Below are 71846 nucleotides of genomic sequence, written 5' to 3' on the forward strand. Positions count from 1 at the left end.
ACATTGCCATGCTCCCCTGCACTGGATGCCAACTAGGTCACTATTAACCTCTCTGATGTTGTCTGAAAGTGAGCATGATGTGAGTGGGCGTAGCATGGCACGTGAAGGACATACGTGTGTCTGTGGATGGGTGGTGGTGGTGGTGGTGTGTGTGCTTGTCTGTGTGTGTTTGAACATAGACGCTAGCGTCAGAAACAGGATTGCCTAAGTCAGCGCCGCCTTTGGGAGACTCCGTGAGAACGTCTGGGAGTGGAGACGATTCAGCTCTACCACTAAGCTGAAGGTCTTCTGTGCAGTGGTCCTTACCACCCTCCTTTACGCCAGCGAGACCTGGACTGGACTGCCTACAGCAGACACGCCAAACAGCTCAACCTGGGCTGTCTCTGCAGACTCCTCCACATCAGGTGGCAGGACAAAGTCCCCGACACGGAAGTCCTGGAACGAGCTGGCCTCTGCAGCGTCTAAACCCTTCTGGGCTGGACATGTGGTCAGAATGTCAGACAGCCGACTGTCTAATCAGCTGCTGTGTCAGGGCAAGCGCTCAGTTGGAGGACAGGAGAAACGCTACAAAGACTGCCTCAAAGCGTCCCTCAAAGTCCTGGGCGTCGACATCAACACGTGGAAGACACTGGCTCTGGACCGTCCAGCTTGGCACAGCATCATCACCACAGAAATCCGTGCAGCTGAAGCCAGGCGCATCACCAAAGCGCACCAAAAGCGTGCTGTACGCAAGGCCCAAGCAGCATCCACTGCCACAACAGCACCCACGCACTTGTGTCCCACATGTGGACGAGACTTCAGGGCCCGGATTGGCCTCACCAGTCACCTCTGGACCCACAGCCACCGATCTTTCATCTGACTCTTGAAGCCATGGTCATCTTCGAATCCGAAGGACGAACATCATCACATAACTTTTTTGACAAACATCATCACATCACTTTTTTGCATTAATTGCAAAGTGTCTTGAGCGTTAGAAGGAGTTATATAAATTCCCATTATTATTATTATTTTCCTCATCATCATCACCACCATCATCATTAATGTAAATGTGATACAGACTGGTTGGGTGAGCGAAGTGTACACAGGGGGTATATTCCAGCCAGGAGGGGTAAGAAGTAGCCTAGGCTATTTCCTACCCGGGATAAGAACCAGCCAGGGATAGCTTTTGGCCTGTTACAGTGGGTGTACCATCGGTAACCCACATCAGCTGTCCGCAAAGCAAATTTGACGTTTTCTTCAGCAAACTTTCATGTCCGGTTTCCAGTTGCATGCATTTACTCAAGCACTTGAATAAGTGCAGGGATGTGAGAGCTTCGCGTAACTGGGGTTTTCCATTTCATTATAATTAAACAAATTTTTGATATATAATACTTCTGAACTTTTAGTCGGGCGTGACTGCTGCAGAAAACCCCCAGCCACAGGTCATTCCTGATATATTTGTAAATCCGGAGAGAAAACGGGGATGGGAAAGGGTGTGAAACTTAATTAGGTATGATGTCGTCTGGACACCAAGGTGTTGCGATGCTAATGACGATGTATTTGATGACAAAATCAAAGAAGGAAAAAGCCACACTCTTTACGTCTGTCCCCGCGACGGATAATAATGAGGGTTTCGGTCTGATCTGTTCTGTACATGTTGATGGCCGCTCTCTTGTGCCAAACATTATGTATTACTTGGAACTGACTGAGAGTCAATTCTGTGTCGTTTTGATGAAATCTAGCAACAAACTCAAGTGGAACTGAAAATGATAAATACTGAAATGAAAAACAGATTATTGAAAAAGCAATCTGAAATGAGGAGAGGATAGATGGACAAGAAATGAATCCAGAAATTAGAAAACACAACTCTCAACACAAGCTCAAAAGCAAAAGCCTTCATGAAAAAAATGCCCTTGGCAGCAACAGTCAGAAAAACGCAAAAAGAATAACTGGTTTCCACAATTCCTTGTTAAGTTAGATGAGGACGAATTTCAACCCAGCGAAAAAAACAAAAAAAATCTGTTGGACTTGCTCACTGGAGAGACCCTCACAAAGTACCGGGTTAGAACACAAGCATTCAAGGCTCTTGGAACTGCCGGTGGAAACAAAAATCACTAAAAGAACAAAGTATTTCGAGTCGTATGAGGAAATTTGTGATGGAATTCTTTGAGAGATACGATTGCCTCAAGGGTATTGCCAGGAAAGAAAAGCACCAAAACAAATTATTTTTAAACAAGAAAGGCAAGGCCTTCAAGATTCACTTGTGATACACACGAAAAGAAAAAACAACAACAAACAAACCAAACAAAAACATATAAAATTCAGTTTGATGAAATGTGTTCTCCATTCGTTATTATGATTAAATAAAATTTCGCGTTAAAAATAAGATAATCAAAAAGCCTTCAAAGCACATTCGAGCCATGGATGATCCGATCGAGAACAAGTGGTATTGTGCACTGCACTGACGCAGCATTCAAAGATGATGTTCAAAAATTATTATTTGAGCATGTTCTTTTAGCGGAATAAATCGAGAACGGTAATCGAAGTGAAAATGCCGTTTAAATCATGTTGATTTGGTATATCTGGGGCATTTATGAATTCCTTTCAAGTCCGAGGTAAAGGAGACGTTCCCACTGCCTGAAACACACTGCAATATGTGTATGATACTCACAGATCTGCAGAAATCCGCGTTTGACAAGCATCGAAACTACGACACCGTCCGTTCAATTTATCTTTTCTGTTAATGCTAGTTAATCCAGTATCCACTTTAAAACATTTATATACAGTACACACGTCGATGACTATTTAAGAAATTAAATTAATTCGGCGGTAAAAGAGACGTTGCCATCGCGTCAGGCTTTGCAACATGTTGTCAAGATCTGTACAAACCAGTGTAGACAAGGCTGACCTTAGAGAAACGGTTGATTCAAATTTGTGACCCTCCATCACGGAATGAGTCGCTTTGCACCTGACCAACTTTGCCACTAGCGGCGATTTTAGGTGGGTGGGGGTCAGGTTGTCGATTTTCAGATTTTGACTTCATAGTAAACTTTAGGCTTTCTTTTATCTCATATTGAAGTATCAAGGCATAATTCTGTCTTCTTTTGCCTTAAAAGTGTGCTTGAAAACCTAACCCATCATTCTGATCGTCTATAGCTTCGCAAAATCGATCAACTTTGACAAGCTTGCCCTCCCTAATATCTTGGAATCGACCGGTCGAATTACACATCGTTTTAAAGGTCAAGGCCGTCTCTTTCGGTATATATCCTTCTCTTTGTTTTAGTTTTAAACTATTAACCAATCGACGCATTTAAAATAAGGATACACTACGTAAACAATGTGTCACTATGAAGGAAAACTCCCTCTGTCATTGGCCGAGAGAGACCACGTGACAAAACCAGCCATTCAGCACGCTAGCTTTAATAAACATGGTTGCAGGGTTCGGAAGCACGCTTTTCAAGAGAGACTTGGCAATTTCCTGACAAGATACACTTGCGTTGCACACATTTTGCCATTAAGTGAAGCAGACAACATATGTGAATTTCTAACCGAGTACTTCATTGATGGAACTGACCATTCCAACTAGGCCGATGGTCATAAAATCGATCTCAGTGAATACAAAGGCGACGCTGATTTCGAAAGCAGACAACGCAGGATTGTCGTTCAGCTTTCATCAACAATAATTGATATTAATTTTGATGTAGATGACAAATCAGCATTTGCACTAGATACAGACAGGTTGGAAGCCTTCGCCTGTAATTGCCGAAATCAACATACGCTAGGTGCGATCAGTGGTGTGACTGACATGGCAACAAGTGAAACTGACTTGCTGCACTGAAGTGAGAGAAACGTGTTTGGATCTCACAATTCACACAAGGAAAATGCAAGCAAAGTGACTGGCGGACTGGATATAGCTCAAGTGTCTGAAGGTGAGCATTCAGGTTTTTCCCACACTGACAAATATTGAAATGTATTGATGGTATAATCAACTGATAATAATTTATTTAACAATGATTGACTCAGGACTGATTTATTGTCTCTACATTGGTACAGAAATTCACTGTTTGGCATGTGGAATAAAAATGATTAAAAGAATAAAGTGAATTTGAGGAAATTAGCAGAATGTAAATTAAAAAAAATTCACACACACACACACGGCCCCTTCACAGTTTAGCCATTCCATGTAACTTTGCATGGGGATGTACAAGGGCATGACATTATGAACAGTTTTCATTTTCACAGAATTTGCTTCAATGGATATTTTATGTGTATGTGTATCAGGTTGGTGTGTGTGTGTGTGTGTGTGTGTGTGTGTGTGTGTGTGTGTTTCTGTGTGTGTGTGTGTGTTGTGTGTGTGTGTGTGTGTGTGTGTGTGTTTCTCTGTGTGTGTGTGTGTGTGTGTGTGTGTGTGTGTGTGTGTGTGTTGTTTTGAGGTAAATAAATATAGAGTTGTGTCAACAGTAAATACTAACAGTATTACTAATTGTTAATTTCTTTTTCAGCCCTGAAAGATATGATGGTACTTTATATGCGTGCCTGTACACCAGTTCTGAGATCACTGCTGGCAAGTCATGTCATAAGGAGGAGAGGCAACACCACCACACTGACTACACTGTCAACTAAAGAATTGTCTGCTGGTGAACTCCATGGTGTCTGCTGGTGAACTATCTATGAGTGAGTGATTTGTGGTCAACTGTTAATGTACTTTGATTTATAGTATAAATCTACCATTAACTGTTTACAAACTTTGTATAGATGTACATGTATGGAATTGTAAAATTTTGCATAGACATTTACATAAATGATACCAGTGTGCATGTGCTTGACATGCCACTTTGCATAAAGTAACTTAATGCATTGCAGCATGTCATGCACATGCACACTGATACTCATAGTAATACAGCATTAATAATCATACTTTTATTATCAGTAAACTGCTTTATCTGATTATATTATGACATAAATAATTATATATATGTATCTGATTATATTATGAAATAAATAAATATATATATATATATATATATATATATATATGTGTATTATTTCTTTATTTTCTGATAAAATGCATAAAAGTAAAGTATTTTGTAAAGTCCTGTGTAAAGAATGAAAACTGTGATGTAGATGTACAAAACTGACATGACTGTTAATATTTAATCTAACATTATTAGCATTAATGAATACACTGCAGAGCATATAGAAAATAATTCAAAACAAAGAAAATGAAAAGAGATTAAGAAGTATTACATAACAAACTGTTTCAGGATAAACCATGCATTTTTGGAACGTACTGATAACACCGGTGGAGAAAAAAGAGTGGAGGAAGAAGGTCAACATCAACACCATCCACCCGGATGACTAACACTTTGAACCACAAGAACTGATTACCTGTGCCACATATCTGCATTTTTTTTTTTTTTTTTTTTTAAAGCAGATTGAGTGTTTGACTGATGAGGTTGTGTGTCTTTATTGTGTCAAGTATGGGTTTGGCAAGTAGGTTTTCTTTCCAGATGAAGTGTTTTAAGTGCTGATTTGGATTATGAAGTGTATTTCATTTGATACTATGTTGGGATAAATGCATGTGAACTTGTACCTTTAGTGTGAGCAGTTTTGTTGTATGGATCTTTTTCGTTATTTTGTTGTTCTTGTTGCATGGATTGTGGTAAATCACAAGCACAGTAATCAGGGAGCATATTGAATTACAACAATTATATGATTTGGCACCATGATTTAGCATTTTTTCCCTTTAATCTGGCATAGATTTTTAGTACACATACTATACAATGCAACAGTTTCATTGTAATTGAAAACAAACAACACCACAACAAAACTAATCTTAAAACTGGAAGGTTTTTAGTCATGTTGAGCTGATTAAAAAGTATACTTACACCTCAGTCGCAATTCTTTCCAAAAAAATAAGAAAATTCTTATTTGAATAAAATCAAGTACACTCAATATTTTTCTTTCAAACTTTGTGCAATTGTGGATATTGCCACTAAGTATGTGTGTGCCAAATTTCAAGAACATATCTTGCTTAGAAGTATGTGGTTGCTATGAACATGTTCCAAAACTTTTCAGCCTTGATTTCTCAGTTTGTTACTTTTTAAAAATTTACATCTGTCACAAAAATGATAGGAATATAATGAGTAGAAATTCTGAAGATAAAGTACTGAATGCTTATGGGAAAAGATTACTTAGCATGTGCACTGTATTTGGACTGACCTTTCTCAATGGTGTATGTAATGGTGACCTTGAAGGTCGTTTCACATACATTTCTGATTCAGGATCCAGTGTCAATGATTATTTCATAGCATCTGTTAATCTTTTCGAATCCTTATTTGAGAAAGTAACTCTACAGGTAACAGAAAGATTTGAATCTGATCACTTACCTCTTGCATTGTATGTTAAGAATCAGTCTCTAAGGCAATGTGATGATAATTTTATTAATGGTATGAATCTTCATATAATTAAATATTGTTGGAAGTCTGTTTATTTTCATCGTTTCTCCTTTTCTATGAATTCAAATGAAGTACAAGAGAAGTTGTATGTAGCAGAAAACCTTATTCATGTTGATGTAAATAAAGCTTTGGATATGTTTAATCAGACTGTTAAAGAACAAGCTGAGTTTATGAAAAAGCGGGTATTTTTTTAATAAAAAAAGTTGTAGATAATAACTGGTTTGATCATGAATGTAAAATGGAGAGACGCAGGGTACGAAGATTATTGAGGGCATATAGGAAAACTCTGGATAAAGATGATCGCATTTTATTTTGTATTGCTAGACGTGAGTATAAAAATTTAAACAAGAGGAAAAAGAAAGAATATGATAACTCATTACTAAATGAACTTTTGGATTCTGTTAAAAGTCAGAAGGAGTTCTGGGACACAATGCATAAAATTTCAAAAAAGAAAACGCAACCTTTAAATGAAATTTCTATTCAGGAATGGTTTAATTATTTTAAAAATGTGTTAGAAATTAATGAAGAAGAGGAGGTAGTTGATAATATGTATGTGGAAAATGAAAGAGAAAATGACAGAGAAAATATTGTATTGGACAGACCTATATCTCATGAAGAAGTAATTCTTGCTATTAGAAAACTAAAAAATGGGAAGTCTGCTGGTCCGGATGGGATGATTAGTGAGTTTTTCAAAAATGGAGGGGATAATACTGTCAACTTTTTAGTAAAGCTTTTTAATTTTTTGTTTGATACTGGGGTTTATCAAAAAAATTGGACAGAATCCATAATTTTGCCATTATTTAAGAAAGGTGATATTAATAACGTAAATAATTATAGAGGTATTTCTTTGTGTGATGTAAGTAGTAAATTATATAGTTCCATTATTAATACTAGACTACAAGAATGGATAATTGAGAAAAACATAATTGGAGAACACCAGGCAGGATTTAAACAGGGCTATTCAACAATTGATCACATATTTACTCTAATGGCTGCAGTACAGAAACAGTTTGCAAACAATAAAAAGTTGTATGTAGCATTTGTGGACTTTGAAAAGGCCTTTGACTCCATTTCAAGAAAACTTTTATGGCCTATTTTATTAAAGAATGGAATCAGTGGTAAGTTACATCGTTGTGTGAAAAGCATGTACAGTGAAGTGAAAGCGAGAGTGAGAGCTGGGGCAACATTATCTGATTGTGTTAATTGCATTCGTGGGGTTAAACAAGGGGATGTTTGTAGCCCGGTCTTGTTTTCACTTTTTATTAATGAACTTGCTTTGGAAATAATGCAGTATGATCAACATGGAGTTACTTTTGATTTGATTGAATTGTTTGTTCTACTTTTTGCTGATGATATGATTTTGTTATCTATAACAACAGTGGGTTTACAGCGACAGTTGAACAGTTTATATACTGCAGCACGTAACTTACAGTTAAAAGTAAATATGGATAAAACAAGTATTGTTGTGTTATCGTTATCGTTACTTTCATGACTTTAGAAATTAAAATCACAATAACTTTTCACAGAATCATCCGATTTACAAACTGTTTTTTTTTTTTTGCTGTAAAGCTCTTTTATTGCGGATTTATAATATACCAATAACTAAAAATCGACCCTTCGTGCAAAGCGACTCATTTCGTAGTGGAGGGTCACATTTTCTTTTGTGTTCATTCTAGTGAATTCAGTGTCCACTTTAGAATATTCATATGCAGTAAACACGTCAATAATATAGTTAGTGTCACTGTATGTCTTCCGTCCAGAATTTTTATTTCTTTGCTTTTAATTGCAAACAAGAAAAACAAGGTCATGGCGTCTGTTTACAAGACGTTCGGGCAGCTACAAATGGGTAACAGCGTTTTCGGAATCCAGAACCAGCATCAATGAAATAAACTGTTAATGATTCCGAAATACGGTTAAATTCGGGTGACATGCAACCTTTTCAAATGACTGTGAAGATTATTTTTCCACTATGTTTAAACCAAATTTGGTATTGGCAGACAAAGTACTTACAGAGAAAATCGCAAAAAAATCAAATAATTATTATAAACACTTACCACATCGCTTGAACACGTCACAGTTGGAGTGTACGAGACATGCATGTGGATACGGACATGCATGATTTGGCAGGATTTCTGAAAAGGGACACACACACACACACACATACACACACACACACGTGCGCGCGCGTGCATGTGAGCGCGTTATGCTTGTATGCTATTCAATCCAACCCCAACCTTCAATCTCATCAAATAAGCCTCATATCACGAGGATCAGTGCAGATACCAAATACAACATCTGTGAAGTGATGAATCCAAGGTGCAAAAAAAAAAAAAAAAAAAAAAAAAAAAACCCAAAAAACAACAACAACAACAACAAAAAAAACAACTTTACGTTTCTGCAGTTAATAAAAGCATTCAGATGACCACGTAAATTTACAACTGAATCCAAAACATAATATTATCTAAAACAAAAAGCAACAACGGAACTGTTAAGTTTCCCATGTTGCTACATTGAAATATACCAATATCTGCGATTGATAAATAAGGCGCTAAAGGCCTGATCAGCGCATTGTTTGTGCGAAGATTACGTGTCTTCTTCTCTTGTTTCTCGTCAGCAAAAGTGATGTAGCTTATCCAGATCGGTCCACACGCTTTGACACGTTGAACTGAAAACTGAATCTATCGATAGTCCAAGTGCAAGAAATATGTGAAACGAAATTATGTAAAATTCTGATTCAGTAGATATATGGTGAGAAATGAACCCTGAAAAAAAGGCAGTAAAAGTGGGGACGTTTAGATGTTTCTTTTCTTCTTATATATATATATCTTCTTCTTTTTTTTTTAAATTTCTGAGCATGTGACTTTCAAAGTACCGAATGTGGCTGTTAAACCAGGTTGCCAATCTGATCACAGTCTCATAACCTTAGTCTTAAAGCAACAACAACAACAACAACAACAAAAGACAAAACAAACAAAAATAAAAAAATAAAAAATAAAAATAAAAATAAAATAAATAAATAAAATAAAAAATAAAAATAAAACATAACGACACACTGGAAATTCAGTAACAGAACACTGACATACAAATATGTCGAGACAAACGTTGAAATTAAAAAGCAATACAGTGTACGAGTATATGGCAAAGAAAATGAAGGGAATGTGCCACATGAATAATTGAAGTTGTAGATCAGTGACCAAATATTTTTTTGAAATTCTGCTAATAGAAGTAAGTGGAAAATAGATATCGTAAGCAGAACATAAAGGAGTGTGGGAAAGAGAGGAAGAAGAAACACTCATGAAAGAAATAAATGAGCTGGAGAAAAAAAACAAAAAAACGAAACAAATATTCAAACTTTACAAAGGAAAAAAAGGAGAAATAATAAGCTTTAAGGAAACGTGAAGTTGGTTGTATGAAGTTGGTAGTCTTTCTTGTGCGTCCATTTAATGAAGGTTTGGAAACTGGTTAGATGTCTGTTACTCAGAGACAGTATTCCAAAACAAGGTAAAGATGAGGAATATTGTAAAAACTGGCGACTAGTTACACTGCTCAACACCGCTTATAAGATTGCCTCAGGGTATACAGCACAGCGTCTGAAATGTGTATAACTACACATATTAATGACAGTCACATAGGTTTTCTTTACCTGGAAGACATACTGGGGAAAACATTAGACCTGTTCATGATACACTTGTATGTACTGAAAAGGACAGGTTACCAGGACTTTTACTCTTCGTAGATTTTGAAAAATTGTTCGATACAATAGCATGGTCCTTCATATGTCTCATTTGGCCGAGACATAAAAAATGGGTTTAAACTTTTTACCATATTAATGCCTGTGGTGCAGTCAATGTAAGTTACACAGGGTGGTTCTGTGTATAAAAAAGGTGTAAGGCAAGGAGATCCATGCTCACCGTGTCTTTATGTATGCACATCTCTTGTCGTTACGTATTGGGGATAATCAAGATGTCCATGGTATTAAGGAAGAAGAAGGAGGAAGAAGAAGAAGAGGAATATTTGTTTAAAGCCATTGTTAATTCAATCCGATTGAATTTTGACTCTGACAGCTAAATACATGGTATACCATTTATTACATATTCTGTTTACACATACGAGTTGGTAAAATCTAAACATTCAGTTTTATAACAGCGCTAACTAGATAAAAGCACAGTGGAAAACGATGACACATGAATATCCAACAAATTTGTTACAAACACACTTACTGCACTCATTTACGATGGGGTCGCAGAATGTCCCACTCCTGCATTCATTTCCGTCTTTATTTTGGGTACAAGCGTGATCCCGTTCCCATTCTGGGTGTAAACAAATAAACAAGAAAGGTAAAGCCTTAAAGACTCACGTGTGATACACACAAAAACGAACAACGTAATTGATGAAAGGGGTGGGGCGGGAGGGGGCATTGCAAAACAAATAATTATCGTTCTCAGATTTGAAGTTGATCTTTTACCCATGTTTTACTTCTTTTTTTTAAACATGATAATGATAATCTGTATCTATTATGCGATCTAATAATAATAGTCATGAAAATTAATATTACGGGCAATTATACTCCAGACAAAGGGAAATGTGTCGATGTCAAAGTACACACACACACACACACACACACACACACAACGCCACTTGCAAACACCTAGATATCCATGAAAGCAGAATTGTACAGATGTGTTTTCAGGTTAGATTTGAACCGGATTTCATTTTCCATATGACAGAAACAATGGTCTGACCATAACCTATCAATGCACCAGGCTTGTTATAGAACAAAAGGTTGATCTATCAAACGTCGAGGTCTTTTCAGTTAACAATGCTTTGACCCACGCTCTCAACTTGTTTTCTTCATGATCGAACACTACTGTATTTGGTAAAGAATGTATGTACGCTAAGTGCATGGTGCACAAGGGACCTCGGTTTATCGTCTCATCCGAATGACTGGTGTCCAGACCACCACTCAAGGTCTAGTGGAGGGGGGGAACATATCGGCAGCTGAGCCGTGATTCGAACCAGCGCGTTCAGATTCTCTTGCTTCCTACGCGGACGCATTACCTCTAGACCATCACTCCACACATATGCTATCTGAGCAAGCACTAGCAATTACATGTTACACATTCATATATTTTATTCCATCATTTAAGAAGAAACTCTCAATGGAGATCATTCTATCAGTGAAACAAAGATTTGGTTAACAAAACTCAAGCACAAGCAAACAATATTTTTTTCTTTGTGTCCTTGTACGTGTGCAATAGCTGGGTTCTTAAAGCATTCAAGTTGAGGGTCCCTGGTTCAATCCTGGAGGGAAACAGAACTGATCAGGATGGAGTGAGAAGGAAAAGAAAGTTGTCACGGCCAATCTCGACAAAAATGATTGTTGGTTAATGGAGTTAACCGACTAAAAGGCGGTTAAACGCGCATAAAATCAGGCCAACTGACAATCTTAGCAGTGCTGTGAGCCGCGATTGGTCAAAGCTAACATGTGGCGGCCAAATCAAAGCTCCGCGCTTCTGATGCACTTCAATGGTGTGTTGAGCTTGTGGAGGGGCGTTCTCACGCTACTTTGAGACACGACCAGTTGGAGAAAAGTTGTATGCCGTAGTGTGCAGCAAAAGCATTGAAACCTGTGGAGGCGTTGCTAGAGATTCACTACGTTTTCATCCAGTTGCATGACGAGAATTGGCATACCCGAGTTATCCTTATATTGCAACATTATTGACAGCACTAACGCCATGCTCACGTGTGCTATGTTTAGTAAATCTTAAAGCGAGGGAAAAGTTACAAAGTCCGTGCCTTACTTTTTGTCATGATATCGAGTTTTGGTTGACGTCAATACAGTGTTGCCTGCTTGTGATTATGTGATGGGAAGATTTTTTGTATGGTTTGCCTATGTTACTTTACTTTGGTCTGAACTAGAATTGTGGAGAAAGGCTGGAGGTGCACATAATTCAGGAGCTGAAGTGAATAAAAGTTCACGAACTGATGTGTTGTAAAGTGCACCAAAATTATTGTCATTCCACTCTGGGCGCACAGTTGTGTTGGTCTCAAGAGTGACCTGGTAGACAGACCTGGGGAGGGGAGGGAAAGTGGGTTATAGGTGTCATAGAACACTTGACATCAAGAATGTAAGTCCTTGATGTTGGGACTGTCGAGCTTTAGGAAAGCTGATGTTGAAGAAGTATTAAGTTTAGTGTTCTCATCCAGTTTGATAATCTTAAATTCGTTAGGATCCTTTTTTTTTCTAAATCTACTCTTTTTTTTCATAATTCACTTTCGAGAACACTGGTAAGGTAAGACGAGCATTTGACAAAGTAAAAGGTACACGTATGTATTCTTTTATTCCTGTTTGCTGCCAATCAATTAAAATTGGATTCTGTGAATGTTATAATCTCAGAGCCTGTTTTGGGACAGAGTTATTCAGCCGATCTTACGCCCAATAAAGAATCTTTAGATGAAGTAAATAAGAAGGCCAACTGAGAAACAATTAGAATTTTGTATGCAAAGGTTTAGTAACATTGTTTGGGTGTAAGGGATAACGGAAAAAAATGTATTGTGTCTGCCTGGAATGAACCATCGATGTGAGTTATCACGTGAGGAAAAATTTGAATTTCTTTGAATTTTGTAATAATATTAAGAAAGGAGTGACTTTAACTTGTCCTGTTGTTGATTTCTGGGCTGGAGTGAAGTCAGACTGCGAGCCCTGTGTTCGAGTCTACACGTCGTATGAGCTTGAACTGAGTAAATGCGACAATGTGAAATGAATAAATCATCAATATCTATAACGCCAGTATATGTAAATACAGAGTGAGCAAAAATAGAGTGGATGAAGGATGAATAATTAGCTCCGTTATTTTTTGCCAGTTATAATCACTTTCTTATTTTCATGCGTCATGTTTGCCCCTTTTGCTCAGTGGAACAGAGCTCTTAAATCTACACAGGCAAGACTCCTGGCATTACCATTATTAGCAGCAACACTTTTGAAGGGTGTCCAAACAACTTGCGCTGAAATTCTTAGAAAAAGGAAATTGAGGACAATATGTTCAACGGCACGTGGTCTGAGGAAGTGCACTTGCACAATAGGGGCAAGCGAACCTTTTGCACGGCGATAAAGCTCGCCCGTCCGAGTCAGCCTTGCAGATTTTTGTTTCTCCTGGTCTCCTTTTAGCGGACAGTTCAATGTGGTGGACGTAGCGGGAATTGTCAACACCCGAGGCTGGCCGCTGAGAAGACCCCGACAGCAGCGCGGGACATGCTCGGTGTTGGTGGAAGAGGGCCACCAAAGGTGCCTGACCAAGAGGCCTACACGTAACGCGTCCGCCTAGGAAGCGAGAGAATCTGAGCGCACTGGTTCGAATCACTAGTATTTTCTCCCCCTCCACTAGACCTTGAGTGGTGGTCTGGACGCTAGTCATTCGGATGAGACGATATACCAAGGTCCCGTGTGCAGCATGCACTCAGCGCAAGTAAAAGAACCCACAGCAACAAAAGGGCTGTCCCTGACAACATTCTGTAGAAAATTCCAATTCGATAGGAAAACGAATTATGAATAAACTGCATGCAGGAAAAAAAATATAAACAAGAAAGGCAAGGCCTTCAAGACTCACCTGTGATACACACTTAAAGAAAGAAAATAAGAACTTATTAAAACTAGAAACTAGTTACCAGCCGCCGTGGGGAAGTGGTTAGCGTCGCGGACTGACGGCTGGGAGGACGCGGGTTCGAAGCCCAGCGGAGGTGGGTTTTTTCGGCCTGTGGCCGGCTCCTACCCAGAGTTGAGTGTGCTGTGGGCTTAAATGGGGAGACTGGGACCACACAGTCGAGTGTCATCCACTTCAAGGATGCGTCTTTGGGTGTGTTGCTCTAATTACCTGACCAACACTGCAAGTGTCTGTATCTCTCGGGCCTGGTTAACGCCGGGATATCATTATGACAGGAAGCGTAGAGTACAGCCTTGTCACGCAGTCCCAAACCAAAATGGACCTCCATAGCAACATCGTCATCATCATCGTCATCCTCCTCCTCCTTCATCGTCATCACTATAAACAAAATAGTCTCAAAGTATGTGGCCTTTCATGCCCTGCTCTCATGGTGACCTCAGTTTCGATACCCCTCCACTTCCGTGCTTGGGGTGAGTCCTGTCAATGTCGTCAGTGTCGGCAGATTCATGGGGGGCTGTTGTTTGAGGGACGTGGTGGCGGTCTCCACTCTGGGAGAGGCGCTCACTCAGTCTGGCTCCGCGACTAAGCCATTATTGTCGTTAGTAGGGGGCTTAGTAGGTGGTGTCCTAAGTACGTTAAAACAGAACAGGCACCACTGAACACCACCGAAGTGACTCAGCAGCAGTGCAGGGTCTCCTCTGGTGTGTGGCCTCCAGGCGACCTAACATCGACGGTTCCCTGTGGACTGCCGACGCTGGAACTGCGACGGACGAACCCGGGTGTGGCAGTGTATGGGGGAATCTAAATGAGCGGCGTGGGAGTAATGCCACTGAAACGGCGCAGATGATGGGGCAGCAAAAAAAACCCCCAAAAAACAACAACTAGAAACTAGTTTGTTGAAAAGTGTTCTCTGTTCGTTATTAAAATTATATACAGCTTCGCGAAAAAAAATAAAAATAAACTGTTAATGATTCGGAAATACATCTAAATTCGGGAGGCGTACAACCTGTTATTGGTATGATTGTGAAGATTTGTTTTCCTACCATGTTTAAGCCAAATTTGGTATTGGCAGACAAAGTATTTCCAGAGAAAATGGCAATGTTAAAGTTTACCACGGACAAGTTGTCAAATGATGTGTCCACCTCCATGTCTTCTTCGTTTCGCAGATTATGATTTTTACAGCCGACATTTTTGTCCTGTTAAACCTTATATTGCCTTGCTTGTTCAGAATCTATAAATACGACTCACTTTGTTCAACAAAGTTTAAAAAATGAACAGAGGCTAAAGAAATTCATCAGTAATACAGTGATTTAGCAATTCTTTAAAAAGAAAATGAAGACATCTGTCACATATTTTGTTATGTCCGTATTGTCTCAAGAAATGTTTATTTATTTACTTATTTATTTTTGTATTTATTAAGATGTTTTACTATAGCGCATATTTTTGAAGCTCTATGCATTTTACAATATCATGTCATTGCCAACATTGCATGTTTCCATTTTTCATTTCTCTTTTCCTGTCCATTTCCAGGTAACCCTGTATAACGCAGGCTTCCGGTTTTACCTCCGACGTCGGCAGGTACCTTTCTTCATAGCATTTAAATATCGTGTTTTATTCAAGTGTTAGAAGTGACATCCTGTTGGGAAAATCATCGCCTGCAGTCTGTGTGGATCTGGTGTATCACCTGTGTTCGTATTTTGTGGTGCAAGTGTGTTCATTGTGAGGAGCCCGGTGTTGGTGCTGTCAGTGGTGTATACCAGGCCCAGCCACGTGTTCCGCCATGGCGGCGGACACGGAGTGCGGGCCGGTGTTCGTCACGGCGAGAGCCCTGCCGAGCTTCAATGGCATGCCTGACACTATAGACTTATGTATAGCAGCAGAGAGAGTCACGGGTAGAGGCACCATCAGAGGTGCTCAACGCATTAGAGGTTTGTGGCGCCTTTACCCGCAACAAAAACAATTCAGAGACAAACTGCTGATAGAGGGCATTGAATTAAGTGGAATACACATAAATTTGTTGGACAAGAACCCTTTTGCCTTCAGTGACAGTGACGGCGAGGAAAAACCAGCCACCAAAGTCTGGATTTCAGACATCCCACTGCATTGTGGAAACAAAGACATTGAAACGGCGCTGAAAAAGATAGGCTCAGAAATTCGATCGCCTATAAAGAACGAACTCGCAAGAGACAAAAGCGGGCAATTGACAAAATGGGAAACGGGGAGGAGATTTGTGATTATCTCCACCCCAAAAGAACCTCTACCCCCCAAAATAAAAGTTGGCATCTTCCATGCCGGAATATACCATAAAGAACAAAAGCAGGGGCAACCGAAAAAGTGTAATAAATGTTTAACAGTGGGACACGTTGCGGCAGAATGTCCCAACCAAGTTGTGTGTATCTCATGTGGTGTTGAAGGGCACAAGAGGGGGGATCCTGTGTGCAAACCACCACCCCACTCCCACTCCCAGGCAAACACACAACACACCACAGAGAGGTGTGCTCAACCAAGCAGTGTGCAGGAAGAGAGTGAGAACGATGCTGACGCACATGAGCCCTCGCCTGCCGCGAGCAGGAGAGCAGTGCCAGAGGAAAGGAACAACACGCAGCGCTCACGCTCACACAGCACAACAAAGAGAAGACCCAGCCAGTCTTCGGAGGAGGAGAGGAGTAATCTTCGCCGCTCGCGGATTGAGGATTTCTTCTCGCAGAAACTAAAGGAAACGGGAGACAGCAATGAAAGAACGGAGCCACCAGCAGCAGACAGTGCCATGGGGGATACCTGATATCACCGGTGTTCTCTCCATGTCTTCCCCCACCACGACCCCGGCTATGTTTTACGGACTTTATGATTGAATGAACAACGATTTTTGATGTGATGTTACCACTTCAATGGCCAATGAAATTAGCATCGGAACTTTGAACGTTAGAGGGCTCCGAAATAAGCTAAAAAGAATGGCCTTGTTCAAATACTTGAGAGAAAGGAAACTAGATATAATCTGCCTACAAGAGACATATATTACAGAAGATTTAGCTTCCCAAATTAAAAGAGAGTGGCATGGAGATATTTTTTACAGTGTAGGAACAACAAAAAGTAATGGTCTCCTTACTCTTATAAGTAAAAAGCTACATTATGATAATATGGACCTAAAACATTCCACCAGCAGAATATTAAGTCTTCAAGTTAGTATGAAAGATAAACTACACACAATTATCAACTGCTATGCACCAAATACCACGGCAGAGAAAGTAGCCTTTATTACACAGCTCACAGCAGTGCTACAGGATAGTGAATCAGATCATACATGGGTAAACGGTGATTTCAACATTGCTCTGAACGAAATTGATAATATATCAGGATTACAACATGCTGAAAGAGAAATTCAGTCGCTCACGGAAATGGTAGCCAGTTTAGACCTGCACGATGCATGGCGATCCCAACACCCAGACACAGTGGCTTACACGTGGTCACGACCCAACCCTTTCACTGCCAGAAGAATAGATTATATCTTTTGTGATGCCATTGCTAAGACGAAAATCAAAGAGGCGAATATTGAAACGTTCCCACAAACAGACCATAGACTTGTTACAGTCACCGTAAAGCTAAATAACTTCCAAAGAGGAACGGGGTACTGGAAATTCAACTCAACACTTTTGAATGATAAAGGCTTCACAGATCAGATAAATAATACAATTGATGAACATTTCAATGAATATTATAACAACGATCCAGAAACCGCATGGGAAATGCTGAAAGTTAGAATAAAGTCTTTCTGTATACAATATGCTATCGGCAAACGCAAGGTAAAAAAAAGACCCAAATGAAAAGTTAAAGCAACTAACAGAACTAGAAAACACTCTAAGTGGGGATCCACAAAATAAAATGATACAACAGCGAATACAGCAAAAGAAAAGAGAGATTGAAATGCAGGAAATGCACCGAGCAAGGGGAGCTCAAGTTAGGTCACGAATGAAATGGATTGAGGAAGGAGAAAAAAATACAAAATACTTCCTTAATATGGAAAGAAACCGGGGAACAACAAATATAATATCGTCACTGAAACTTGATAATCGAACTACGGAAAATCCATCAGAAATTATAAACGAAATTAAATGTTTTTACCAAAACCTATACAAAGAAAAGAAGGGCAGATCGCAAAACCGAAGTTTGACACAACATTTCCTCAGAAACGAGTCATTTCCAACTCTTTCTCATGACGAACGAGAACTGTGCGACGTAGATTTGTCTATAGAAGAATTCACACAGGCCCTCCAGACTCTAAATAAAGACTCTGCCCCAGGCATTGATGGATTAACCCCTTCGTTCTACCTACACTTTTGGGAAAGACTAAAAATGCCTTACTTCAATTGCATTATTTCATCGGTCCAAAATGGACGACTTCCTTATTCGTTAAAGAAGGGCGTGATTACACTATTACATAAAGGTCAAAATCTGGACAAGAATAACTTAAGTAATTATAGACCGATTACATTGACGAACACAGATTATAAGATTTACACAAAAGCTCTCGCTAAACGTCTGCAAAAGGTAATAAAGCAGATAATAAATGACGATCAGGTAGGTTTTATAAAAGGCAGAAATATAACTTCTCATCTAAGGCTTATTGATGATCTTACTTCATATATAGATAAAACAAATCAGGCTGGTGCACTAGTAGCGCTAGATTTTTCCAAGGCCTTCGATACTCTATCCAAAAAATGTATCACGGAGGCACTCAGCATCTTCAATTTCGGCCCAAAATTTATACATTTCATCACAACCGCGATGAGTCAATCAGAAAGTTGCATCCATAATGGAGGTTGGCTATCTGAATGGTTTCCTGCGGAACGAGGAATAAGACAAGGTTGTCCACTGAGCCCTATGCTTTTTATAATTGCTGTTGAGATCCTTGCAATCAAAATCCGGAATAACCAGGATATAAAAGGAATCTCTGTTCGAAGTGGTTCCATCAAAGCAACAACAAAAGTCAAACAATTCGCAGATGATACAACATTAACAATGAAAAACGAAAGAGACATTAAACTAGCGATCCAAATTGTCGAACAGTTTGAAGAATTCTCTGGTCTAAAATTGAATAAGCTAAAATCGAAAGGTATATGGCTTGGTACAAAGAAAAATGAAAGCGGGAAGGTTGACGAAATCCCAATGATAAACGGAAAACTGAGAATCTTGGGAGTCTACTTTTCGGCCTCTATAGAGGCATCGCTAATCAAAGAAAACTGGTCAGAAAAAATCGAAAACATCCTGAGGATAATAAAGACATGGGAACGCAGGAATCCTACACTATATGGTAAAATAATACTGGCAAAAACCCTGCTTCTGTCACAGCTCTCATATATCTTGCAAGCGTTGGCTATTCCTAAAATAACTCTAAATTACATCAACAGTATCGTATACAGATTCCTATGGAAACGCAAATACAACAATAAAAAGGCTTTCGAAAAGATAAAGAGAAGCGTGCTTAATCTAAAATTAGAAGAAGGTGGCTTGAATATGATAAACGTGGAACACCAACAAAGGATGTTTCTTGCAAAATGGGCATCCAAAGTTGTAACAGAAGATAGAGACAGGTCTTTTTGGACACTATTAGCTAAAGAACAAATGTCTCCCTTCACGAACATTCATTGCACGTTCAACGCAAACATCGCCCCAAACGAAATACAAGGCTTAGATAAGATGAATTCGGTATTTTGGAAAGAAGTCCTAAAAGCTACTACAGCTTTGAATACAGAACGACAAATAGAAAATACGCGGACCGAACCAATTTGGAACAACAAAAACGTTAAATACAAAGGGAAAACTATTTTTTTCGCCAGATGGGCAAAAGCCGGTATAAACTACCTACAAGATTTGTGGACTACTGGAAATCTAATGACGTACGAACAGATAAAAGACATAGTTGGATCTCACGCTGGCCTTGTGTTGGAGTACAATGCCCTGATCAATGCTATACCAAATGACTGGAAAGCTGAAATGAACAGAGACCCTACACAACACACAGTTGGACACGAAATCAACACAGACAGAGGGTTCCTGAGTACATTACATAACAAAACGATCAGAGAAATAATAAACAAAAAACAAAACCATGACATATGCGCAAGTCAGTTCTGGAAACGAAAGCTAGATATAAATATAAACGATTACTTTACCACAGCTCGTGACTGTACGAAAGAATCAAGACTGAGGCTGCTTCATTTTAAGTTCATTCATAATATTTACCCAACCAACATTATGTTGCATAAAATGGGGGTAGCAAATTCAAACAAATGCATGTGGTGTCAAGAGGTTGACTTCATTGAACACTCCTTTTATCACTGTCAGAAATTGTCATCTTTTTGGAAAATGGTACAACAATATATCTTGACACATTTTGAGCAGCACATCAATATTAGTGAAAAAGTCGCTCTTTTTGGACTTCCCAGCTCTTTTAAACTGAAAACAAATCTCAGAAACCAAATCAATCATGTCCTGCTAATAGCACGACTAACAATCTCCAAGTTCAAATATGGAAAATGTAAACACTTAGAACTAATATTTGATACTGAGATAAACATGAGAGTGAACACCAGGGATCGATTTTAAAAAGGCATTGGAAAATATTGAAATATTGGGAAAATTACAACCAAGTGAAAGAGAGAGGGAGAAAGAGAGAGAGAGAGAGAGGTGCATGCTACATTGCTTTGCATGTCAGCAAGAGATGCCTATGTGACTGTTGTATTCATGTTCTATATATGTATGTGTAAGTATGTATATATATATATATATATATATATATATATATATATATATATATATATATATATATATGGAGAGAGAGAGAGAGAGAGGGATTTATATATGTATGTATGTATCTAAGGAAATAAAGTAGATTTAGGGACCAAAAGGGAAAAATGATGACGAGCAAAAATAGGATCACACACACACACACACACACACACACACACACACACACACAAACGCGCGCACTCACCCCACACATTAACACGCACGACTTTACACGTGTATGCTCATTTACACACTAATGGCAATACATGAAGGACCAGACACCCCCCTGGCCTGCCACCAAACGTGAAGAAAACAAAGAAGAGGAGATGGACGGGAAATGCAGTACGATGAAAGGAGGACACCGGGCAACAACCAGTGGAAGAACCAGATGAAGAAGATAAAATGTATCAGCAGGATGGAAGAATAAGCCCAGGACAACAACAACTAAACAAGCTGCAGCTCTGAAGATGAAGTCAGAGGATACAAGGCGACGAACCCGAAGGGCAAGAGACAATGACAGAAAACACGAGAAGAGAACCCACAGACATACAGAAACATACAATAGCGAACAGCCAACTCTGAACCATTAATTAACAGACAAAAATGGACATAACCAAATACAAAGTACATTACAGAAACAACACAATAAGGATGGTCTCAGTATAGACCAGTCATCCCTGATGACGGAAATGTCTGATTTCCCTTTTAAAATAAAAAAAATAAAAAAAAATAAAAAAGAAAAAAAAAAAAAAACCCTGTATAACGACCACAGCAGAAAGATGTTGATGAATAAATGTAAGATTTGTGGAATGGATGGGTAAGAGATGGGGAATTAAAAAAATATTGAAAAAAAAAAAACAAACAAAAAAATCCAACCAAACAAACAACAACAACAACAACAAAAAAGCTGCTAAGCACTCAAAACAAAACAAAAAACCAAAAAAAAAACACGGACACACACACACACACACACAGACAACCAAACACCGGGTTATAACATAGACTCACTTTGTTTACACAAGTGAATCAAAAGTGGATGTCGCTCTCAGTGTAGCAACGTGCTCTCCCTGGGGAGAGCAGCCCGAATTTCACACAGACATATCTGTTGTGACAAAAAAAAGAAAAAAGAGTAACACAATACAGTACAATATCTTTCTGTTTCCATTGCCCATCCCCCTGATGATGAAATATTCTCCAGCCAACCAGTGATAAGGGGTGACTGGGACAGTGACCAAAACATTCTGTGTTTGTACAGATAATATACTGTGTCATAATTACTACCTATTGTTGATCTTTTTTCTTCTATATCTTAATTGTGTATATATAAAGTATTCTTAATTTTTTGAGTCCAGGTATGTTGGGTGTGCTGAGACATATTGTCATTTATGTTGCATTTATTCCTTCAATTCTATCTTCTGACCTTTGCGTCTCTTCCTAAGAAAACGGTCCAGTTGTGAGGACACCTCTGAGGTGTAGAAAACAGCGGGTTGGCAAAAGTAACTTCCAAACAAATGGAAGATAAACGAGAAGCACGATCGAATAGAACGTCAGTACTGACACAAACAATGCAAAAGAAAGCCTCGGAAAAGCAAGAATGAAACAATCAATGTTTTAAAGTCAGGAAAATGTTGACAACAACCATTGGCCTAAACAAACTACATTAGAATTCTCGGTACATTAGCATGTCTGGTTAAGAAACAAAGATTTTTTTAAGATGTGATGCAGGGTATACTGATCAGTCTGCACACCCTGATGCCTCCATCTGAAACTATGTCGCTAATATATGAAGGCCAACGCAAAACAAAACAAAAAGAGACAAATAAACTCACTGCATTTGCCTGAGTCACATAGAGCCCCTGCTCTGCACTGCAATTTGTCATGACAAGGCCTCAGAACCTTTGTCCCTGTAGGAGCAAGAAAAACCTATTTTGTTTATGTCTATTAGTCTAACGTCAGGTCTAATCAAATTAATGTCCCACTCAATCAGTTCCATCCATAAGCAAAAGTCGTGGGAGATTCTCTAACTTGGATAACCTCTGGAGAAAAAGGTCTTTAAGACCGTAATTTCTCTCAATCCCATGATTTCTCTCACTTTGAGAGTAACCGTACGGGGTGACCCTACATTGAGAGAAATCGCGGGGTTGCGAGAAAGTATGGTCGTTCCCCTTCCACGTCTTCTCTCAATTGCGAGAATTCGCCTGGGGGTGCCCACACTCACGTGGGGGGCGCTCACAATTGTGAGAAAGCGGGGAAAGTCCCCCTTATCTTAATGATATTTCCTTTGTCATCGGAGTTGGGTTCTTGTCTTTTTCCAGTGCAAATACAAGAGAAAAATGAGAACAAGAGAAAAAGAAACGAGAAATAGACGCGACAACGACGATCACGATGACAGTGACATTGGCGAAGACATCAGCAACAGACGGTGAAGGTGATGGCACAGTACTGGTTTAAACAAATGTGTGAAAGTATGGTTATGTGAGTGAGCGAATGAGTGCACGCGCGCGCACGTGCATGTGTGTGTGTGTGTGTGTTTCCTTTTGTTTTTATACGGCTGGTTTATCTGTTCTTTTTTTTTTTTATTTCACTGTGTTTTCAAAACAACATTTTCATGTTCTGAGCGTCCTCTTTGAAACTGAGAATCTATTTTCAGTGCATCTTGCATGCGAAAGAATGCTGACACAAACAGATGAACAAATGAGGAAGCATGAAAATTAATGAAAAACATTCCAAATAAATGTGACAAAAATGTTGCATCACGACAAACTTCAAAACTATTTGGTCTAGTTTTCACGCTCCCTACGTGAGGGTAAAGCAATCTGAAACATCTTTTTTTTTTTTTAATCATATTTATGTAGAAAGTTGAATCATTTTGGTGTTATTCTCAATATCCCTCTGGAAAGACCAGTTCAAGCATTATATTATATTATATCATATATTTCTGTTTGAATAAAACAAATTGCCTTAATTTCGTTATTTCCTATTGATGCTGATGTTGAATTTGAGGTTGATGCATTGCAGAAATCCATCTTATGTGAAATACAATAAATATATGTTTTTTAGTGTCATTACTGTTGATGTCTTTACTAACACCACTGTCATTGTCATTACCGTAGTTATCGTCGCCTCTCTCTTTTTCTTTTATTTTTCCCCCTCTCTCTCATTTTTCTCTAAGACTTGCACTGGAAAAAGACAAGAAACCAACTCATATTGTGAAGGAAATATTTTTAATTAAAAAAAAAAGAAGAAAAAAAAAGAATACAACAACAAAAAACAAGGAGAATTCCCACGCTTCCTCACATACTGTGAGAAATCGTGGGGGCGCCACATACACATACTGTGAGAAATCGTAGGGGCGCCACATACACATACTGAGAGAAAACGTGGAAGGGGAACGATCACACTTTCTCGTAATCCCACGATTTCTCCCAAAGTGAGATAAACATTGGGGGCGCTGCCCACGATTTCTCTCAAAGTGAGAGAAATCGTGGGATTGCGAGAAATCGTGGGCTTACAAGGTCACTTTTTACAATGAAAGAACACACGACAACGAAACATGTCATCGGAAATATTCATGATGATAATTCACATCCACACGCACAAAAGCACTTCAGCCAACCCGTCCCCTTCGACTTCCACAGCTCCTCTTCCTGAAAGGAGGAATCCAAAGCAGTCAAACATAATGTCTATTAAAGTATGTTTATGTGAATAATTATCATGTAAACATGGAGTATTCCATAATCTATACAGTTTGCTGCATAAATTATACTCATAGCTGTATGCAAGCAGGTGCTCTTTCTTAACCAACAATGTTTAAACAAAACAGAAAAATATTCAAAAGAAGAAGAAACACTGTCAACGTCTAACCCGAAGAAGCTGAAAAAAGAAACGAAATGATCTTTTTTTTTTTTTTCAAACCAATACTACTACTACTACTACTACTACTACTACTAATAATAATAATAATGATTATAGCTAAGATAAACTAAATGTAAAAATGCAAAGCCTTCATGGCTCACGTTTGATTCATGTCCGAAGACGTTATGGGTGAGGCCACATGGCTTTGTACAAACATAATTATATCGATCCAAATTTTTATCTTACTCACAAATACAATCGAGTGTTTGTCTCAGCTTAAACTGTGTGCTGAACACCGAGCAATTCCATCTTAAAGCAGTCCACGTCGATCCGCATTTCATTGTTTTAAGCTCATGACATACATCCGTCAAAAGTTTTAAACTTTAAGACTTTCCGTCTTCAGTAAGACGTTACATTCACATGCACAAAAGCACTTTAACCAACCCCACCCACCCTCTCTCTCACTGCTCCTCTCCAGATAGAAACTCCACTGCAATCAAGCACAGTGCTGATTAAAATATGCTTATAATGAAATCATGGCGATAGGAATAGTCATAATCTGTACACTTTCTACAAGAAAACTGTATAAATCATACCCAGCGTTTCCTGTGGCTCAGCTCCTCCCTGTTCTTTTTCTTTTATATTCTCTTTGGGGTCCGATGGCCCCAGTTCGCCCCAGCTCTAACTTCTAAGGTCCGCCGAAATTTTGCCTCTAGTTCTCTTCCTGTCCAAGTACCCCAAAAGGCCCTTCCCTTTGAGGCCACTTGGTACGACACTGACCATCACAGGTATCGGTCACTCTTCCTGGCAGGACTGTTTCAACTCATCTCCCTCCATTTGTATGCTCGAATGAACTGAATGCATTTCCGTACACACAAACAGGAATGAATTCGGTTAAAATTATATATTTTCGATTCTTGTCATTTAGTTTTCATTTTTGGTATTTGTATTTGTATTTCTTTTTATCACAACAGATTTTTCTGTGCGAAATTCGGGCTGCTCTCTCCAGGGAGAGCGCATAGTTACACTACAGCGCCACCCATTTTTTGGTATTTTTTTCCTGCATGCAGTTTTATTTGTTTTTCCTATCGAAGTGGGTTTTTCTACACAATTTTACCAGGAACAACCCTTCTGTTGCCGTGGGTTCTTTTACGTGCGCTTAGTGCATGCTGCACACGGGACCTCGATTTATCGTCTCATCCGAATAACTAGCGTCCAGACCACCACTCAAGGTCCAGTGGAGGGGGAGAAAATATCGGCGGCCGAGCCGTGATTCGAACCACCGCGCTCAGATTCTCTTGCTTCCTAGGCGGACGCGTTACCTCTAGGCCATCACTCCACTTCATAAGAATAAACGTAATCGATAATATTCATTTGCGGCAATGATCCGATGATTGTGAGTATCTCTAGTTATCATCATTATTATTATCATTATTAATTTCACTCCTTTTTATTTACTGATATAGGTTATTTTCCAATTTCTTTGTTACTTAACATTACACTGTCCAATGCCCAGGAAAACGTCACATAAGCTAGTGAAATATAATACAGACACAACTACAAATAAGCGAAAATATCTAGTCTTTGGAAACATACATTCATCCTATTAAAGATATAAATGACCATCATCAATGAAATACTGTTGAATATCCTTTACAAAATTTCCCCTTGATGCACATTTTCACTTCCAGAACCATTCAGTTGCTTTCTCTCAAACAAAAATCAAACAACTATGTTAAACTGATGCAAGAATCTACACATAAGGAGGAGGACAAAAGCATACTGGTTAAGTAGTCTTAGTGACAGCAACAGCTGTGCTGGCTGTGCAGGGAAAATCCACTGGGACCCATCAGCCCTGACTGTATGAAAATCCGTGAGATTCTTCTTTTTCTCCTTCGTTTGTGGGCTGCAACTCCCACGTTCACTCGTAGCATATGAGTGAGCTTTATGTGTATGACCGTTTTTACATCGCCATGTAAGCCATACTCCATTTTGAGGGGTGTGCATGCTGGATATGTTCTTGTTTCCATAACCCACCGAACGCTGACATGGACTACAGGATCTTCAACATGCATATTTGATCTTCTGCTTGTGCATACACACATAGGGGGTTCAGGCACAAGCAGGTCTGCACATATTGACCTGGGAGATCGGAAAAATCTCCACCTGTTACCCACCAGGCGCCGTTACCGAGGTTCAAACCCAGGACCCTCAGATTGACAGTCCAACGCTTTAACCAATCGGCTATTGCACCTGTCATCCTTGAGATAAAAGATGATGAAGTATGCTGCCCCCAGAACATGCCAAAGAGGAACAAAACACACACAAAGTGAAATGCCGCCACAGTAGTTATGGCCCACACTTACGATTCTTGCAGCTAATATATGTACCAGCCTGATAGTACATGTTTTCAGAATGAGCTGAAAAATACAAACAGAAATGATGACAGCTGCAATGTCTTTCTCGTCTTTTAAAGTGATCAAAATAAGATGATGGGCTGAGAGGAACGTTTGCTGCGAGATCTATCCAAGTAGTATTTCAGACTGGACATAAATGCCGATCTTCACATCTTTTGGACAAGGGTTTTGTCCTCAAACAGGGAGAGGGCACCTCTGGGCCTTAGTTCATTTCTAGGAAGTCCAGAAGATAATGAAGTGTTGACGGCCAGGTGCAGGGCAGACCCACTCAGACCATGTATCTCACTCCTATGTCGACTAGTGAACAGCAAAAACAGGAAGGTAATTATGAGAGTGAGCACGTCAAAGGGAATCGAACACAAGGGCTTAAAAAGTGCTTTGTGAATTTGGTACAGGGGAACCCACATGGGACTGCATGGCACCCGCCACCCTACCCTCCATCCGCATACCAAGAACTCTCTGAAAAGATTTTCGCTTCAAAGGAAGGTCCATTCTTGAACCGTACAAGCTGAGACAGTGTCTCATGTAACAGTGAGCCAGAAGGTTTGCGAGCTGCACGCTGCACTAGAAGGCTAAATGGGACCTTATGTTCTGTACAGAAGTCCAATCACACAAAGAATCAGTTCCCAACCTCCTCGAAACAGAAACCAGAGACTTAAGGTCTGAGGAGGCACACCCAATGGAAAAAAAAAGCCACCACCTCTAATGCTGTCAGAAGGGCAGAAGGTTCCAAGTCTGGTGGAGGCAATGCACCCCACAGCAGCCATGCACACAGGGGAACCAACTAGGTGTTCAAAAGAGTGATCCCTGAGTGTGAGTGACGCTTTCCAAACTATCTTTGACAGAATCAGAAAGGGGGAAAGCATAAGCGATCAGATTACCCCAACCTAGAGACAGAGCAAAACCTAGAGACAGAGCAACTGCACTTCCAGGCCTGAGACCAGCGAGACATAAATCTGGAGACTCTTGCTGAACTTCGTCACAAAGAGGTCCACCATCGGTCAGAACCACAGTTCTTACAGCCTCTGAATGGTGACCCTTGTCAAGAGTCCACTCATTCTCAGGGACACTCTTGGACCTACTGAGGGTGTCGGCCAAGATTTGGCCTTGCCCGATATGTGTATCGCTGAGAGAACAATGCCTCTGTGGAGGAGGGCCTCAAGATGCAAGGAGAATTCACCAAGTGTGCACCCCCTCACGCCCCCCAATGCTCACATAACACATCACTATCATGCTGTCTGTCAACAACCAGATGGTCTTGCATGAAGCATCCCCCAAGAAGTGGAGAAGAGCCGTGCAAACTGCTGGAGTTCGAAAATCACTAGCAGAAAGACTGCTGTTGAAGAAACTCAACCTGGATCCAAACGACCTCAGAGATCACCTGTCCACATCAGATCTACTATTTCTGTCAAAGCTTCGCACACGACTTATCTTTTACCATCTCTTCTTCCATCTGACCAGTCACAATCATCCAGTGCTCATCAGTCACCAAGGACACAGCCCAGAAAGTGTTCCTCTGCATTTCAAATGATCTATTTCTGTTATCAAGACAAATATATACTCTCGGCTGCCTTTGATAAAACAGATCAAGGATCATTTTATTCACATCTGAACAATTTCTGAATCAGAAACATTGCTCTCCATTCGTTTTGTACTAGTATTTCAGAAAGAACACAAAATGTTCTTCTAGATGGTAACAACTCTGCCGAAATATCTTTGGATTTTGACGTACATGCACACAGACACATGCACACACTCACACACATACACACGTGCGCGCGCAAACACACACACATACACAAGCGTACACACATACACACAAACATACATATGCTACTATCACCTACCACATGCATCCCTTTTTCATGCTGCTCCCATATATAGAGAGAGGGTCATATTTAGTGGGGGGGCCTTTCAGAATAAATGGGGTACTTAAAAGTTTAGAGGGGGAGGGTGGTGGTGATTATTTTGTATAATCCAGAAATACCCCCGGGGGTAGACCTGGGCCATGGGATACCATCCAAATCATCCCCAGCGGGTACAAATGAGGGGTGAGGGGTAAATCCAGTACGTTCCTACGGATTTCATGTTAATCTTATAAACTTGCCGCCACTTTCGGTCACCTGCATGGACTTACCTGCACTTCGGTAGCTACAGCTGGGCAGAATGCTGAATGGTTCCTCCAATCATCAGTCTAATAGGGGTTACCTGGCATATTGTACTAGCCTCTGAACGATATGAAAAAAGACCGATTGAAGATTAAAATACTCACTGTTAAAACTTAATAATGTTTCAAAACAAGGTATTGAGCGTTTTTCAGATTTCCGCGTTTGTACTATAAGTACTGTGTTTGCTTTGAAATTTGGCCAACAGAGTAAATCAACAAACTACGGTTGCATCAGTGTGACATAGTTAATACAGTGTTTGATGCCAAACGGACAATTGCTTCACAAATCTTCAGGCAATTAAGCGATAAGGACTTACTTCCCTAAAGAATGTGATACGTACGGCATGTCTCCTGCTCACAGATATTGTCACCATCACAGATAATGTACTTGGTCCATCTGCTATAACATCGACCAAACGCTGTTAGCTCTGCAACACACACACACACACACACACACACACACACACACACACACAGAGATAGATAGAGAGAGAGAGAGAGAAAGAGAGAGACGTGTACATGCACGAAAACATAAACACGTTTGTAAATTACAACAAAGGCTGTGGAGAAGACAGTGGTGGACCAAATTATCCCCTCAAAGCCAAAGTTCTGAAAGTAAGATTGACCGAGTTAGTAAAGGGAGCGCGATGAGGGACTAGCACAGGGTCACGGTTGGAAAGTTCTGCCTGTGCCCCCATAAAAGTTAGTGGTCTAGAATGTTCAAAGATTAGACGCTTCATTTCGAGGAATCCTTCAAATACATTCTTGTATGGAAAGCTCCAGGTGCCAGAGAAGGACTCCGTACCAGGAGGGGGAATGGTGATGGCACCTCTCACCACCTGGGCAGGTGTATTCAGCCGCTCCTGAGGCATCTCCAGGCCCTTTTGACGCTTTGTGATAGGGGTGCTAGTTCCCGCAAGGGAGGTGCACGTGGATGTCATTTTGACTGACAAGTGCTCAGTGCCTCCACCAAAAGCAGCATGCACCACTGGAAAAACACAAAATGGAGGAGTGCAGTTGGAGGCATGATATGGGAATCCACCTGTTCACACCAACAGTATCCTCTCCCATTGGGATAACAGGGTTCTCTGACCAATGATAGATTGATATAGGTGACCCCCCCCTCCTCCCCCCTCCCCAGGCCAGAGCTTTCTACCCCACTGAGGCAGGAGGGAGGTGTTGGAAGGGACTGGACATGGCAGAGTGTGGAACGGAAAAGCGCAAACCACACTCTGACTGGGAAGACTGGAGGGTGGGGGGTTGAAGCATGACCTTGCTTTCCCTTGGTCTCCTTCCAGACCGATCTTGAGTTCGAGGTCTTCCTCCACAACATGTCTAATGTGACATATCGTCCAGGTCGCAAAATGAGAGAACCTGCAGGCTCCAGGCAGGGGACTCTATGATCAGCCATCGTAGGGTGGGAATAACGACCAGGTCAATTCAGATCCCACGCATCGAGCCCTACAGCGAGAGAGATAGTACAGCGAGGAGCAGTATGGACAAATGCCAATGTTGTAAGCCAGCTGAGCTTCTCTTGGTTACCTTAGATAAGAAAGCAGTGATGCAGTATGGACAAATACCAATGTTGTAAGCCAGTTGAGCTTCTCTTGGTTACCTTAGATAAGAAAGCAGTGGACTGCTGGTTGACTGAGCTTCTCTTGGTTACTAAGTTAGATAAGAAAGAGGTGGACTGCTGTTTGCTTGGCAGTAGAACAGCGAGGAGCAGTATGGATAAATACCAATGGTGTAAGCCAGTTCAGCTTACTCTGGTAGTGGAAACCACTTAGTGTAGATGCTGGATTCAGTGAGCGCAAGAGAAATATATTACACCACAGCCCAACACGCAGTACACTTAATGTGCATTAGATTCATTCAACGATGTATGATACACATTAAAAAATAAAAAAAATCCTTATCATACTATTCCACTGTCTAGTTTTATGGAAACCTCCGTTGTTAAAATAGCAATACGGTTGATTTACACTTAATCAAGCTAATTCCAGTTATGGCATTTTCACTGCAAACGAGAGTATACTCCACATAGCTATTATTTGCTAATTCAAAATGAAAGCAATGATGGGTGATTATAAAGAATGCTTTTCATTGTGTTTTATCTTCACCTGTGTTGGTGAACTATAAAAACAGCATATAATCTAGACAAAGAATAGATGGGAGAAGGCTGAGACAGAGTAAGTGAGAGATAGAGAGAAGGTGGGGGGCCGGGGGTAGGGGTGGTGGGGGTGGGGGTAGACACATGAGACACACAGGAGGGTGCAGACACATTAAAAGGGAGGATCTGACTTACGATTTATCCGATGACCAAAGACTTCTACTTCACAGAAGCCAAACTGACCAGGAACGCCCTGTCTGACAATCATAGCCCAGTCTCCAGGGAGATTCTGAGGGCAGCTCACTTCCACTCTCTGTCTGGCAGCAACACGGGAACCAATAGTCCCGCACAGCTCGTACCATTTTGGGTTGAGACGCACTTCACCTCCAATTGCAACTATAAGCTTGGCATTCTCCAGAGAGGAGGATGCTATCACACACACACACACACACACACACGCAGCTATTATCTGCCAAATGTTGGATGAGATATGGTAAATTTGTGGAGACAGATCTAGCATTTAGACCTTCAGCCAGCCCCTCAAATCAAAGGGGTCGGTACCACTCATAGTGGCATGTATTTTTGGAATCGTCTATGTCCCAAGATGTCAGAAAATCATGATGATGTTGTGAACGTGGCAGCTTTCTGCCTGTTATCACGTGATTTCTAACCCCACCCTATCCCGTCGAGAATGCGCACCATGATCAAGAAAAACTATCATTGAACAAAAATGATGCAAAATAGCATGCTAAACAACTTTTGTTCTTATTAAGTATATCAAATTATTCTTTGTTCGTGAAATGTAGACATCTGTCAAAGTAAAAGACATTGCATTTTGACCATAGGCACACATACAAACTGGGGGAGGGGCAAAACAGAGACAATACTTGAAGAGCTAAATCTATTAAAGGTAACTCAAACAGCAACCTTTGTTTTTATCATTTGATATGTGAAATTATCGCACATTCTTATGATATAGGGATTAACATAAAGAAAGTAAAATTTATATTTTTCCAGTGTTTTTGTCTGTTTCAGACGGCGTCAGAGGGCAGTACTGACCACCAGAAGTACTAAGGATCCAGTACCATCATGGCAGAAGCTCCGCCTGGGGGACCCGGATTAAAGTCTTCAGCTGACCAGTGTATCATCCACCAACAGGCTTACAAATGTGATGAAAATGAGTCTGATTTCTCCAAATTCATTCCAGTCATGGGAAACTTTGCTTGAAGCAGCTAAAATAAGGAATCATGCACCTGTGCTGGATGCTGCCAAGACAGTAGTTGGTATGGAAGTACCAAAAATAAAATGCCATATGTACTGCAGAACTGTCTTCACTATGAAACATACTTTGAACAGCCGGAAAAAAAAGCAGAGGAACCAGTTCAACCACGTGAGGATGCTTCGCAGACAAAGCGGCAAAGTCGAGGACCATCTTCTGCTTCAAGGGTTCTTCCAAAACAATATAAATTTTCTGAAAATTCTTCGAAGTATTTGAAAAAATCTAACACAAGAGAACAGTTAATACAGGCAAAAGAACTTCGTGTGGATAAAACCCTACGTGACATTGCTGTGAAAAAATGTGACACCAAAATAACTGCAGTGACAAGCAGAGACGTGGTAGCAGCTGAGGCACAATACCGTCGGACATGCTACAGATTATACACAAAAGAAACATGTAAAGACAAGTTGCCAACTCAGAAACATTTTTATAGCTTTATGAGAATGACAGTTGTTCACAAGTCCCTTGCACTTCGTTTTGCTTCTAAATATGTCTTCCTATATCTTACTAGGTAGCCTTTACAAAAGACGAAGTGCCGCATTTGTGTGAATTTTGTCATGAAATCCTCAAAACGGCACTAAATTTCATGAACGAAATAATATTTTGATAAATGTATAAGAACAAAAGTTGTTTTGCGTACTATTCTACATCTTCTTCTTTAGTAAGTACTTTTTTCTTTGCAACCATTTAGGCAGAGCAGAACACAAACTGATAATTTTGACATGTTGCGTAATCTTTAATGACACTCACAAGTGATTACTTTTCCAAAACGATCAACATTTTGATAGTGTTATGAGAATAAAAGTTGTTCACAAGTCCCATGCACTTCGTTTTGCTTCATAAAGTGTTTAGTGTTATGAGAATAAAAGTTGTTCACAAGTCCCATGCACTTCGTTTTGCTTCATAAAGTGTCTTCCTATATCTAACGATTTAGTTTTGACAAAAGACGAGATGCCGAATTTTGTGTGAATGTGTCATGAAATCCTCAAAACGCCACTACATTTCACGAACAAATAATAATTTGATATACGTATAAGAACAAAAGTTGTTCAGCATGCTATTATACATATTTTTTGTTCAATAATGGTTTTTCCATCTTCAATGGTTTAGGCTCTGGGAGAACAGAGCTTGATCACGGTGCGCGTTCTCGATGTGGTAGGGTGGGGTTAGAAATCACGTGATAACAGGCAGAAAGCTACCACGTTCACATCATGATTATCGGACATCTAGGAACATAGACGATTCCAAAAATATATGATAACACTTGCCACTATGAGTGGTACCGATTAACCTGCTGGCTGATGGATTAATTCCACTGCATAAGCTGCATTGCATGTTTGCGAATGGGGGGCATTATGGAGAAAAGTATATGTATGTTGGGTATGCTGTGTGGAGGGTATAAGGAAAAAGAAAAAAAAATTCTAAATTAAAAATAAAATGAAATATATACTACTAATAATAATAATAATTATAATAATAATAATAATAGTAATAATAACAACACAATTTGTGATTGAGTCAACTACTTATACAACTGATCACAGTTGTAAATCGAAAAAAACCCCAGAAATTATAGTCACTTAAAACAGTAGCTGCAAATATGAGCTGGGGGTGCAGTCGGGTTATCTATATTCCCATACCGCAGCTGGTGCAGTCACAAGGTGATGTACAAAATCACCAGCTAAAGTTTTTGAACATTCTAACATCACTTTCTTGTGGTTGGATTCTCCACCAAGGTAAGTCCGATTCCATGTGTGTAGGATATCGAATGTAATCCTGGAATTGATGGCGCTGATCGAGGTCTGGTATTTGGTAAAGATGTCTATTGTTAAAACGACGTTTTCTTCTTGGATGTTCTCAGAACAAGGAGTGCAGATGTCTGCCGATGTTTCTGGCCAGAAAACGCAAACCTTGGATATTTGGGTGCAAGTGGTCTTTGAAATTACTGCATTGGGTTTTTAGGTTTTCCTGCGATATGAATGACACACTGGATTCTTCATATGATTTTTGCGAAAGTCACTGCATTGAACATTTCCCGTTTTGCCTGGATGTTTGCGTCTCTCATGGCAGCGATTTTGCTAATGACAACTTTGATGTTGGGGAACGAGGCCAAGACATTTTTTATGTTATCCACCACGATTTTGCTGGCTTGTTCCGGGTCAGTATCTTTTATGTCATTGACTCCGCAGTGGACAACTACAGAATCTACTTTCTCAAGTTTTTGAATTGCATTCACTTTGTATGTTTTTAATTTTTCTATGTAAAACCCATACGACAGGCCAAGGCAACTGTTGTCAAGGCCGTTCAGAATTGAATCCTGTAGAATTGCTACAGTGGGAAGGTTCAAATTTCTTCTGTGGGTTGGCCCAGGGTTTGACGTCAGATGTTAACGGCCGTTTTTGCGTCACACTGCTGTTCCTAGCTTGTTCTTGGGGCCCACTCTTTTGATCTTTTATACAGACTGACCTTGTTTTAGTTTGGGTGGTTGGACTCAGAGAAGTTGAAGCAGCCGGGTGTTGTTTGACAGCCTCTGCATAGGTAGTGGGCGGAGGGGAGTCCATTGAAGCAGACGGAGATGGTGTCTGTGTCGCTGATATCACCAGCTGCTTGGACTGGGAGGCTCCATTTTGTGCGGCTGAATTTTACTGACAAATCATTCAGCACTTGTGCCTGGTCAGTCACGATTTTTTCAAGAGTCGATTTTTTGGCAGAGGGATAATATGACTTCTTTCAGTTCAGTTTCTCTTTTCAGGTGGCAGTCTACATCGTTGTCAGGGTTACTACTGGTAACAGGACGCCAAACGGTGCAGTTTTTTTCCTTGTTCTTGCCACTTGCTTCTCCTTTTCCACTTTCTTTACAGTTTGTTTCAGTAGCTCAAGGAGGCGTCACTGCGTTCGGACAAATCCATATACGCTAAACCACATCTGCCAAGCAGATGCCTGACCAGCAGCGTAACCCAACGCGCTTAGTCAGGCCTTGAGGAAAAAAAAAGGTGAATAAATGAGATAAGCTTACACAAATAAATAAATAAATAATAACTATAATGTATAAAAAAAAAAATTTAAAAAAAAGCAAACAGATGTAAAACATGAAGACACACATTCACATATACACCCACACATGCATAACAGATATGCACCGAACATGCAGTTTCACAGATATGAAAGCACAGTCAAATACATAAAAACGTACATGAGCTCCAATACACACACACACACACCACACACATTACCCTGCACCTCCTCTACCCCACTCCTCCACACACTCATTTCTAGTCTACATATCACAGCTTCCACGGCACACAGACACGCACACACACACACAGATGAACACTTTTTTTTTTTTTTTTCTTTTAGGAGAAATCAGTGGATGCATAAAATTTCTGCAAATGAGCAGGATAGTTTCAGCATCCTTGGAAGGTTCTTTCCCACTTTTTTTTTTTTTTTCTCTTTTTCTTTTCTTCTTTTTTTCTTTTTTCTTCTTTTTTTTCTCTCTTTCTTTTCGTTCCTTCCATCATCATTTTTCTCCTTTCTGTTGTCTTTTCTTTCTCTTTCTTTTTTTTTTTCTTCTCTCATCTCTTTATTCTTCCTCTCTCTCTCTCTTTCTTTCTTCCCCATGTAATCTGTCTTCTTACCATTGTCATGCTCAAACATTGTCAAGGTCATGCAACATATAAAATCACATACAGGGTAGTTTCGTGCACAATGTCTAAAAGAGGCGAGGTAGACACGATCTCATTCTCTCTCTCTCTCTTTCTCTCTCTCTCTGGAGGCATTAGCTTTACGGAACGTCTTTAAATGTACACATTTAAATTGACCACTTGAGTTTTTTTATGGATCCGTATAAGTGCTTAGGTATCTTGGTAGACATAGATCACATCTTACGTAATTTGAGCTCGGTTTCAAAGATAAGATACAGATTCTTACACTTACCATATTTGAATTTAGAAATAGACAGTTTTGCTATCAACAGAGTCGTGTTGATTTGTTTTCTCTTTTCATGATCTGTTTCACATGTTTCCAAAAGTCAGATAGTTTGGGGCAAGAGTAAAAGGCGTGTTCAATGTAATCAGTTTCTTGACACCAGTTGCAGGTGTTTGTGTTTGACACCCCCATTTTTGCAAGCAGAATATTCGTTGGGTAAATGTTATGGATAAATTTGAAGTGGAGTATTCTCAGACGGGATTCATTTGTGCATTCATAAGCTAGGTTGAAATAGTCTTTGATATTGATGTCTAGTTTGCGCTTCCAAAATTGTGTTGCACATATTTCATGGTTTTGTTTGAGGGCAAAGTGTTTTCGGATTTGTTTGTTAGATAACGTAGTGAGGTATCCCTCTGTTGTTGCAATGTCCTTGGGGGTATCCTCTTTGTGGGCATCGTTGGATAGATGCTGTTTCCATTGTTCTGGTATTGCGTTTATGATGGCATTGTATTCGAAAAGAAGGCCCGGGTCAGTGCCCAGTTTGCGTTCTACTTCTTCGTATGTCATTACATTTCCATGCTGCCAAAGATCCTGCACGATAAGAATGCCTTTTTTGCTCCATTTGGGAAAGTGTAACACATTACCTTTGTATTTTACATTTTTGTTGTTCCATAGCGGTTCCGTTTTTATATTTTCTATCGGTCTGTCTTTGTTGAGAACGGCAACTGCTTTTATTACCTCTCTCCAGAAGAATGACTTAACATTTTCCAGCTTTTTGATGTCTTTAGGTAAGATATTACAGCTAAAACTGCAATAACTGTCCTTGAAAGGTGACATATTTTGTCTTGCAAGAATGCTCCAATGCGCTTTTGTCTCTCTGAGGAGTCTAGCTGCCCATTTGACCAGGAACATTTGCTGCTGGTGTTCGATGTTGATCATATTCAAGCCACCATCTTCTTTGTCAAGGCTGAGGACGCCTCTTTTTATTTTTTCAAAAGCTTTTTTATTATTAAACTTTTTTTTCCACAAAAACCTGTACATAAGTGTGTTAATGGTGCTGGTAAAGCCGATACTTGCAGGACGTGTGAGAACTGTGACAACAAAAACGTCTTTGCCAAGATAACCTTACCGTATAGTGATGGGTTTCTTCGTTCCCATCGTTTAATCACCATAGTTATTTTTTCGATTTTAGATTTCCAGTTTTCTTCCAGTTACGAAATTTCTTTGTCTGCTGAGAAATATATCCCCAGAATTTTCAGCCTGTCAGGTCTTATGGGAATGCTATTTATGTCGCCTGTTTCATGCTTTCTTGACCCCAGCCACATTCCCTCTGATTTACTTTTATTTAATTTCAGACCAGAGTATTCTTCAAACTGAGATACAATGTCTGTAGCTATCCGAATGTCCTGTTCATTTTTTAGAGTTAATGTTGTATCATCTGCAAACTGTTTTATTTTAGAGGTGTTACTTTCGTTGCACATACCTCCTAATGGCGTCAATTCAATTCCTCGAATCTCTTTATTGTTTCTAATTCTAATCGCCAGTATTTCTACTGCTAGTACGAAAAGAAGGGGACTTCGTGGGCATCCCTGTCTGATTCCTCGTTCTGTTGGAAACCAATCAGATAGCCATCCACCATTGTGAACACAACTTTGTGTGTTTTTCATTACAGTAGAAACAACATTCTTAAATATTGGGCCAAAGTTGAAAATATCTAGTGCTTCGATGATACAATCTTTTGATATTGTGTCAAAGGCTTTAGAGAAATCTAGAGCAACTAGAGCACCTGTTTGATTCGTTGTATTGAGGTGTTTAGTTAAGTCATCAAAGAATCTCAAGTGAACTGCTATATTTCTTCCCTTTATGAAACCTACTTGGTCTTCATTTACAACTGTTCTGATGACATTTTGGAGTCTCGTGGCAAGCGCTTTCGTGACTATCTTATAGTCTGTATTTGTGAGAGTAATAGGTCTATAATTTGTGAGGTTATTTTTGTCCAGGTCCTTGCCTTTATGGATTAATGTAACAATTCCTTTCTTCATTGAGAAAGGTAATTCTCCTTCCTTGATGGCTTCTGTAATACAGAGAAGGAATGGCGTTTTTAGTTTGTCCCAGAACGTTTTATAAAATGCTGGTGTGAGGCCGTCACTTCCAGGCGCAGAGTCTTTGTTTAAGTTTGTGAGAGCTACTGTTAGCTCGTCCAGAGTTATTTCTTTGTCACAGAGGTCTTTTTCTTCTTCTGTAAGTACTGGATAATCTTCGTTGCTCAGGAAATGGCCTCTTATGTTTCTTCCTTTATCTACGGTTAAGTCTTTCTTGTATAACTCTGTATAAAATTTCTCGATCTGGTTCAGTATTGTCTGTGGATTGTCTGTCGTGTTTTGGTTTATGCGCAGAGATGATATTACGTTCGCGGCTCCTTGGGCCCTTTCAAGGCGGAGAAAGTATTTTGTGTTTTTTTCCCCGTCCTCTATCCACTTGACTCTTGAACGAATCTGAGCACCTCTTGCTTCTGTTAGTTCCTGTAGTTCTATTTCTTTTTTTAGTTGTTGCGCTTTCATTATCATGTTTTTATCAAGAATGCTTTGTGTCAGTTTTTGTTCAATGTCGTGCAGCATTTTGATTTTTGCATGTTTATTTGAAGCCCTATTTTTGGCGATTTTTGAATAGTTGATACAGTAGGACTTGTATTTAACTTTAAACATTTCCCAGGCTTTTTGTGGATTTTCGTCTTTATATTTTGAGAAATGTGAATCTATAAAATCGTTCGTTTCTTCCAGAAAACGTTCCTCTGATAGCAACGAGCTATTAAACTTCCAGTATCCTGGACCTCTTTGAAACTCGTTTGCGCTGAATATTGCTTTTACAAGTTTGTGGTCTGAGTGGGGAAATAACTCAATGTCTGTTTTCTGCACGAGTGCTTGGGAGGTAGTGTCACAGAAAATATAATCAATTCTCCTTGCTGTGAAAGGAGTGGGTCTTGACCAAGTATATTCTTTGTCGTCAGTGTGGATAGATCTCCATGTGTCTTCCAGGTCTAGAGAAGATAACATTTCCATGAGAGCTTCATTTTCTCGTGGTGAGTGTGGTTTGCCCGCGATGTTATCTAGATGGCTTATTGTTGTGTTGAAATCACCCAGTACCCACAAATGGTCGTAGTCTTGCTTTAGCAGTAGGCTGCCCAGTTGGTTTATGAATTCTAATTTATCTACGGTCGAGTTTGGCGCATAGCAATTAGCGATGATGGTTATTTTGTTGTCATGCCTGACTCTAATTAGTAGTATTCTCTCTGCTGCATGAATTAATTCTGCCTGAATCTGCTTAAGTTTGGAAATGAGGATAATGAGCCCATTGCTTCTGTTAGTTCCTGCACTATAGAATATGCTTCCCGACCATTGTCTATCGATTTCGTGCATCACATCATCTGTAACGTATGTCTCCTGCAAACATGCTATGTCTAACTTTTGTTTTCTGAGGAAGTCAAATACAACTTTTCTTTTTAGCTTATTTCTCAGACCCCGCACATTTAAAGTACCAATACATATATCGTGGTTCATAACTGGTATGAGGATAGCATTTCTTCAAATTTCTGTAGCAGATAATCAAAATCATTAATCATAAATCACAAGTCCATAAAACGAAGCCAAGGGTCGTGAGGGAAAGGTCAGACCGGTGGGGAGAGAACACGTGCTAGGTGTCGGCCCCCTCCTACACTTACTTGTACAAGCACACACACATATGCCCATATCTCCACACACATATGTACAAAGATATATATATATATAGATAGATAGATAGATATATAGATATATATATACGTTCCAATATCCTGTTGCTCCCACAGTGTAGGCATGCATACACTCACATACCTCATCCTCTACCCCACCTCACCCCGCACCCCCACCTCCCCCTCACACACACACACACACACACACACACATGCATGTGCACAGACATCTACTGACACTTGTGTACACTTACACTCTCGCGCATGCACAAACGTACTCAAAAATACAGACCCGCACATGCACACACATACACACACGCACAGAGGCTGCCACTGATTGGCCGCAAGAGGGATGGGAAAAGATCTCTGATGCCAAGAACGTGGCGTATAGTGTGTTGCTCAGTCTATTGTATTTGGAAAGACCCACAGAGACTGTTCCGTTTTGAAGAAATCTGTGCAATGTTCCTTTGGAAATAATGCCGATATTTGTTTGATTAGCAAAGCATCGTGCTCTACCTTTCATGTTAGACGTACGGCCACTCCCTCTCTCTGCTTTTATTTCTTTGAGGCGATCGATGGTGTGATGGCCTTGTACCTGTTCTTTTTGATATTCTTTGACTTTTCTGAGGATTTCCGATTTTCCTAGATGTAGGCCGCTCGTTGGTGTTGCGTTACCAGCAAGTCTGTCAGCTCGCTCATTTCCCTTAACACCTGCATGTCCCGGGCAGTATGACCATGTGAGTTTTTTAATCTAAAAGTTGCGCATTGCCTCATGCCACTCTGGGCTTCCCATTCCGTTTTCAATTTTCTGTATGAGGTTCATTGATTCGGTTAGAATCATGGCATGTTGGTTTCCGAGCGTATGGATGGACGATAGCCACTGGAGGGCCTGTGTCGCAGCTTCAACTTCCATCGTTAGGCTGGAGGTTGTGGCTTTGTAGGCAGCATTCTCTTCCCAAATTGTTTTTCCATTTTGTTTCGCAGTGAATCCCCAACCGGATTGGTCTTTGGTGACTGAGCCATCTGTGTATATGATGATGTCCTCTTCTTTACTGTTTTCTTCTATGAGTAGCTTCACTTCCGCATCAGTTTTGAAATGAAATGAAATTATGGTGCTTAGAGCCTCGCCGACCACTAAGGCCATCTCAAGGCTATCGCCGCGTCAATTACTACTACAAGGCTAAAAAAAACAACCAATTAAAACGAGTCACCACTTCAAACTTTCCACTCCAAAGTTAAAAAAAAACTTCCATAGTTTAAAACCTTCAAATCTGGTTAAAAAGGTTCACTTCTTTTAAGAAGTCCATCAGCGCCCACAGAGGGACATCACGAAACAAAGTCTTCAAAGAAACCGCCGTGTAATGTATGCGTCTAACGTCATGCAGATCCCAACAGTCAAGGAGCACGTGTTTCACGGTGAGAGGCTCGTCACAGGGAACGCATCGAGGGGCCTCCTCCCCCTTCAACAAGTAAGAATGAGTAAAAAAAAGTGTGCCCCGTACGCAGTCTGCACAGCACAGATTCCTCCTTTCTGTTCTTCACCCCCGAAGGGAGGGTCTCCCCCAGGTCCGGACGGATCTGGAAGAGCTTGTTGTCCGTCAGGGTGTTCCACTTCTCTTGCCAAAGATCCTTAACGTAAGTATTGACCTTCCGCTTCATGTCTGTATAGGGTACCAAGGATCTGGACAATTCTTTCTTTACAGCGTTCCTGGCCAGCAGGTCCGCCCTTTCGTTACCACGAATGCCAACATGTCCGGGAACCCAGGCCAACACAACCTCGTATCCTTTCTTCGTTGCGAGAGTAAAAGTTTCATAAAATTCCAGCAGTTTGGGATGAGTGATATTCCTGCAGGCGATCGCCTCCAGGGCTGATAAGGAGTCGGAAAAGATCATGAATCTCTTCTGTTTGGAAGAGAGAACCATTTTTAACCCCAGGACCAGTGCGGTCAGTTCCGCGGTGTATACCGAGCTGTCAGACAGGATGTGTTCCGTTGAGGGCCGGTCAGGAAAGGCGGGACAGAACGCAGATGCGGCGACTCCGTCCTCTGACTTGGAACCGTCAGTGAAGATGCCTTGAAAGGTGGGGAATTTGTGGCACAGTTCCGAAAAGTAGGTTCTGTAGGCCAGAGAACTGGTGGTGTCCTTACGGTACGAGGCCAGATCGAATCGGACCTCAGGTGTTGTAAAGGTCCACGGGGGGCTGTCAGGGAACTTAGAGAAATCTGAGATGCCACCGACATCCAGATCGGCATTTTCCAAGTGCAGCTGAATGCGGAGTCCGAGAGGAGGTATGCAGTTTGGGTTGTCTGTAAATTTCTTATCGAAAGGGTTGTTGAATACAGCGTCGTAAGCAGGGTTTGTAGGTTCCGAAAACAATTTCAAATAATAGTTCAGGGTCAGCTTCAGTCTGCGGTTGGAAAGAGGCGGTTCCCCCGCCTCTGCGTACAGGCTGTGCACAGGGGTGGTGCGGAAAGCACCTAAGCTGAGATGGAGCCCTTGGTGGTGTACAGGGTCCAACAGTTTCAGGTAGGACGGTCTGGCCGAGCCGTATACAACACTTCCATAATCCAGTTTGGACCGGACCAGGGCTCTGTAGAGGTGCAAGAGAGTCCTCTTATCAGCACCCCAGTTCGTGTGTGCCACAACTCGGATGATGTTCAGGGCTTTTAGGCAAGATATTTTCAGCTGTTTAATGTGGCTGAGAAAATTCAGCTTCTGATCGAAGACGACCCCTAGAAATCTGGCTTCCTTGACCGCCGGGATGGTGGATGTTCCCAGACGGATTTCAGGGTTCTGATAGAATTGGCAAAAATTATGAAAATGGATGCATTCAGTTTTGGAGGACGAAAATGTGAAGCCATTCTCCTCTGCCCAACACTGGATTTTGTTGACGCAGAGCTGAAGCCGTCGCTGGATGCTGGCGTACGTGCTGCCGGTTGCATATAAGGCAAAATCATCCACGAAAAGCGAGCTGTCCGATCCTTTCTGAACGGATTGAACGATGTCATTAATTTTGATGCTGAACAGAGCCGGCGACAGGATGCTCCCCTGCGGGACACCCAGCTCCTGCTCGTGAATGTCGGACAGGGTGGTGCCGATTCTCACCTGGAATTGTCTGTCTTGTAAAAAATTGTGGATAAACTGAGGCAGGTGTCCTCGGAAGCCGAGCTTGTGCAAGTCGGAAAGAATACCAAATTTCCACGTGGTATCGTAAGCTTTCTCCAGGTCAAAAAATATGGCCACCACATGTTGTTTGTTGACGAAAGCATTTCTTATCGTGGTTTCCAGACGAACCAGATGGTCAACGGTAGAGCGATGCTTGCGGAAACCGCACTGTTCTTTCGCCAGAAGGCCGTCGGTCTCTAGTTTCCACATCAGTCTACCGTTGACCATCTTCTCCATCAGTTTGCAGACGCAGCTGGTCAGTGCAATTGGGCGGTAGTTGGAGGGGTTCGAGGGGTCTTTTCCCGGTTTCGGCAGCGGGATTATGAGGGCTTTCCGCCAGGAGGGTGGAAAGAAGCCTGTGACCCAGATGTGGTTATAAACTTTAAGCAGGGTGTCCAGACAGGTTTCGGGGAAGGTGCTTTAGGAGTTTATAATGGACCTCGTCCATTCCTGGACAGGAATCCGTACAGGTCTGAAGGGCAGATTTAAGTTCGTTCATTGTGAAAGGAAGGTTGTAATTCTCTGTGTTGTCAGAAAAGAAGTTACATGGTTTTTTTTCCGACAGGTTTTTGGTTTAGAAAGCGAGCAGATTTGTTAGCAGATCTCGAGTTCTGTTCTATTGTGGAGGCAAGCAAATTGGCAACTGCTTTCTTCTCTGTGACCAGAGCGTCTGAAAGTTTAAGATGGTGGAAGGTCGGGCATGCGTTTTTGCCCTTAATTCTTTTTAAAACCCTCCACACTTTCTTCTTGGGTGTGTTGGAGGTTAAGGAAGAGCAGAAATCTCTCCATGACTTCCTCTGGCTCTTTTTAAAAACATACCTGGCTTTCGCCCTCAGCTGTTGATGGGTTCGAACGCTATCGGACTCCAGTCTCCGAAAGACGCGTCGCTGCGCTCTCTTCCGAGACTTGCGGGCCTCCCGACATTCCGCGTTGAACCAGGGCGTTCTAGGTACCTGAGGCTTGGAGGTAGACGATGGGACTGCTGCTTTGGCGCAATCTAAAACGATCCGAGTCAGAGCGTCAGCAGGGTCCTTGCTTTTCAATACTGTTTCTTCCTGCAGCTCCGCTCTTATCTTGGTGGTAAAAAAACTCCAGTCTGCTTTGTCGTAGTACAGGCGGTCAGGCAGAGAGTCACCTTCTCCATCTGTGGGGCGGAGGACGACAGGAAAGTGGTCACTCCCGTGCAGATCGTCGTGCACTTTCCACTCGTAGTCCAGGACCAACGATGGATCGCAGACCGACAGATCTAAACACGAGAGCTTTCCAGAGGACAGATGCAGGTAAGTGGGAGACTTGTCGTTAAGACAGCACAAGTCCATGTCAGAGAGAAGGTTTTCTAAGAGAAGACCTCGGGCTGATGTCATCTCACTTCCCCAGAGCGGGGAGTGTCCGTTGAAGTCGCCCAACAGTAAAAACGGACGTGGGAGCTGGTCGACCAGGTTCATGAGGTCCTGCCTCAGAACACGGACGGAAGGGGGAAGGTAGAGAGAGCAGACAGTGATGGTTTTCTCGAGCGTGACTCTGACTGCCACCGCCTGTAAAGGGGTGCTTAAAAGAACTGTACTGTATAAAAGGGACTTTCGAATAAAAAGAGCGACACCTCCCGTCAACCCCTCTTGCTTCGGTTGAGCGGGTTTAAAAACGGAGTTAAAACCAGAGAGAGATAAAACCTTGCCATCTCTTTGCAGAGTCTCCTGCAGTGCCAGCACTGAAGGTTTCAAAGCACGACAAAGCAGCTGGAGTTCCTGGAAGTTGGCATAGAATCCCCGGATATTCCAGTGGATCACTGCCATTAAAAAGGTTTTTAAAAAAAATTAAAGCAGCAGCCTATTCCATCGCTACCCCCTGCTCCTCCACTTGCGGTGCTCAAGGTCCGCCAGGATGGAGTATTTGTTTATCGACATAAATTTTTCGGATTCCGACCGAGTCGGAATATCCACCACCTCATAGATCAGATCAGCCTCATAGCTTCATTTTGGACTCTTTCTAATTTTAGGAGGTTGCTTTGAGACAGTGTTGTTAGCCCAAGTCCGTAGTCGATCACACTGAGGATGAGTGATTGGTATAGCAGGAACAGGTGGCGTTGTTCAATACCTTTGGTTGCCATTGCTTTTCAGACTGAAAGGCCCTTTTTGCATTTGAGAACAGTATTTTCCGTATGTTTTCTGAAGGTCAGCATCCTGTCGAAGTGTATTCCTAGGTAGCGTAGGCATTCAGTTTTCTCGATCTGAATCCCATCGAGTGACACAGAAGGTGGTGATTTGCTCACGGTTCTGTTGTTGAGGGTGCACAGCAACGTTTGAGCTTTTGCTGGACTGATGGAAGATCCTGTGTCTTTGCACCATTGAGCAATATTGTTTAGTTGTTTCTGGACGGCTTTAGTTCTTTCCTGAGCATCTTTCGAAGTTTTGAAGACCAGGCCATCATCCGCAAGAGTAAGCACCCGAGCTATTCCATTGTTGTTTAAGTCTGCAAGGCCCTTCGTGTAGACATTGTAGAGGACAGGAGAAAGCGGAGACCCTTGTGGCAGAAGGTGCAGACATCCAATCTCCGAGGCACAGGACGACGGTTCTTTCCTGAAGCGCTGCTGCTATCCATCTTGTCAGTGTCAAACTTACTCCATACCTTAGTAGCAGCTCCATGAGGTGCGCAAACTGGACCTTATTGTAGGCATCTTCAAGATCGATTGCTACTGCTAGTGTTTCTTCTTTTCTTTGAAATCCTTCATACACCTCATATGCAAAAGCAGCTGCGTTTTCCCATGTGGACTTGCCTGTTCTGTAACCACCTTGATTTGAAGGGAGAATGTGCCTGTGTTCAAGATCCCTTGCAAGTTTCCAGGCTATCATGCGTTCCATGAGCTTTCCAGCAATGTTTTGCATGGTTAGGATCCGGTAGCCGCTTACCTGATGATGGTCCTTTCCTGGTTTTGGTATGGGTTTTAAGAAGCTGTGTGTCCAGTCCTCCGGCACATGTCCATTGTGGAAACTGTTTTGATATAGACTGAAAAGGTTGCTTCTGTCTTCTTCCGATAGTTCCTTGATGTCCGAGTAGCGAACTTTGTCTGGGCCAGGAGCTGATTCTTTCTTGCATTTAGCTATTGCTTCGTTTAGATCATCTATTGTCAAGTCATCATCAGGTCCAGTCTGCATAAGGGTTTGGTTTAACTCCTCAACATTTTTCTTTTTCTCATCTAAGTTTCTTTGATCACTCTGTTGTATGAAACGTTTGAGCAGGGCGGATCCTTTTTCTTCGTTTGTCTTAAACTTGGTTCCGTCAGTGTCTACCATGTCTGGGGTTGTTGTGCACGTTTTCCCTTCCATGCGACGATAAAATTGCCAGAACTCTGTCAATGTTGAGTCATAACTGAGTGCCTCGCAAAACTGTTTCCACTTGTCATTTTTGGCCTCTTGAGCAATGATTTCAAACTGTTTAGGTTTTTACTTTCATTTTTGTTTCAATATCTTTGTCCGGAGATGGTTTTGTTCTTTCTTTTTGCCAAAGTTTGACAGCCGCATGTTTTCCTATCCAGGCTCTCTCTGTGTCGGTATTCCACCATGGGGGCTGAATAGTTTGCATCCTGTTCAGTGCCGTTCTTTTGTTTCTTCTGCGTCTTAATTTTTCGATGATGGTTGTCTCTTTGTTTTCATACTGAAATGGATCACGCGGTTTCATACAGGGTTTATCTGACAGTTTCTGTAGACTGAACACTACCGGGAGGTGGTCACTGCCTTGGTGTGGAAGCGTCTCTGCATTCATTTCTGCTCTGAATTTTGGAGATGTTAGAGCGATGTCAATCACACTGTCACTGTCCCCTTGTCTTGTTCCAAGGCGAGTTGGGGATGTGGTTGTTGATGGGCTAAGAAGAATTTCCCCTATCATTCCTTCAAGTGCGAGTCCTTGTGGGTTGGTGTTCCGCTGGTCCCATAGCTTCGATCTTGCATTGAGGTCTCCACAGATAATGACTGAGTCTCCAAGTTCGTTCTCTATTTCCTCTAAAAAGGCCCAATCCTCTTTTGTTGTGCAGGTTCCTGGGTGAACATAGGCATTGATGAGCACGATGCTTTTGTGAATTCCGTCAGGTTTTTCGAGACGCACCCCCACTAGTTCACATGAGTTGCTACACCATTTCTCTAGATTTATGGTGGAAACTTTGTTTTTTAGGTTTTTGTTCAGTATGATTGCTACTCCTCTTCCTTCATTCCTTTGAAAGACTGTGAAATTCTCAAAATGTATTGGTCTGTCTGCACTTGTCCTGGTCTCTTGGAGACATAAAATGTCAAAATCATATGCCAATTTCTCAATTGCTGACATTCTCATTCTTGCGCTGGAACAATTCCAACTGCCGATTCTAAAGAATTTCTTTGGCAGCAGCTCTGCTTTTGTCATTCTGCTACCTAAGCACAATCTTTTCCCACCTCTTTTGCCACGCCTGTTTTGGGGTTTGGGGGATCTGAATTTATGTCTCGTGCTATGCAGCTGATCCCCGAGGTGCACGCGAGGCAGGGTTTTGTTGGTATCCATAGAAGGGTGTTCTATTTGGTGAGGGAAAAAATTCGGTCGCCCTGACAGAGCCTCTTATCAGGGAAGGGCAATGGATGTCCATCTGTGTGGAGTCCGTCAGCCTGGTGTCGCCCTAAGGCCAAACTGCATACAGTTAGTGACTGTTTAACCCAACAGCCATTCATCCCATTGGTACTGTATGAAAGCCGTGGGATTGGGGATTTTGTCTGGTTGTCTCCTCTTAGCCAGTGGAAGGGTGCAGCTGGGTATTTTTGCGTAGCAGATTTTATTTTGCAGAAAAATACAGGTCCTTCTGTAATATTTTGAGCTCTCTCAATAATTTACTAATAATTCAAACATTAAACAATAACGCGATAACAAATTATTAATCAACTTCACAGAAAAATCACTTATCTTTGCTTTGACGCTTGTAGACTGTCTTTCACACACTGCTCAGAGTGATTTTAACACCTGGCGGTTTCAGCCACATACACAATTTCAAATACTGCCCACACACACCTCTCTCGTGATGGATCCGCCAAGCGTTACATAACTACAACGGTCAACCTGCGCGCGCTCCCAGCCGGTGCTGCACCGCTTCTAGGCCCTCTCTGTCATTCACTAACAATTCAACAACTAAACAACAATGGGATGACAAGTTTTGAGCCCTCTCAATAATTTACTAATAATTCAAACATTAAACAATAACGCGATAACAAATTATCAATCAACTTCACAGAAAAATCACTTATCTTTGCTTTGACGCTTGTAGGCTGTCTTTCACACACTAGCCAGAGTGATTTTAACACCTGGCGGTTTCAGCCACATACACAATTTCAAATACTGCCCACACACGCCTCTCTCGTGATGGGTCCGCCAAGCGTTACATAACTACAACGGTCAACCTGCGCGCGCTCCCAGCCAGTGCTGCACCGCTTCTAGGCACTCATCATCATTGTTATCTTATTTATTATTATTTTATTTTATTATTATTATTATTACTACTACCTTTTTATATTATAATTATTATTTATTTATTTATTTATGTAAGCTTATCTATTATCTATTCACCTTTTTTTTCTTTCTTTTTTCTCAAGGCCTGACTAAGCGCGTTGGGTTACGCTGCTGGTCAGGCATCTGCTTGGCAGATGTGGTGTAGCATATATGGATTTGTCCGAACACAGTGACGCCTCCTTGAGCTACTGAAACTGAAACTCATGTTAGCGCAGCAAGACGTTGATTGCGTACATCTTGCTTTTGTCATTTATACATTAAACTTCGTAATGCACGCAGCGCTCAAGTTCAGCTGCTGCTTTCCTTCGCTATGTTGTTATTAACTACCAAACACTTATATTACAATCACTAAATGTTAAGAAGAATAAATTACCCAAGCTTCCAGGTTAATATTATCCACCTGTGCACTAGCATGTAGATACTGCCACAAAAATCAGTGTCGCACTATATAATCAGGAAGGAATAGAGTACAGTGTATGCTCTCCGCCAGCACCCAGCACTACTCCAGATTTTCATTCATGCGCGGGGCACGTGTTAAATTCAGTGATCACCTTACTCTACGTATCGTCTCTGTGTATTTACCGAGAGGCCCTAACGAAGTGAATACGGAATGGTTACATAATATTCAGGATAATGAAAAATGTTGATTGGGGGAGATTTTAACTCCCATTCTCCTTTCTGGGACAAAGATTGTGTATCAGTTACTTGTAACCGCTTTGTAGAAAATGTTGATTCCTTCTTGAGCTTTTTAAATGACGGCAGCATTACCAGAATCCCTGACATTGTCACTCACAGGGAATCTGCTATAGATCTGACTTTCATATCTCCTACGTTGAATCCAGAATGTAAACAGACGACATATAAAGATACATTGGGAAGTGATCACTTACCAATCATCATGACTTTTAATGAAACTCAAAGACCTTCAGAATTTCAAAAAGACAAACTTCCAAGGTATTAATATAAAGATGCTATTATTATTATTCTCATTATTATTATCATTATTATTATTATCATGTGTGGAAAATTTTCTTTTTAGACAAAATTCATGTCTAGATAAAGAAGTTTTTGTTGTTTATCAGTAGAAAATTAATTTGTTAAGGTTTTACCACAGGCACAGACACACAGGCATACTGGCATCTTGAACGCGATGCAATGAAAATGATTACTGAAACGTTCACCAAGATGTATGACTTCATCTTCATGTTGGTGATGGCCAGATGTCCAATAGTATATACTAACCTGGTTTTATTGCAGCTGTTTCTCTTTTTTTTTTTTCTTTTTCTTTTTTTTCTTTTCTTTTTTTTTCAAAAGGCCCTTTTCGTAAAAATCACATGCCCAAACTAAGTGTCAGTTTTGAAAAAAAAAAATTCTCTGTTGGAAATAAAAACAATTCAATGAAAAATTCTTGAAATATTGAACAAAAGGATCTTAGATTAAGGTAGCACAGGATGGAGGTAATGTATGTGTGTGTGTGTCCCCGGGGGGGGTTGTTCATTTGAGACCTACCTTTAAATATTAAACATATTGTTTGAACATACCACAGCAGTCGTAGCGGGCAGTAACTGCAAAGGAATTGATTCTGTACAGCTCGATCAGGTTCACTTTCCACCACGAAACCTGGGAAGAACCGGCGTTCTGCATAATTGAACATTGCCTGCCACCTTGATAATAGACCTTCCCGTCATTAACGTATTTGGGGCTGCCAATACCCGCCGATTCCTGGGTGACCGGTTTGTGTAGGGCCACGTTGTAATATACTGGAAAAAAAGGAAAAAAAAAGGCTTTCAGTTGTTTTTGTTCATTTCTCACAAAAACGGCACATATATACGTCATACATATGTCGTATTCATGGAATGGGGGCGCGGAGGGTGGACTAAAAAGAAAAATAGAACAGAAAGTTACACATACACACATACGTGGTCATATTTCAGACTGGGTTATTTATAGGCCTCAGGACATCATCAAGTCCTTCAGTGACACAGAAGCTTAATTCCGCTCATTTTTGTATTGTACGTGACCTTTGTTTAGATGCTCCTTCATCAACACCTGCAAAAAGGTCCGTAATTTTCGACCTATGAACAGAGAGGCCTTTAGGCAGGACACGTGTGCCAGTGTATCTCCTGTTAGCTCTACAGTAGACCAGCTGGACAGTACTTTCTGCAAAGTCCTTGATAGGCATGCCCCTATCACCCGCTGCAAGGTAAAGGCTGGTAGGTCAGCTCCTTGGTATGGCAATGTTAAAAATGAAATAAAAGTTGCAAAGGTTAAAAGATGCATCGCTGAGAAGAAATGGGTATCAAGTAACTGTTTTCAAAGAGATTTTAACCACTGCAAAGAAACATGTCACTCGCACTGTCCAACAAGCGACAGCAGCTTACCATAATCATCAAATTAGTTGTTGTACGTCAGCTAGAAAATTGTTTTACATTAAAATAATTTTGTGAAAAGCTGACTGGCAATGTCAAATAATCTCCTCTTGTCCTTTCTTTAGCTGCCTCAAGTGTTTTCTGACTATTTTACAAAGAAAGTCACAGACATCAGACAAGAATTTGATCAAGTGACAACTGCTCCATTATCTGTGATCAGTTCGAATCATTCAGTTTCTTCTGTTTTTAACTGCTTCTATTCTGTCACAGAAGATTAACTGAGAAAGATCATTTTATCAAAACCGATTACCTACCAACTAGATCCCATCCCTACCTCTTTGTTAGTTGAAAACATTGACATTCTCTTGACTACTTTGACACATATAGTAAATGAAGCTCTAGCAGCTTTACAAACACGAGTCCTTTGCACAAAGGGCTGCCTACTTGGGCACATCCTACTGGCAGCTGTCTTTGGGCGCTCATCATTTGTTTCCTGTGTCATTCTGAAAGGTTTCGGTCATGCACACTCACACAGACATGTAACATTTTACGTGTATTACCGTTTTGTATATATGCCCCGGTGTATAGGTAGCCATATTCTGTTTTCGGGGGTATGCATGTATGGTGTGTTCCTATTTCGGCACACACACGCACAAAAACACACACACTTTACACGGACATTGTGGCAGTCAACTCATATCCTGGTCCACTGTGTCTACCGCTTTGCAAAGGAAGGCGGATCCCGATCCTCTTCTTCCGCCGTTTGAACTTTCCCCAACCGAAGTTCGATACCCATTCCCACCTGGCTGGAGTGATTAAAGTCGGAGCTCCTAACATAACACCAGAACAGTACAAGGCCTCAAACCGTAAATGAACACTGGATGAGAAGTCCAACGTCTGATAAAATCTGCCACGGTGCCTCTCTTTACACAGCAAGTGTTTTTGCATGCTCGCGCATGTGTGTGTGTGTAGATTATAAACTTCGAATATACACTTTGCAAGTATGGTGCAGTGAAACAAGAACTGTAACTCATCCTGTCACAATATAAAACACACACACACACACACGCACGCACGCACACACACAAAGCCTTAAATGCTGAACCAGTGTCAGAAATGTAATTTAGCATGGACAAATTACCAGCCGCCTGTGACGACTTTGCTGTCAGCATCAGCACGAAGACAACGAAAGTAATGGCATGGTATTGAGGGACCAGACTACAAACAAAGCTAAAGCCTATCAAGCAGCAGGGACAGCGAAACGTGCATGGTCGACACGCGACACAATCCAGCAGCTAAATCACATCTCCATGACCTGTCTCCGTAAGATGTTGAGGATCTTCTTCGTTCGTGGGCTGCAACTCCTACTTCCACTCATATGTACACGAGTGGGCTTTTACGTGTATGACCGTTTTTACCCCGCCATGTAGGCAGCTATACTCCGTTTGTGCGCATGTGCATGCTGGGTATTATTCTTGTTTCCATAACCCACCGAACGCCGACACAGATTACAGGGTCTTTAACATGCGTTTTTGATCTGTCTGCGGGTAGACACACGAAGGGGGTTCAGGCACAAGCAGGTTTGCACAAATGTTGACCTGGGAGATCGGAAAAAATCACCACCCTTTACTCACCAGACGCCGTTAACGAGATTCGAACCCTGGGCCCTCAGATTGAAAGACCAACGTTTTAACCGCTCGGCTATTGCGCCCGTCGTTGAGAGGATCCAAAGTCATGACAAAACACCATGGTAGGGAACTTCAACGTATCCCCAATCAACTCCTCAATGGTGGACTGTCACAGGGGAAGCCGGTTGATGGGAGGACAGAAAAGCGTTTTGAGGGCACTTCCAAGGCCTCCCTAACAACTACTGACACTGACACCAACACCAGGGAAACCTCTACACAGGGCTGTTCAAAAGGGCGCGGCAGTCATCCACAAAGGTCAGACCTCATAACCTCAAAGGGAACTCCACAGGACCAGAGCAGCCAGCACACCAATTGGTGTGCCCTGACATTCCCTGCCTGGATCTGAAGAATAGGAAGCCATGGAGCAGGGCATGAAATCACAACCAGACACATTTTGATTGTCGTCATTTTGTGACCTTCACCACTGATCTCTGACTTTCCACAGAAACTGCGATCAAACCATACTAAGTCAATTCATCCCAGTATCAGTGTCGGGAAGACTTCATACAAAACCAACTGGCGCAGAGACCTTAACATCCCTTCATCCACCCCTATCTACCACTATCCTCTGCTGCAATCTTGATTTTCTAGCTATAGTTTCATGCCGTCTCCATAGTAAGTGCTGCGATATGGTTGATAAAGTTTGAACGAAAGACATTAGCATCTATTTTTGTTCTGTTTTACTGTGTTATGACATTGACCTTTTATTCCATACTTCAAATCGCAGCTGTGTGGTGGGTGGCACGACTTTTTTTTCATAATGAATATTTACTATCCTCCCAGTTCGTTCGAATTGTTTTGTTTGTTTGTTGTTGCTTTGTGATTTGGTAGTAGATTTGCGGGGGGAGAGGGGGTATCTAACACACACACACACACACACACACACACACTCTAAAATACACAGACACGTACGCACACTGGCATGATCTCACATAAATAGTAGTATAACGTTAGTGTGTTCACACACGTGAGTAACTAACGACACACATCACCACAACTATAATACATTTTGGTTTATATCTTACCATCTTCACATCCGTAGTAATTATCACAAGGACGTAGGCAATTTTGTGGGCATTTCTGACAATTCTTCCCTGCGGCTCCATAATACCCTTTCTTGCAAACTGAAATGAAAACAAAAAGGTTTCGATGTTGAACATAATGTATTGCGAATTGCAAAACAAAGTCTCAACAATTTGATATGAGAAAACAAAAATGAATTACGGAATAAATAACTACCAAACTTTTTACTTTTGGGGGGCGGGTTCGTTGATGTGTTTGTTTGGGAGGAGGGGGCGGGTGGTATTTTGAATTATTTTTCTATATTTTGTTAATGGTAAATGAAAGGGGTGATGACGTTAACCGCGATGCTGCCTTCTGGGTCCATTTGAATTAAGGATTAATTGACAAGACTATACTCTGTACTTCCTTTCATGATATGCCATGATAAAATGCTACACTGCTGTGGAAAAGACAACATAGAAAAATAATGTTTGTTCCTTTTTGTACCTTTTTTTCTTGGAAAGCTAAATTTGACTTCAACAAAGTATTTCATATATGATTCTTTTTAATTTGAATCAAATAATTTGCTTCAAGCCCATCCGACTGCCAATGGACATTTCAGGAATGAATACCTGTCAGTTCTTAAAACCAATCAAAGAGAACACAAACTAACTCAAAACAGGTCCATTAAAACAGAGTTAGAATACACATTCACTCACGTCTCAAAAATGAAATAAGTCTAAAAATTCTGAAAATAGCGTAAAAAGATCAGCTCACCGAAGTACGTTTCAATGCAAGTAAAGACAATGATTTCCTTCATGAACTGAAAATAAGTTTTTGTGGGGACATCGCAAATTAAGATCTTAATGGAACTAGCCGCAAACACAATATTTGAGCGCGATAATATCATGCAGATTCCAGCAGTCTATCAGATGTTTGACACTTTTTGACAATCTGGATCCTGCAGAGGATGGTGGCCTCTTTCTTGTTTCCAACAACGGAAGAAAAGTTCGTGATCAGGACAAATGTGGAACAACTTGTTGTCAGTTTGTGAGTTTTTCAGTCTTCTTGCCAGGGGTGTTTCACATGGGAGTGAACTCTGGGTTTAATGGATGTTATGAATTTTTCATGCCCAAATGCCCAAAATTAGCGAATAAGTGAATCACCAGTCATGTTTTCACTTGACCAAAAAAAAAGAAAAAGGCTACTGATCCCACTATTCATTTCATTTTGTTATTACGTCGAGTTGGCGAAATGAAAACAAAGTAGAGGACCTCAAGGATATGTTCCTGCACGAACAGTTCTCCTCTATCTTGGCCCCGGAACTCGTAACAGAAATCCGTAAGGAAGACCTACAGAAGGGAAAATATGTAGCTCGTGTTGCAAAAAAGGTTACCTGTGCTAGGCAGATGGGGTACTCAGCTGGAGCCGACTTCAAGGCCTCCAAGCGGATGGAAAGGAAACAAGACACAGTGTCCAGCAAAGTTCTTGCCAGAGATACATCTAAGCAAAGTGGCACTGGAGAGCCAGGTGCTCGTGGAACCCACAACGCCACGTCACCAACCTGTTCTAAGTGTGGCAAGGTGGGACACTGCCCGGGAGGGCATGCAGCTCAAGCAAGTGGCCCTGGTGGCTAGTCACATGACTTCAGGTAGAGAACACCTTCTACCACACCCTACTCTGTGTGTCCACTGTGCTCTGCAAGCTTTCACTCCACGTTGTGAAGCAGTAGTCAATGGACAGTCTGTCATAGGTCTACGGGATACTGTAGCCCACATGATTGTTGTGGCCCATCGCTTGGTCTCTCCTGATTCATTCACAGGGTCCAGTAGCTTTGGTCGAGATCAGGTTTTTCATCTGTGCTGCTAATAACTCTTGTAGAGCTGGAGTCGCCGTTCATTCGTAGCAGGTTTCATGTGACCATGGTGGAAGCACCTGTTGAGGATGTTGTTATTGGATGTTGTTGGAACTTCAGTGGACGTCCCCGTCAATGCCGACCCAAAAGTCCTGGTGCTGTGGAGACCAGAACTCGAGCTAAGAGGAGTTCTCAACCCGTACTTTCATGGGGAGGTAACCTACCGCTGTAAGCAGGGTGTGCTCATCCACTGTTTTAAAAACCTCTGTGGGGAAGTCGCAAAAGTTTGCGTCCCTAAGGCTCTATGGACTTCAGTGTTACGTTCAGGCCATGACGCCCCATGTCTGGACATTCTGACATGCAATGTACCCGGGACAGAATTTTCCCACACTTTTATTGGCCTTTTGTTTGTGTGCTGACATCAGGCGCTACGTCCAATCTTGTGAAAGGTGCCAAAAGACGGTGGAGAAAGGAAGAATTTCCAGAGTCCCTCTTATGAAGAGACCACTGATCTCAGAACCCTTCGACCATGCCGCTGTGAACATCACCGGACTGATATCCCCGCCATCAGAGTCCGTCAACAGATATGTGCTGACGATGATCCTCTACGCTACAGGGTACCATGAAGCCGCAGCTCTGAAAGCGATAAGAACCGAAGCAGTAACTAAGGTGCTGTTCAACATATGGTTCCACATTGGGATTCCCTCAGAGGTTCTCACTGACAGGGAAACCCAGTTTACCTCTAACGCCATGCAAGGGGTGAATCACTTGCTGGCTGTGCGAGGCCTTAGAACAACACCAGACCATGTTCAGTGCAATTTCCTGGCAGAGTGTTTCAACATGACGCTGAAGACCATGTTGCGTCGTCTGGTTCAAGAGGAACCACGTTCATGGGATCGCTGCCTCCTGGTGCTTTTGTTCGTGTATCGGGAGTTTCCCCAGGAAAGCAATGGGTACTTCCCCTTTCAGCTGCTGTATGGAAGGACTGTACATGGGCCAATGCAGATTCTGTGGAAACTTTGGCTTCATCCAGAAAAGCCTGGTATGTAGTCAACTTCTGAAAGAAAATCGCTGACTCATGTGCAATCGCCCAGCAATACTTGTTTAAGCTTTTTAAAAAATACAAAAAGTTCTTTGACATCAAAGGGAGGTGCAGAGACTTTGTAGTGGGTAGCAAGGCATTGTTACTTCGCCCGAACAAGCAAAATAAGCTGGAGTGGGAGTGGTGGGGCCCATATGCTGTCACACGCCGGGTTGGGTTGGCTGATTACACTGTCTGGATTGGGAACAAGAAGAAATAGTTCCACGCCAACCTCCTTTACCGGTTTGTTGAACGGGCGCGCCACTAGCTTATTGTGCAGCCAGTGTGTGGTTTGCCTATGTTTAGTTCAGTCGACTACATTTAACATGCTTACCACAGATATGTGTACAGCTATGAAGAGCTGAACTGTGGCGTGTATTGACGAGATAGATTACTGGTTTCGTTTTGTTTATTTTCTATAATCTGTTCAACTTCAAATGTATGTGCTCTGTAAGATGAAATTAAGCAAGGTCTTACGGAGATAGTAATTAATTTTCAGTAAATTGATTCAAGTTTGTGGGCGTGTTTTTGGCCTCGGGCAAACTATATTTAGGAATGGGCAAACACAGAAAGATTTGTAACTGTGGACGTTTTCAAGTATGCTTTTGTACTCGCCGCGACATGTGGTGAAGGTGCAAACGTGTGGTTTGAACAAAAAAACAAAACAGGGTGTGGGGGTGGGGGCAAGGGTGGAGGGGGTGTGGCGGGGGGAATGGATACTGTCACGGATAACGGTGTTCCTCACATTTCCCCCTCTCCCTCTTTTCCCACCATGTTTTGCTCCACTGGTCTCTTGGGTGCTCAGTTCAACGCTGAACTAATGCACGTGAATCTCTTGTGCTGAATGTGTAGAATGTCAAACTCCTTTTTTCGTCCTGAACTCTGGAGATGTGTTCGTAAGTTATGTCGTTGGGAAGGTAAGATTTTGCTTTGCCTTATGAGCCGAGCATCGATAAGACACGGGTCACCATGCCAGCCAGCTGTCAGGTGCATTCTTTGACAAGAGCTGTGTTGTTCAATTCTCTTGTGACCCCCTTTCTTCCTCTATGTTGGTCTCTGTGTTCTCTGTTCTTTACCCTGGGCCAGTGGTGTGCCGGTTTCCTGGTGGCAGATTTTTCCTGTATTTTCTCTCCATCTGCCTTCACCTCTAACGGAACTCCTGGAATCGACTCTGCAGCGGTCCTCGTTTCCCTTCTGTACCTTCCATCCCGAATTCCCTCACGCCCACTCCCTCTCCCGACCTCCATATTTCTAACGTCTCACCCATTGTCCCACATCGCACACTACTCTCTTTGATTCTGCAAGGGGTCTTTTTGGCCTGTTTCTATAAACGAATATGTATGATTGAGTATGTAAGGATGTACGCATGTTACCATGTAAAATCTGAACATCATTTAATGATGAATGATTTTCAACTCAGCTCCAACAGTTACAGTGACAAATACAGTTTATGTTAGGCTAGGTTGGGGTTTTGTTAGACACCACCAAGGGAAAATACAGCATCCCTCAAAGTAAAAGCAGCTAAAGAGAGAACTCAAACTGAAGAAGACAACAAAAATATCTTAATTTATTCATTATGTATTACGAAGTATAAAATCACCAACTTGTGTGAACAATAAATTCGCCAACTAACCAGTCCTATTACACAAGTCAAAAAGGCAAAATCTGTTAGTGGTCATTCAATAAAAAAAAAAAAAAAAGATAATAAAAAATAATAATAATAAAGTAAAAAAAAAAAATTAAAAACAAAAACAAAAAAAGAAAAACACGGAGGATTTTGAGGATGTGTCCCTTGAACATTTTCGTTCCTTTTGATCTGTGGAGTCAAATGCGTCAAGAATCTTATGGTGGACATTCAATGAAAGAAAGAAAGAAGAGGAAGTTTTTCTTTAGCCAGTGTCAAAATACAACACTGTTTAATAGTCACAAAACAGTTATATTACTGAGTAAATAATATAGGGGGTGGGGGGTGGGGTTATCAGACGAACATGGACTTACAATGGATTACCAATGCCAGTTGTGAACTTGCATAAACACACAGAAATATATGTTTTAACAAAACTTAAGTTTCACTTTTGCATGTAAAGACTTATCAAGACACTCCCCAAAACTGAGTATGGCTGCCTACACGGCGGGGTTAAAACGGCCATTCACGTAAAAGCCCACTCGTGTACATAGAATAGAATAGAATGTCTTAATTACCAAGTGTACCGGGGTCACAAGGAATATTGGGGAGAACAGTACATAACAAGATACGAACATAAATCGAAAATCATACGTAAACGCAGATACAGTAGAAATAAGATACATACAAGTGCATACCAGTATAAAAACTTGTGCATATTCACGCACGCACGCACTGCACACACACAAAAACACACACACACGTTTGAACAGAAGCTGCTTATTACAAGTGGATGGGGCTGATGACTAGATATTCAGGTAGATGGTTGCTGGTTGCGCAATTCTATTTATCACACTGGATTTGTTCGAGAGACAGGGCATTGACTACTTTGGGGAAAAAGCTATTGGCGAAGCGATTGGTTTTCGTCCTAATACTTCTGTACCGTCGATCTGAGGGAAGCATCTCCAAAATCCCAAAAGCTGGATGTGATTCGTCCTGGCTGATTGATTTTGCTTTTTTGAGTAGCCGCTTATATGTCTTCTAGAGAAGGTAGTTCAGCCCCGGTAATCTTAGTGGCAGTTTTTACGAATCTGTTACGGGCTGCAGCTTCTGCCTTGGAAATGTTTCCGTACCAAACAGTAATAGCAAAGGTCAGCACACTTTCAATGACTGCTCGGTAGAAATCAACCATGATTTCGTTTTCAATTCCGAACTTTTTGACGCGCCGAAGAAAGTACAGGCGCTTTTGTGCTTTCTTAACAATTTTTTCAGTATTTTTCTCCCACATACGAGTGAACGTGGGAGTTGCAGCCCACGAAGAAGACGACTTAGCAAGCAGTGCGAAAAATGCGCTTCTTTGTACCATGCAAAAATCATCCGGTAGTTGAGAAAATCAATCTTTTGAATTGTTTATAAAATTATTTTACTGTTATATTCAACCTTTTGCACGTTACAGAGCTGAAATATGGGATCGTAATGAATAAGTAATGGACTGTGAAAAAGTTCATTTATTTCCAATGAATAATTTTTTTTGGAGTGACCATGAAAACGCTGAATGATTTATGTTGAAAACAATCATTATGTTATATATTTGAACTTTATTACCAGATGTACTTTTGATTGTTAAAAAATACCATGGAAAGCTAACGTGTTACATGAGTTGGATGGCAGATGCAGTACAAACAGGGTGTCAAAGGTAGGAATTAAACTGGATCGATAAGGCTTTCAAATTATTTGCCTCTGAATATAGACAGAGATTTAAAACGCACTTTGGCAAGGTTAAGATTTTGATTTTCTGACTTTTTCATGCATTGTTATGGTTACAGGCAACACAATAATAACTTTATTTGCCCTTCATGTAGAAGTGCGAAAGCAAATGAGCTCCACTTTGTTGTCCTGTGTTAAGCAATCCTAGAAATCAGCTGATACCTTTAAGACATCATAGGCAGTACTCCGTGTTCTGACTCTCAGAGAGAGAGAGAGAGAGAGAGATAGGGATGTAGGAGGGGGAGGGAGGGAGGGAGGGGAACGAGGAGGGAAGGCGAGAGAAGCAGGGCTGAGACAAAGACCAACGCAGACACATAGACAGGACCTGGGAATGCTATATGGACAACCTGACAACTTACTAAATATCTTGACGTTACAAATCCCGAAACGGTACAAGGTCCTTTTCTGGTCCTTTTCACTGAATGCTTCAATCGATTTTTTCGCGAAGCGAAGGTAGCGTCCCGTTTGCGGTTGACGACACCCCATCATAATGTCTAAAGATAAACGATACATTAGGAACATCGATCAGATTATAAATGAATGAATGAAACATAATGACATAGCCATTATGGTTTAGGTAAGAAGTTTTAACATGAAAACATTAAGAGAAGTACAGCGTTCACGACTCCCTTTCTGATACGCACTTTATCCAATAAAGGAATCATGAGGGGGGAAAAGGGGGAAAAATCGTTAAAGATGTTCTGTATCAAAATATAAAGATACTGACAATCATGATCAGCTCAAAAGCAAGAAGACTTAACCATTAAAACTCATCTGACTTCTAACAAACCAAATTTTATATTTTAACTTCTTTTTTTTTTTTGCACGATAAATAGGTTATTGTATTCAAGAAGTTTACACCGTTTAAATCATGTTATTTTCATGTATCTTGATTAATTAAGATTGTCTTTTTAATTTCGCGGCAAATGAGACGTTGCCATGGACTCCACCTCTAGCACACTGTTACAGATCTGTGCAGACTAGTGTGCGCTACCGAAACTGAAGGTTGCTTTCTTTTCTTTTCTAAATCTAGTGAATTTCCACATTCAGTTAACACGTCGATAGTGTAGTTGGTGTCATTGTAGGTGTTCTCTGCAGAATTTCTATTTCTTCACTTTTTAACTGCGAAAAAGAAAAGCGACGTCACGCCATCTTCAAATCCAAACATACGTTCAGGCAACTCTGAAGAGCCAAATTAAAATTTTCTGGATCCAGAACCGAAACGAAATAAACCGTTCATGATCTGGAAATACGGTTTAATCCGGGATACTTAAACCTATCATGACTTTACTTTTTTTCCATTTCCAAATTCTTTATTGGCGGGCACAGTATTTCCAAAGAAAATGAATTTGTAAAGGTTTGCCACACACACACACACACACACACACACACACAACCGAACACTGATTTATTACATAGACTCACTGTACTGTGACTGCCCAGCAGGAAAGAAGAGGAGTTACCAAGACTGGTGGAACACGTGGACAAGACCTTCACAGCCTGCGACATGGAAGTCAGTGCAGTGAAGACCAAGCTGATGACAGACACCAACGGCACCAGCACTGATATCAGAGTCAATGACGAGAAACTGAAATCAGTCCACAGTTTAAGTATCTGGAAGTGGTAGTAAAAGACAAAGGATCAATGCCTGAAATACTGTCAAGCACTGCACAAACAACAGCACAGACAAATCTGAAGACCGTCTGGGTAACAAGAACATCGCCCGCAGCTCAAAAATCAGACTCATATGCTCCGTGGTCATCTCAATATTTCTGTATGCCTATGAGTCGTGTACTTTTACAACTGACATGGAGGAGATGACACAAGCTACAGAGACGAGATGATTCCGAAAACTCCTCGACGTCTTCTATTCAGATCACATCACTGACGAAGAAGTGAGAAAAAGGCAAACCATGGAATCCTATAAAGATCTCCCAGTCCTACAGCTCAACAGGAGGAGACTCCATAGCCAGGTGTTCCGGGCATTCTTACCACAGCTGGTTGGCCCCGTGTTGGAAGACATCAAACAGAATATGGCTGTGGGGACTTCTAAAAGACAATGGTAAGCCAAATTATCCCAATCAGCCAGAGTTCTGAAAGAGAGACTGGAGGAGCTGTGAAAGGGAGCGCATTGAGGGATTAGCATTAAGTCCTGAGCTGAAGGTTTCACCCCCCACTCTAAGCTGGGTGGTCTAGGGTGTAGAATGACCAGACCCCACCTTTTCAGCAATCCCTTAAATACTTTCCTGTCGGGAAAGCTCCAGGCACCGACGACTCCTGACTATGGGGATGGGGAAAAAGGTGGTAACCCTCACCATGCAGACAGGCTTATTTAGCCCCTCCTTTACCATCTGCAGGACCTTAAGGTGCCTGGTGGTCCGGGAGCTGGAGTCTGACAGCTTCAGAGAGGAGAGCGCAGGTGAAGGAGCTATTCACACAGGTTGCTTGGCTGGGGAGAGGTTCCAACTGAGCAGTGTCAACATTGACTGAATGGACAGTTTTCCGCTTCATAAATACGTGCTCCTGTTCGTGTGATGCCTGAATTCGTATGCGAGTGCCATCAGTGCAACCGATGACATTTCCCAGCTCCTGTATGGCTTAAAACTTGCTCTTGGTCACTCCGGCTTGGCGCCGTGTTGGCATGATGACCACTGGTTTAGCTGAGTCAGGATGTTTTCTCTGGCCTGGCGCCGTGTTGGTATGATGACCACTGGTTTAGCTGAGTCAGGATGTTTTCTCTGGCCTGGCGCCGTGTTGGCATGACGACCACTGGTTTAGCTGAGTCAGGACGGTTTCTCTGGCCTGGCGCTGTGTTGGCATGACGACTATTGTACGGCATGCTGTAGGTTGGCTAACACCAACCAAGTCAGCAACAACATCTTGAAATGTGCCAGTAGCAAAATAACGCAACAATGATAATAATAGTGATAAAAGTGATGATGATAACAATAATAATAATAATAATAACAATAAAATGCAGGTTTACATTCCGCAGTATCTCCGTCTGAGATGGGGCTCACCACGCTTTAAAATGAAATAAACAAGTCTAAGACTATGTGACGTAAAACGTACGAAGTCAACACACTCTCACATGACACTGGCTGGTATATACATATTTACTTCTATGTGACATAAAAATGATGTAAATCAACACAGGCACCATCACAGTCTCAAATCACACAGGCACAAATCGCAGCAAAACAAAGCACATCACAGTCACCACAGTCAAAAATAAATACCAAGGAACCAAACATCACAACAAACAAAAAACACCAAAATCATCACAAATGCATACAAATCAACACAAAGAGCACACCCAGCAATAAGATCACAGCAAGCATATGCGTTTGGAAATGTTGCAGTGAGAAAAGTACAGTTTGAAAAGATATGTTTTCAGTACTCTGTTGAACGCGGTTGTTGGGGCGTAACGGAAATCTGAATGTAGTGAATTCCACTGTCAACGTGCAGCAAAAGAAAAGGAACGTTCACCTTAAGTTTGTCAACACAGCAATATCAACATCACTAGCAGCACAGGTGGCAAACCGTCTTTTCGGTCTTGGACATACTCTAGTTCTCCGCTAACAGATTCAGTCAGATCAAGAATGGCTTGTCAAGAAAAACGTCTTTTTTGTTGTTGTTGTTTTTGTTTGTTTGTTTGTTTGTTGTTGTTTTTTAATAATAACTGAGCATCATTAACTAAAAAAATGTGCATTTATGAACCAAACTGGATGTATAATACATCATTTTCATCAGAATAAAGCAAACTTTCAAAATATTATATTTTCTTAAATGCGTGTGGAAGTCATTTCGATGTCCTTTGACCTATGTTGCTAAAAATAGAAAATTTGTGCATTTTCAGTATTTTTCACATTCTTACTGAAAAACAAATCCAAGATATTGGGTTCAAGTTCACAATTTTAAATTCTATTTAGAAAACAATCATTTTTCTTTCATTTCAAACAAAATTCACAGTTTTGTGAAAAAAACAAAACAAAACAGAAGTTTAGTGCAATGAATGAAAACACAACTATATTTCCTGACTCATTACTACAAATCACATGAGTCATGTACAACAGACAACATACTTCTTGTTCAGCAGAACAAAAGAAGGCAGCTCCTGCTCTCCACAAAGCACATGTGGTTTTCACAGGTAACACACATTTTTTTTCTTTCTTTCTTTCTTTAACTCTGCATAACTTTTTTTTTAAACAGGAGAATGCAATATTTAGTGAACACAATTCTATTAGATGCTTCTGGAACTTCTTCATATTCACCCAGACTTGCAAGCTGTCTAATCACTTCTTCAGTAATGTCCGTCTGACCAAATCTGTCCTGTCCCTGTAATTCTGGAATGTGTGGGTGAACTTTTTCTGAAGTCTTGAAATAAAATAAAAGCATTTACTCGTGCAATGTCAATGAAACAGGAAAAGAAAAGTTTTTCACCATTTGTTTGTGTAATGCATTGTATTTGTTAAATTAACTGATAACTTTTGTCCACCCTACCCATATGTTCGTTGTCTTTGACTATTTGTGGCTGTCTGGCATATATTTTTCTAAATTTCCCCACAACTTTTGATCTATGATGAACAAAGCTGGATCTATTCGCTTATGAGTTGCTGACAGAAATGAAACAGTTTTGTTGTCTCCCTATTGCACATAAAGTATGTCTACTGGCTACAAATATTGGTTGATGTCAGCCCTTGTTTTGACATCCTCCAGGTACACTCCAGGTTCAAAAGGGGGATGGGGTTCTGTGATCCTGGATCTTCCGTGTTGTAACCTGCATTCCTGAAACAAAAAGCGAAAATCCTTTTTTTTCCCCCCCAACTGATTGAAGCGTGCACCAAAAATAATGCACACACACACACACACACACACACTCGTCATTGGCGTTACCATGTCGCACACACACTCACACACACACACACACACATTCGTCATTGGCATTACCATGTCACACACACACACACACACACACACACACACACACACACACACACATTCGTCATTGGCATTACCATGTCACACACACACACACACACACACACACACACACACACACACAAACACTGACACTGGCCACTGGCATTAGCATCACACACACACACACACACACACACACACATTCGCCATTGGCATTATCATGTCACACACACACACACACACACATACACACACACACTCGCCACTGGCATTACCATGTCACACGCGCGCGCGCACACGCACACACACACATTCGCCATTGGCATTACCTGTTGCACACACACACACACACAAACACGCGCGCGCGCGCACACACGCACGCACACACACACACATCCTGGAAGACGAAATCCATCTTCTTGATCATTGTATTAAATATAAAACCTTAAGGCAACAATTTTTAAAGGATATTCAAAATTCGAATAACACAGGACATATTCCCAGTCAGGTGATGCTAACAGATGATGAATATATACAAACAAGATTAGGAAAATTTGTGTATGAATGCTGCTACAATTTACCACATTAACTGATTGATAAATAATTATTGTGTGTTTTTCATTCGTTCATTCATTTACCATTGCAATTGTGTCTTATAAACCTTCCGGTTTCATGACAATAAAATCTATTCTATTCTATTCTATTCACACACACACACACACACACGCACAACGTTGCATGCAAGGGAAACACACACACACACACACATGCATGCATGCACGCACACGCTCACACAGACTGTCATGTGAAAAATGCATATATCGTGGACACGCACGATTATAACGAGCGCAGTATCAATACAGTTCATAGTTTGTCTTGAATTATCATAGCGAAGCACTTGCTCATCTGCAAGCAGAAACTGGGTCAGTCTGCTAGATCCAGCATGTTATGTGTCGAAGCAGAATTATATGTTTATATGTTATTGTCTGTCAATGATTAATAAGACACACACACACACACAAATAAGCCGACAAATGATTTCCAGTGGCCAGTTTTCATCATTTGTGTATCACAACGGTAATGTTGTTTTTGTGTTTTGTTTTTTTTTAGTTAACTGAGATCGAATGATGAAAACAAACACTTACGCATGGCGTCGTCTGCTATGGTCTGGAATCGAGGAAGAGAGATCGGGTCTTCGTCTGTATGTGTCAGACACGGCATCCTGTAGCTCCCAGGTCTTTTCATCGGAGCTATCGAAGGCTTGGTTTTCCGAGAAAGAATCGTTTGAAGTCATATTGCAGGAACAATTGGCGAGCACTTGCTGGGTCAAATGTCAAAATCCAAGATAGCGTCGGAAGCGAAAGCATGTGGCAAACTTCTCTTTTCACGTAGATTCAGGGCAGTATTTCGTAAAGATAATTCTTTTTTTTTCATGATAAATGCGTCTGTTTAGGTTCATTTTAGTGAACGAATCCTCGCGCCGGGACTATACGGCGCAGGGGCACGTCCCCCAGATGGCGGATGCACCAAATGGGGGATGCACCAAATGATACGGAATAAGGTGCCGTGGACCCGCGTACTCCAGGACAACTCTGATTTCAAACCCAGGCAAATGGAGTCCGACCGCCTCAGCAGGCAGTCCATCCAAGAGAATGAAAACTCGCATAACGTCGAGTACAGAAATGAGAAGGACTTCGCCAGAGTTGTCCGCCATGAATCCCAGCTTTCAATGGATTGTCTTGCACAACACGTTTAGTCCGGGCCTTTCTATTTGCGCCTTCCCTGTCAATAGGACCCTAGGTGGTTGGTTACACACTCACCTTGTTTTCGCATGTGATTAAAGATTTGAATGGATATTTGTTTTTCACATGTGTGTGTGTGTGTGTGTGTGTGTGTGTGTGTTGTGTGTGTGTTGTTGTTGTTGTTGTTGTTGTTGTTGCTGCTGTTGATCTTTTTGCTGGTGCTATTGTTGTATGACTGTTGTCTTTTTTAGATAAGAATTCGGTTCAGAGGATTAACCAAACATAGACTTTTTCTCCTGAAACTTGAGTTTTAGATTATGTATACAACATGCTTCCACATTTAGGGCATACATACGGTAGTGGTGAAGTTGGCACTCATACTTTTCATATACAGGTGCCCCGGCGCAGAACCTTCCGTCCACAGAAATTTGAATGTTGGACCAGTGGAAGCATTCTTCCCACAGACTTGCTAAACAATGCACAGGATGAGAGATTATTTTGATTATGAATAAAATAGCAGGAGTTTACAAACAAGAAAGTTACACCACCAGCATCCCACCCCCACAGTTATATAGTAATCCAACAAAAACAGGTTTTCACATAAACTGTGAGTCAAAAACAGACATAGCACGATGGATGATTACTTTTTCCCCGATGTTCCCCCGACAATATGTGGGGGTGTACAACTCTGAAATATGGGGATTCATCAGCAACATCAACAAGGACACTGTATATGGATGGCAAAATCAAGAAATAATCTTCATGCTTCAAACACAATCACATTTCAAATGACGCTGGATTATCACAAGTGATCTGGGGTGTCATCCCAAAATGGCCTGCTATTCTAAAGGAAAAAGAAACCCAAAAAACGAAAAACTTACGAGTTTTTCTCAAATCAACTTGAAATCTCCTAAACGTGATGACGTGTCCAAAGTCGACTTGAACCCAAGGCATCATGTCATGCATTGTTGAATAGAAACATCCAACAGTTTCCCTTTGACCAGGAACGACGCACGTATTGCTTTCAAACCCATCAGTGATCTTGCATGCCTCGTCACTGTTACTGCTTACGTCCACCTTTTTGGAGAAAATCGTATTCTCTGAAAAAAAAAAGAAAAGAAGAAGATATTGCGTAACTAATGATAAATTCCCATCCCCCGCCCCCAAATTTATATATATATATATATATGTGTGTGTGTGTGTGTGTGTGTACGTGTGTGTGTGTATACGTATGTGTGTGTGTGTGTGTACGTGTGTGTATGTGTGTATACGTGTGTGTGTGTGTGTGTGTGTGTGTGTGTGTGTGTGTGTGAGAGGGTTGAACTATCCCCAAGAAAAAGAACCCAGCCGCACTAAATGATTACCGTCCTGTTGCCCTGACTTCAGTAGTGATGAAATGCTTTGAAAAAATTATTCTCCGACATCTTCTTTCTTTCACTGAACAGCAGCTTGACTCTCTCCAGTTTGCTTATAAAGCACACAGAAGTACTGACGATGCTATCCTAACTCTCCTTCATAATGCTTTCCTTCATTTGAATAACACGGGATCTTTCGTTCGTATCCTTTTTGTTGACTTCTCTTCTGCTTTTAACACAATACAACCTCATCTCCTTGCCCTCAAACTGCTAGGCATGGATGCTGATCCGAAGCTTACTCTTTGGACAGTAAGTTTTCTTCTCAATAGAACTCAGTCCGTCCGCTTTCATTCTGCCCACTCTTCTCCAAAATCTACTTCTACTGGTGCACCCCAAGGTACAGTGCTGTCCCCTGTTCTTTTTACACTGTACACAAATGACTGCAGAGGCGCGGAGGAAACTCCTGTCATAAAATATTCTGATGATTCAGCAATTGAAGATCTGTCCAACTCTGATGCTATTTATTTCAGTGAAATTAAAAAGTTCTGTTCCTGGTGTGAGAAAAACTATCTGGATCTCAACGTATTGAAAACAAAAGAAATGTTAACAGATTTTCGGAAAGACCCCTTGCCTGTAGCTGACCTTGTTATTGATGGTCAAACAGTGGGAGGGTCAATGAATATAGATATTTAGGGACCATTTTAGACAATAAGCTGACTTTTGACAGAAATGTTGATTCCATTCATAAGAAATGTCAATCTAGAATTTTTTGTTTACAGAAGCTTAGAAATGTTGGTATAAATTCAAATATTCTTCAAAGTTATTATCGATGTTGTATCGAGTCCGTGCTTACAGTTTCATTTATGTGCTGGTATAGAAGTTTGGGAGTGAGGAGTAAGCGTGTTTTGAACGATGTCATGAGTGTATGCAGTAAAATTGTGGGAGTGAAACAAGCTAGTATGCAAGAGCTGTATAAAAGTCGAGTGGTTAAAAAAAGCAGGCAGATAGCAACTGACGACACCCATATTTTAGCAAAGTATTATGAGCTGTTGCCATCAGGACGACGCTACAGAACTTTTAAGTTGAAATCCAGAGCTCTGAAGACTTTTATTCCACGTTCAATCCACTGTTTAAATTCTTGAGAACTGTGTGTGTATGTGCGCGCGCGCGCGCACTCTCATGTGAGACGTGTGAAAGTCCGTGCATGATAGGCTGTACCTTGTTCTAGTTGTGGTGTGTGTGTGTGTGTGTGTGTGTGTGTGTGTGTGTGTGTGTGTGTGTGTGTGTGTGTGTGTGTGTGTGTGTTTACTGAGCTTAAAACGTGACAATTGGTTATAATGAATGTGCAATATGTAGGAAGAATAATGTGCAATATGCAGGATGAATGTACAATGAATATGTCTAATGCTAACGTCCATATTCTAAATATATTTCTGTTTAATAATTACGATGTAATAATTAATTGCAATGTTTTTAAAAGCGAATATGTGAAATGCTTTTATTTGAGAACATATGTTTATTACTCTTGTTTAATCAAGTTATCCGCGTGTGTGGGGTGGGGGGTGGGGGGAGGGGTGCGGTGCGGGTGTGTGCTGATTATCTGATTGTGGTTTTCCGCAATTCATCTTTATTCTTATCTTATCTGTCTATTATAATCAATGTGCACTATAGTAGGCTATGTTTATAATTATATTCAAATAATGTTTCTTAATTCTTTCTGTTTTTACATTAAGAATACTAGTTATTACCTGCAGTGTGTGGATGTATATATGAAACGATGTATGTGATATTTTTTTACATTTGTATCTTCGTAATATTTGTAGGGGCTGTTGTTGGATTTTACAGTTATCCCCATGTTGTTTACTTGTCTATGTTGTGATAATGCACCTGACCAAATTTCTCCAGTTGGAGATAATAAAGTTATTCTTATCTTATGGCAAAATTCTGTAGAAAATCCATTTCGATAGGAAAACAAATAAAAACAGTGGAGGCAGGGGATCAAATACCAAACAACAGACAAAGCCTTCAGTAAAGGAATAATGGGGAGACTAAAAAAAGATTGAAAAAAATCAGTGAAAAGTGCTCTGTATTAAATATGTTTTTGAAATAAGCGTGGGAAAAAATGCATGCGAGCGGGATTGAACCGTGCATGTTCAGTTCCGAAGGAAGCAGACAATTCCCCACTGCGGCGGCGCGTCTGACGTCATTTGATTGAATTTGATATTTAACAACCTGTTATTGGTATGACTGTGAAGATTACTTTCCATACTTTCTTTAAGCCAAACTTGGTATTGGCAGGCAAAGTATTTCCAGAGAAAATGGTAATGCTAAAGTTTACCACATACACCGGGTTAAAACATAGACTAACTTTATTTACACAAGTGAGTCAAAAATGGGAGGCTCTGTCAGTGTAGCGACGCGCTCTCCCTGGGGAGAACAGCCCAAATTTCACGCTGAGAAATCTGTTGTGACAAAAGGAGCAAAATGAAAATTCAAATATATCACTTATGTTGAGATCTCAAGGAAAGCCACCAGCACTGTGGACATACTGCCGAAGACAATGGGCTGCACTTGGCAGATTAGCCAACCATTGTCTAGCCCAACATCGTTCTGTACAGTTTTCAGTTTCGGCTTCCGTTTCTCAAGGAGGCATCACTGTGTTCGGACAAACCCATATTAGCTACACCACATCTGCTAGAAAGATGCCTGACCAGCAGTATAACCCAACGCGTTTACATCAACCCCCGCCAATGGACTGTCGAAGCCGCCTACCGAAGTGTTTGGCAAGTCGCTGTTGGCCACAAAACAAACGAAAAAACAAACAAAAACGCACACAATCCAACCCTCCCCCCCCCCCCCCCCCCCCACAAACACACACATCCCCCCCCCACACACAACACACAAACAGACCCCACCCACCCCAAAAAAACAACAAAAAACAAACAAACAAAAAAACACGAGGTCTTCATGATGCCAATATGTAATTTGAACAAAACTGCCTGTGATGGTGCTCGGTAAAAATGCTAAAACAGACAAAACATTTTTTTTTTTAATAAAAAAAATAAAAAAGGCTTCATGCTTCTTCTTCATTTTAAGTAAATGTTTAACATAAAATTTTAAACAGTGCAATGTGCAGCATCTCCCCACTCCTTTGTGTGTGTGTGTGTGTGTGTGTGTGTGTGTGTGTGTGTGTGTGTGTGTGAGTGAGTGTTCTGTTGTTGCTGTTTTGGAAACCACCATGAAACGAATTTTCATCAAAATTTTAAAAGGTAAAACTAAAAGAGACAAAACTGAAATAGTTTTTAAAATTGAATTTGTCAAAACGTTCTAGTGAAAACAAAAATTCTGAAGGAAAAAGGGGATTGCAATCATGACCGGGGGCCCTTTTTTTAAAA

The 71846-nt window shown here is 41.1% G+C and overlaps 1 protein-coding gene across 1 annotated transcript; it reads right to left on the minus strand.

Annotated features, from left to right (window-relative positions):
- Positions 1 to 10006: 10006 nt before the first annotated feature.
- On the minus strand, positions 10007 to 54179 carry LOC143294231 (uncharacterized). Its single transcript, XM_076605662.1, has 7 exons — positions 54128 to 54179; positions 50587 to 50805; positions 31629 to 31862; positions 29665 to 29751; positions 22714 to 22788; positions 10671 to 10747; positions 10007 to 10027 (listed from the first exon to the last, which is right to left on the minus strand). The coding sequence occupies exons 2-7, from the start codon at positions 50687 to 50689 to the stop codon at positions 10007 to 10009; spliced, it is 597 nt and encodes a 198-aa protein (XP_076461777.1). The 5' UTR covers positions 50690 to 50805; positions 54128 to 54179.
- Positions 54180 to 71846: the final 17667 nt, after the last annotated feature.

This window comes from Babylonia areolata, chromosome 19, assembly GCF_041734735.1.
Source record: "Babylonia areolata isolate BAREFJ2019XMU chromosome 19, ASM4173473v1, whole genome shotgun sequence".
NCBI lineage: Eukaryota > Metazoa > Mollusca > Gastropoda > Neogastropoda > Buccinidae > Babylonia > Babylonia areolata.

Coding starts and splice junctions, on each gene's coding strand:
- LOC143294231 (XM_076605662.1), bottom strand. CDS start 50,689: ATGCAGAACGCCGGTTCTTCCCAGGTTTCGTGGTGGAAAGTGAACCTG. Junction 31,863..50,586: donor TGCCCGCTACGACTGCTGTG/GTATGTTCAAAC, acceptor TGTGTGTGATAG/CATCCTCCTCTCTGGAGAAT. Junction 10,028..10,670: donor GGACATTCTGCGACCCCATC/GTAAATGAGTGC, acceptor TACACATTTCAG/ACGCTGTGCTGTATACCCTG.